Source organism: Amblyomma mixtum, chromosome 7 (assembly GCF_055824585.1).
Source record: "Amblyomma mixtum isolate Tamu chromosome 7, ASM5582458v1, whole genome shotgun sequence".
Taxonomy (NCBI): Eukaryota; Metazoa; Arthropoda; class Arachnida; order Ixodida; family Ixodidae; genus Amblyomma; species Amblyomma mixtum.
This window is the reverse complement of record NC_143018.1, coordinates 92,197,660-92,269,748: the sequence shown is the minus strand read 5'-3', so window position 1 is coordinate 92,269,748 and position 72,089 is coordinate 92,197,660. Positions and strand designations below refer to the sequence as shown.

Below are 72,089 nucleotides of genomic sequence, written 5' to 3'. Positions count from 1 at the left end.
TACAGTAAGGCCTGTCTGTGTTTTTTGTGTACTGAATAGACATGCTCCTTGGAATCTGACCCACTTTCATTGATGCCATTGCTGGCTTCGCGTTCACCAAACTCCGGACACTTGCGAAGTCACGAGCAGCAGAATAGCGCGACATTTGAAATTATTTCAGCCTGTTAAAGCCGCATTTTCTGGAATGTGAGCTTGCTGAGGTCCTCAGAAATCTACTGCATATAGCAGCTCAAATAAAACGGAACAACAGGAAAAAAGTGGGTGAAGTTATCGGTGCCGATCCGCTTCATCTTCTCTCTTATAATTTCTGCTCTTGTATTCCGTTTGAACAACCGCTAACTTGTTCAATTTTAAGTGCGAAAGCACTTCTTCACGAGGTCTAACCGTCTCACCGAGACTGTGTGAAGATTCAACTTTAGGGTCATCTTGCTCGAATCAGAAATGAATAAATAAAATAAATATTGCCGTGACTGGAATTCGAAATCATGGTGGCGCAAACACATTGACTTCGCAGGCCACTGCACGAGAGCATTATGCTGTCGCCGCATTTTTTTTTCTTTCATGTTATTCATTCTACATGGTTTTGTCCAGAAAGCATATATATACATATATATGTGTGTGTGTGTGTAAACACACAAAAAAAAACTTTACAGAGCACCTAGGTAGGCGCTACGTGGCACAAACCTTATAGTAAACATATTAGAACTAAGAGGCCGGTAAAATATACAGCGCACCAGGAGAGGAAACGAATCCGCTAAAAAGTCCAATTCTTTGTGAATGTCTGTTATGTGCAGCAACATTCGGCTAAAATGAATACTCGGCGAAACAACAGGTTCAACGTTGTGGTCGTGCATGCTATAAATTACACACCGAAACTCTATCAGTCAACACGTGGCTCGATAGTAAAAACATTTCTGTGTCTTCTGTAAACTGCCGCTTGTGCAATGTGCCTGAAACAATCGAACATTGTTTTATAGACTGCAAAAAACGCGATTTTGCTTTGGAATGTGCTGCATAGGATGCTAGAGAAAGATTTTCTCCAAAATTCCGACAGTGTGCGCTACCTTGTCGTTTCCCAACCTGACTCGAAACCCTACGATATGATTCTTCTGATTGGACTTCATAGCCTATGGAAAATACTATCGCGCAGCCGATCACGCCTCGTGTTAGACTGCAACAAACTCTCGCGCCGTCGATAGAACATCGTCGTCTTCTTCAACTAATGCTGCTCTCGGACTAATATACATATTCTAGCACGCTGTGCATTGCAAATTGTCGCCACTTCAACTAACATTACTGTACAACTAATACTGTCGCCTGAGGTGCCGACGGCCCAGCAAAGCAAAACACTGATCCTACAGAGACTGAGAGCACTAGGCTAACGCCGCAGCCGATCACTCCTCGTGTTTGACTGCAACAAACTCTCGCGCCGTCGATAAAACATCGCCGTCTTCTTCAACTAATGCTGCTATCGGACTAATATAAATATTCTAGCACGCTGTGCATTGCAAATTGTCGCCACTTCAACTAACATTACTGTACAACTAATACTGTCATAAGGGAGTAATTACTCATTGACGTCCACCCGAGCGCAGCCATACGGCTACAAAGGAAAGCTATACAGCTTTCTCATAAACTTCGTAGCTAAAGAAAAATTCGTCCCGGTCCGGGGATCGAACCCGCGACCACCGCTTCACCGGAGCAGTCGCTCTACCAATTGAGCTAACCGGGAAGGCAAGCTTATGGTAGGGCGAGAGCGAATTGATCAATAACTCGAAGTGGGAACAGTGTTGACCAAATGTTTTTAGGGGAATCCCCCAAGGTGGAGTAGATTTGTAATAAGGGAGTAATTACTCATTGACGTCCACCCGAGCGCAGCCATACGGCTACAAAGGAAAGCTATACAGCTTTCTCATAAACTTCCTAGCTAAAGAAAAATTCGTCCTGGTCCGGGGATCGAACTCGGGACCACCGCTTGACCGGAGCAGTCGCTCTACCAATTGAGCTAACCGGGAAGGCAAGCTTATGGTAGGGCGAGAGCGAATTGATCAATAACTCGAAGTGGGAACAGTGTTCACCAAATGTTTTTAGGGGAATCCCCCAAGGTTGAGTAGATTTGCAATAAGGGAGTAATTACTCATTGACGTCCACCCGAGCGCAGCCATACGGCTACAAAGGAAAGCTATACAGCTGTTTCATAAACTTCGTAGCTAAAGAAAAATTCGTCCTGGTCCGGGGATCGAACCCGGGACCACCGCTTCACCGGAGCAGTCGCTCTACCAATTGAGCTAACCGGGAAGGCAAGCTTATGGTAAGGCGAGAGCGAATTGATCAATAACTCGAAGTGGGAACAGTGTTGACCAAATGTTTTTAGGGGAATCCCCCAAGGTGGAGTAGATTTGTAATAAGGGAGTAATTACTCATTGACGTCCACCCGAGCGCAGCCATACGGCTACAAAGGAAAGCTATACAGCTTTCTCATAAACTTCGTAGCTAAAGAAAAATTCGTCCTGGTCCGGGGATCGAACCCGGGACCACCGCTTCACCGGAGCAGTCGCTCTACCAATTGAGCTAACCGGGAAGGCAAGCTTATGGTAGGGCGAGAGCGAATTGATCAATAACTCGAAGTGGGAACAGTGTTGACCAAATGTTTTTAGGGGAATCCCCCAAGGTGGAGTAGATTTGTAATAAGGGAGTAGTTACTCATTGACGTCCACCCGAGCGCAGCCATACGGCTACAAAGGAAAGCTCTACAGCTTTCTCATAAACTTCGTAGCTAAAGAAAAATTCGTCCTGGTCCGGGGATCGAACCCGGGACCACCGCTTCACCGGAGCAGTCGCTCTACCAATTGAGCTAACCGGGAAGGCAAGCTTATGGTAAGGCGAGAGCGAATTGATCAATAACTCGAAGTGGGAACAGTGTTGACCAAATGTTTTTAGGGGAATCCCCCAAGGTGGAGTAGATTTGTAATAAGGGAGTAATTACTCATTGACGTCCACCCGAGCGCAGCCATACGGCTACAAAGGAAATCTATACAGCTTTCTCATAAACTTCGTAGCTAAAGAAAAATTCGTCCTGGTCCGGGGATCGAACCCGGGACCACCGCTTCACCGGAGCAGTCGCTCTAACAATTGAGCTAACCGGGAAGGCAAGCTTATGGTAGGGCGAGAGCGAATTGATCATATAACTCGAAGTGGGAACAGTGTTGACCAAATGTTTTTAGGGGAATCCCCCAAGGTGGAGTAGATTTGTAATAAGGGAGTAATTACTCATTGTCGTAATAAGGGAGTAATTACTCCCTTATTACAAAACTACTCCACCTTGGGGGATTCCCCTAAAAACATTTGGTCAACACTGTTCCCACTTCGAGTTATTGATCAATTCGCTCTCGCCCTACCATAAGCCTGCCTTCCCGGTTAGCTCAATTGGTAGAGCGACTGCTCCGGTGAAGCGGTGGTCCCGGGTTCGATCCCCGGACCAGGACGAATTTTTTTTTAGCTACAAAGTTTATGAGAAAGCTGTATAGCTTTCCTTTGTAGCCGTATGGCTGCGCTCGGGTGGACGTCAATGAGTAATTCTCCCTTATTACAAATCTACTCCACCTTGGGGGATTCCCCAAAAACATTTGGTCAACACTGTTCCCACTTCGAGTTATTGATCAATTTGCTCTCGCCCTACCATAAGCTTGCCTTCCCGGTTAGCTCAATTGGTAAAGCGACTGCTCCGGTGAAGCGGTGGTCCCGGGTTCGATCCCCGGACTAGGACGAATTTTTCTTGAGCTACGAAGTTTATGAGAAAGCTGTATAGCTTTCCTTTGTAGCCGTATGGCTGCGCTCGGGTGGACGTCAATGAGTAATTACTCCCTTATTACAAATCTACTCCACCTTGGGGGATTCCCCTAAAAACATTTGGTCAACACTGTTCCCACTTCGAGTTATTGATCAATTCGCTCTCGCCCTACCATAAGCTTGCCTACCCGGTTAGCTCAATTGGTAGAGCGACTGCTCCGGTGAACCGGTGGTCCCGGGTTCGATCCCCGGACCAGGACGAATTTTTCTTTAGCTACGAAGTTTATGAGAAAGCTGTATAGCTTTCCTTTGTAGCCGTATGGCTGCGCTCGGGTGGACGTCAATGAGTAATTACTCCCTTATTACAAATCTACTCCACCTTGGGGGATTCCCCTAAAAACATTTGGTCAACACTGTTCCCACTTCGAGTTATTGATCAATTCGCTCTCGCCCTACCATAAGCTTGCCTTCCCGGTTAGCTCAATTGGTAGAGCGACTGCTCCGGTGAAGCGGTGGTCCCGGGTTCGATCCCCGGACCAGGAGGAATTTTTCTTTAGCTACGAAGTTTATGAGAAAGCTGTATAGCTTTCCTTTGTAGCCGTATGGCTGCGCTCGGGTGGACGTCAATGAGTAATTACTCCCTTATTACAAATCTACTCCACCTTGGGGGATTCCCCTAAAAACATTTGGTCAACTAATACTGTCGCCTGAGGTGCCGACGGCCCAGCAAAGCAAAACACTGATCCTACAGAGACTGAGAGCACTAGGCTAACGCCGCAGCCGATCACGCTTCGTGTTAGAATGCAACACACTCTTGAGGGGACAACAACAACACGCTCTCGCGCCGTGCGTTGCACCCCATCGTCTTTTTCTACTGATACTGCTACCAATTTAATATACACAGCCTCGCACGCTGTGCATTCTACACCGTCGTCTTCTGCACCAAATAATACTATCGAACTAATATTCAGAAGTACTTGTATTTGGGCGTGTTGGTTCATAACTTTTCAGGAGGACACAGGGGCGCAATAAAAGACACGGACATGAAAGTAGACAGGGACAAGCGCTTACTATCAACAGGCTTCATTCGACGTAGACCGTTAATATACCTTCGCTTACCCAAGCGCCACTGTGCGAATCACAAGCACGTGAGTACCAGAAAACACCAAAAGAAATCCAAAGGTAGGCGATTACAGAAATCTATCTAAGAAAACTTCGCCGATCTGAAATGGTTTTCTTAGATAGATTTCTGTAATCGCCTACCTTTGGATTTCTTTTGGTGTTTTCTGGTACCCACGTGCTTGTGATTCGCGCAGTAGCGCTTGGGTAAAGCGAAGGTATATTAACGGTCTACGTCGAATAAAGCCTGTTGATAGTAAGCGCTCGTCCCTGTCTACTTCTATGTCCGTGTCTTTTATTGCGCCCCTGTGTCCTCCTGAAAAGAACTAATATCGTCGCCAGACGTGCCGACGACACAACAAAGCAAAACAATAAGCCCACAGAGCCTGAGACGCCGAGAGAGCATCGCTCAAATTTCGAATTTGGAAGAAATAATTTTCCTTATAATACTTAGCACTCGCTTTCTTTGTGCAAGCCCCCTTTCTCTCGCTAGATTTTATATATTGCAGACTCTTTGTCCAAAAACTAACCGTTCTCAAGTTCTCGTTCTTGTATTTCTCGTCCGTGCGTTCCATGTCTTCTTCATGAAACGCAACAAAGAATTTCTCTTTACTTTCCCACATATAGACTGTGACGGCACTCTTTTTACAGCAATGATGGCTCGCCGTTTCTGTTGCAATAGGAATGCATGCTTTTTCCTCCTCCGAGGCGCGTGTTCTGTGGGCCGTGCATCACGTATTGCTGGATGCTTGAGGACTTTGGTCAGTGGGATATAGTAGCGTAGCTCGGAAATTGCACCGAGACTGCAGCTGGGCCCAGCATGTCCACCATTCTAAAGAAAACAATTGAAAATCGCAAATTTGTATGGCACCCTTAAAGGAATACTAAAGGCATTGGTGCATTCTAATAATATGTAGCAAAATCTTTCGTTTAAAGTGTTACCATCGATCGAATCGAACAGTTAATACGGCCATAGAAAACTAATGGGGAACGCCTTTGACGATAGCAAAGACGTTAACAAAAAAAAATGCAAGAATGCCGTTAGCTCATCAGGTTATATATGGAGTCTTGTAGAGGAATCTTACGTTATATGAAAAAAATTGCGTTCATCAAAGGTTTCCCGCTCAAAAAATTAGGCAGTGGGTTAGCTCCGGTTAAGCCTGGATATGCAAGCAAAAAGCTTCAGTTATGCTTGGTTTGACGGCCATCCACGCACTGCCTGTACGGAGGAGGAGACGGAAATCGGCGCGGTTAAAACTGCCCGCAGGAATGCGGAGAGGAGGGTTGCCGGCTGTGGCGCGGGCAACACGCGGCTGCAACGAAAGGTCAAACGGTGGGCGAGGAGGCGAAGCGCGCAGTGGTAGCGACAGCGAGGAGGCGATGCACATGCGCAGTAGCGCGCGGCTGCGCCGAAAGGTTTCACTCGGTTTCAAGGTCACTCGTTTTCGCGCATGCGCATAACTCACCGGTTCGGCTCACGCGAAGTTCGGCTCTGACCCGCGTAGTGAAGCTTTTCGCTTCAAAATGTTTTCGTGCAGAGTTGTTGAGTATGTACGGTAGATGGCCAGAAACGTAGGAACGCACTTTGAAGACAGGCATGCCCCCGCCCCCCTCTCCCCTCCCACCAAGCATGATTTAAAGCTTATAGAAACGCGAAGCCGCAACTTTCACGACTTAATTAGCTCGTGCGCAGAGGAACTATAACGATAAGCATCGCGTATGAAGCGAAGAAAAGAGTGCATGGCACTTGGAATGATAACTGAACGTTTATGGAATCTCTGCAACGAGGTAGAAGTTTTTAATTTGGTTAATTTATAGAACGCCGTCCGAGAAAATAACCTATTACTCCATGTGGTCGTTTCCTGCGGCGGAGGAAGAAAAATATTGCTGGGGTTTAGCTTTGGTTAAACCTGGTAGGTTGCGTAAGCATCCATAGCGTTCCATTCGGGATGATCACCGGTTGTAGACGATTCGGTTTAGATAGAGGCGCGGTGCGCCCGTCTAGCAGCGTCTTGAGCGCGCCGCTTAGCAAGGCACTGTTCGCGTTCTTCATCAGTCTCCCAAGCCCGTTGTAGTTTCCTGGCTTCGTCAAGCCGACGTAGCCTCCCTTTCTGTTTATCAGGCGGCATAACGACGGAGCCGGCAAGCGAGAGAACGCATTTTTAACCCCCCCCCCTGTTCTCCAGCCTCCTCTCCACACTTCGCAGCCAGCGAGAGCGCGGCGAGGGCAGCGCCTCCACTTTCAAGGTCAAACGTGCCTCGCAGCCGCCCCGACGCGACGGGCGGAAACCTGTCGTAATATTTCTCACGCAATAAAAGTCACCGTTTCAAATACCTGAGTTTACCCTAAACGAAAATCACTTCAAGAACTCTGCGAAACTTTTTAGGCGGCTGCAAAAAAACGTACTGCCCTAGATAAAGAGCTTGACAAGTGGTGTAGTTTCTTTCCTTAGTTTCGATCATCACAGACAAAGTTTTAATGTTTCACATCAATTCTGTACTTTCATTATTTTGTGTCGTGTCCGGTCGCTGTGTTGAATGCAGCGAAAGACGCACACGGTACTTTTAGACTTCGTTTATTTAAAGCCGATGAGGGTGCGACCAGCGTCGACCGAGGCAGGAGCCGAACTGGCCGCCCGAAGAAAGGAGGGAGCTGAGAAGCGTCCACGGGAGGGAGTGGCTTCCCAGAACAGGAGGAGGGTGCGGGGGCGCACCGTGGGGGGGCATCTGGTGACAGCGTGCGACGAGGGGCAAGTGTCGTTAGGAGGAGGATTGAGTGGTCGTTAGGAGGAGGATGCGAGTGGTCGTTAGGAGGAGGACGCGGGGGCGCACACACACAAAAGCAATAAGGGGACACAACACTTCCTTCCCCCTTAGAAAGTTGCCTGGTATCGTGCAGGGGGTCGGCGCTCACGCGTGGAGGCGCGCTGGCTTTGTGCGCTCGGGGGAGAAACACTTGTAGGCTGGCTGTTGTTCGCTGTGTCTCCTAGGTCTGTCCTGGGCGAAGTCTCTTCTTCCGGGAAGAGGTGCCAGGCTATGTGGGAAGATCGTGCACGTGTTCTCTCCGCTGGCGGACAGCTCTCAGACGGCGTCGTAAATCTACGCAGCTCGTTGAGATGTCGGCGTGCTACTGTGCCATGTATGTTGACGAGCCAAGAGAGCAGGCCTATGCGTCTGACAATTGTAGCTTCCTCCCAACGTGGCTTTTTCAGAAACTGTCGGGCGAGGACGCGCTGCCCCTCATTAAGCGTGCCGCAGCGCGGAATTGCTTTTTCTTCCCGGAACGTCTCTGCCTTTGGCTCGGGGAGGATGGCTGTGAGCTGGGTTCGCATTTCACGCTCGAACATCATTTTCGAGGGGGTCTCGCCTGTTGTGCTCTGAACCGTCGTGTGCTGCTTGAAGAGAAAGCGCGCAAGGCGGCGCTGCAGCGAGCCTGTCTGATCTCTTTCAAGGGCGCGTTTTAGCTCGGCTACGTAGCGCTCGGCTTGTCCGTTTGTCGCTGGGTGGTAGGGGGCCGATGTAACTGATGAGATCCCGTTGTCGCGATAAAACTTGAGGATCTCCGCAGACACAAACGGTGTTCCGTTGTCCGACACTACCTTGCGCGGCAGGCCGAACGTTGCAAATAGTGATCGGAGGTTGTCAATGACTGCTGCCGAAGTCGTCTGTCCCATTTGCCTTATCTCAAGCCACTTTGTGTAGGCATCTACGACCACAAGGAAAGTGCAGCCCTCAATTGGTCCTGCAAAATCAATGTGCAGTGTGTGCCATGGTGTGTCTGGCTTTTCCCATTCTGGGACAGGAGCTTTCGGCGGGGCGCTCCGGCTGCTCTGGCAAGGCTTGCATTCTCGCACCACTGTTTCGATGTCGTTGTCAATGCCAGGCCACCACATGTAGCTTCTGGCACACTTTTTCATTGCAACGATGCCCCGATGTCCGGCGTGGATGAGAGACATAGCTTGTGCGCGTAGTTCTCTCGGCATCACAACTCGGGACCCAAATATGATGCAGCCGCGATGGGTGCTCAACTCTGTAGCTCGCCTGCGGTAAGCGTCGAAGTTGTCCCCTTTGAGTTTATGCACGTTGCCTTGTTGAACAGCTGTGTAAACTAGCCGGAGAGCTGCGCACTTCTGCGTAGATGCTGCAACTGTGCCTGCTGTAAGCGGAGGTTCTGGCAGTGCTTCGAACATCAGAACGTCTCCTGGTGGAAATGGTTCGTCAACAGTTGCGTCTAGTGGCAGACGGCTTAGCGCATCGGCGTTTTGATGTTTACTCCCATTGCGGTAGACCAGAGCGTAGTCGTACGCTGAGAGTTTGATGGAATGCTGCGTCGGCTCGATGACACCTTGCTGCTCCAGTTTGTCCAACTCTTTTTCAACTGAATCTCGGAGAGCAAACGGCACCGGCCTGGCCTTCAGAAATTTGGGTTGCGCGTTGTCCAACAACTCCAGTGTGACCGGGGGCCCTTCGTTTCCTGGAATCTCTTCCGAGAATACTCTTTCGTATTTCTCTTGCAGTTGCTCAACCATGTTCTGGCTCGGCGTCTGGTGTATGCCGCATATCATCACGCCTAGTGGAGAAAACCAGTTTCTCCCTAGAAGGCTTGATCCTGTGCCCTTCACAACAAGCAGAGGTAGCGTATGGGTCTGGCCGTTGTAGTTAACCTGCACGTTGGCAGAGCCCAATAGTGGCAGATTCTGTCCTGACCACGTTCGCAGGTGCGTGTCGTCTTGTTGCAGGGCGGGTGCGTCAGATGGCCATGAAGTTCGGAACGTGTCCTCACTGATCAGGGTACAGGCTGCGCCGGAGTCCACCTCGAACTTAATCAGCTGGTGATGTACGCTTACTTCTGTAAAAATCTTCGGTCGCGTGCCGAGATTCATGGTGTTCAGGTCGTACAACACAGATGGTGTTGCTGATGTTGTTCCATGGAGATCAGATAGCGGCGTATTCTCTGAGGCGTTGACGCTGTGATTAGGCTGGGAAGGTGACTTTATCTTGGCAAGTCTCCGTTTCGTAATGCATGCTCTTTCGATATGCCCTCGCTTGTGGCAAAAATTACACGTGGCTGACTGGAATCGACATCCCTGGGGTTTGTGTTGGTCGTCACACCGCCAGCAGCGTTGTGCCTTTTTGACCGATTTTACAACAACAGAAGGCTTGCGCACCTGGTTGCTTGTCTGGTGTACCGGCTCGGTGTTCCGGCGAATCCCTCTCTGCTGGTGACCGGCGCTCTCCGCTCGAACGGCGATGTCGTAAGCTTTGCTGAATGTGAGGTCCTTCTCAGCGAACAGGCGCTGCTGCAGTGACTCGTCACTCAGTCCGCACACAAATCTGTCGCGTAACATCACGTCCAAGGGAAGCATGGTGGTGTTAGCAGAAGAAGCTGCGTCTCCCTCCTGCCCGGTAGCTGTTGTCGACAGCGTTCCAAAATTGCAGTCGGCAGCGAGCTTCTTGAGCGCGGCTACGTAGGCGCTCACTGTTTCTCCTTCCAGTTGATCTCGTCGTTGGAAGCGAGCCCGGCTGTAGACCTCGGATGGCCTTGGGTCGTAGTGCTTTTGCAGCGCTTTTACGATGTCGTCGTAAGACACTGCCGCTGGTGTGCTTGGCTGAATAAGGGCGCAGACAGTATCGTAGGTCTGCTCCCCGCACAGCGTCAGCAGGTTGGCCCTCTTCAAGGCTGGGTCTGTGATGTTGTTAGCTTCAAAGTAGAACTGAAGGCGTCCAACCCACGATGACCACGATGAGCCGTTGAACTCTGGTATCTGATTGGGAAACCCTCGCGTAGCCATGGCTTGTCAATAGCGTTGCGTAGCGCGGGTCGAATCCACTTTCTCGTCGCCACTGTCGTGTCCGGTCGCTGTGTTGAATGGAGCGAAAGACGCACACGGTACTTTTAGACTTCGTTTATTTAAAGCCGATGAGGGTGCGACCAGCGTCGACCGAGGCAGGAGCCGAACTGGCCGCCCGAAGAAAGGAGGGAGCTGAGAAGCGTCCACGGGAGGGAGTGGCTTCCCAGAACAGGAGGAGGGTGCGGGGGCGCACCGTGGGGGGGCATCTGGTGACAGCGTGCGACGAGGGGCAAGTGTCGTTAGGAGGAGGATTGAGTGGTCGTTAGGAGGAGGATGCGAGTGGTCGTTAGGAGGAGGACGCGGGGGCGCACACACACAAAAGCAATAAGGGGACACAACATTTTGTAAACGATATTTACCCTCCAAGGCACTTAAAGTCACAGTGAGAGGAAAGACAGAAGTCTTATATCACCTTTGAACCAAGCGTTACATGCAGTAGCCTCTTGTCGTTCTTTGTCGAGTTAACACTTTCTGAACTGCGTTATGCTGCACAGAGTGAGAAGTCCAAGATGCAAACAGGGCTTTAGCATCCCATGCGAAAGGAGAATAAAAAATGGCTGAGGCTTAACTTGGTTAAGCCTGGAGAATGCGAAGCATCATCGTGTCGCGTAATTTGGAGGCGCACAACCACAGCGACGGCGCGAGGTGGGCCCCCGTTTCTCCACTGTCGTGACGTCATCGTGTCACGTGGTGTGACGTCATGTATCACGTGATTTGGAGGCGCACAACCACAGCGACGGTGCGAGGTGGGCCCCCGTTTCTTCACTGTCGTGACGTCATCGTGTCACGTGGTGTGACGTCATGTATCACGTGATTTGGAGGCGCATAACCACGGTGAAGGGCTGAAGTGGTAGCTAAAGTAGTATGCTTCGCATAAAAAATCAGTGGCACATAAGTTTTGCATGTGTATCTTTACGTAACCCAACGAGCTAACCATTAAGCGTGTTTTTCTTTCCTTACTAATTGCAGAGAAAGAATGTTTCGGGTGATGCTAGGGAACTTCAGTTCACTGTTGTTAAAAGCTCTGGTCCATTACTGGTAGAGGGCGGTAAGGCAGGTTATGGTAATGCATTTTAAACAAAACTTGGATGGATTATTCATGCCGAAGTTTTGCCTTCCTGAAGATTATTCTGGCACATAAAAATAAAAAAAACACAAATACGAAGAGGAAACAGCTGCTTATCCGGCGTCATTAACAAGCTGAATAAAAATTATGCTAACGAACTTTCGTAAACAGCCAGTTACATCAGCCGCTGTAAGGACCGAGCACAAAACTACCGCAATTACTAGTATTGGAAAGTTAAACGTTGAGGAGTCGAGAGATAGGATTAAAATGGTTTCCAAGTGGTTCGATGACGAAAGGTGCATAATCTATAAAGGTTCGTTTAAAATGTAACGCTCGTTTCGTATTCTTCTTTTATGCCGATGCGCAAAATTGGATTATATTGTGTTCTTTAGGGTACTTTTAGAGAAACTGCTTTTTCATTTCGTGTGGAACAGTTCCGCTTTTCTAATTCAAGAAACTTCGTTGCGAAAGAAAATCGTTAGCTCTGTACAGAAAAGAGCATGTAATGCTACATAACGATCGTAATAGCGCAAGAGAAATAAAAAAAAGTTTCACTCTGAGTTATTTTTATTTTGCTTGCTCCTGTTATAATTTGTTCAGCGACTTTAGTAACATATAAGATTATTTATTTACATTTCAATATCACATCATCTAGCAAACCTGGATTGCGAACTCTACCGCAAGGGTACAGAAAAACTATCAGTGAAGATCGGGAGTGTCAGCTGTTACAAAATCTTCGAGCTTTGTCGTATAAGAGACAATTATGTCGCTCTTAACTCCATGCCTCTTTTTTTTTTATTTACGCATGCGAGTGCGAGCGCGTGATGATACACCAAGTATTTCGGGGAAGACTGCCTCTAATTTTTAAATTTATGCTTTTTGTGGTATGAAGGTGAGTCGTGCGGCACAATAATTCCTGCTTTAGCGGACATGAGAAAACAGGTTAATAAAGTTAGCTAGTTTGCCGGTTAACTAGTTTTTGATGATTAACTTCTTATCCGGGTGGTCAAAATTTCCGGAGCCCTTCACTACGGCGTCCCTCTATGCCTGAGTCGCTTTGGGACGTTAAACCCAATAAACCATAACCTGCCACAGTTAGGCACCTCTCCGCTATTATAGGTTTGTAGCCTGTCGTGAGCAGCACACAAACTCATCTTGCAGAGTTTCGAAAACGCGATTACGCTCGGTGCTGTGCTTCGCAAAATTTGGCTATTTCGTCTAGTTACGTGCAATTGAGGGGTTGCTTTCCCTGCATGCTTTTCGGGAGGCACGCATTTCGGCACGGTGCAGCCAAAATTCATTGGACTACAGCGCCGAGGGTAATCGGGTTTTCGGAATTGAAAAACTGATATCGGTATTACTTACGACCGACAACAAATCTCTAATTGCCACTAGTTGATAAATGAAATTAGTAGAAAAATTAATTAGCAGTAATTATTCAACCGGCTAGCAAGATAACTCTATTCACCTGTTTTCTGATGTCCGCCGACGTTGGTATTATTTTGCGACAGAAGCCGGCTTTATTAAATAAAAATGTCAAGTTTCAAATATTAGTGGTGAGCTTTCATGAAACAAGCTAGTCCAAATGTAAGCAGGAAGTGAATGTACGAGGCATTTTTGTGCCTTTTTTTTGTTTGCGAGCGCCTTTTAGCGCACACAGCACTGCGTAAAATTAGTAAATGAAAATGAATAGTATACAGCGAATTTTGATCCCGCTCAACGCAGAGCAAAAGATCTAAGAGCTCACCTTAACAAAAGCCCTCGAGACAAGTCGAATACATGCACAAGCATATTCATTTTTTCTTAAGCGCTGTTTTAATGCTGTTTATATATATGATAATAAGGAATACCTACCAGAGCCTTACTTAATTTTTCTGCCTTTTTTACTTCCCCGTTTTCATTCTGCTTTTGGAGAGAGGCCAGCCGAAATACGTTCCTGGTTAAAATTCATCGCATTTCCTTCTTTTCTTCGTTCATTGCCTCACTTTCTTGCAGGAACCTTGCAAGCCGCTGAAAAGGAAGAAAAGAAGCTATAGCGTGTTCGCGGTTGTTTCCTGTGCGACATCGTTCCCAAGAAGCATGAAGAAAAGTAGATATTCTCTGGCGATATTCAGCGCCATAAACGCAAAGACCAGAAACCGGAAACGTGGCTCTGGGAAAAGTACTAATGGTGATAAAGACAAAAACAAAATGGTTATTATAATCGGGTACAACTCAAGAATAAAGCGGCTTCTACCCGACAAAGGAGCCCTTTCCAGCCAATGGCGTCGGTTGATTCTTATGAGCCTGCTAGCGTGACAATGCAGGCAGTAGCAGATGAAAGAATACGGCTCCTTTCTCCATTATCAGGGATAGCCCCCTCCCTGCACTGTCACGCCGCTCCGTGCCTTGTCACGCTAGCAAGGCCATGAAAATCGGCCGACGCCATTGGCTGGAAGGCGGTCCTTTGGCGGGAAAAGCCGCTTTGCTCTTGAGTTGCACCCGACTACGGTGTACAGGTGCCCACAAAAGGTTTCGCAACATGAAAATTACAACAAAGCCTAATTACTGGGCAGCCTAAGCATACGGCCAAGAACTGAAGTGTGGTCTTTGTTGTTCCCAGGCCGACCCGCACAATGCAGCCCTCAGCGCTTGGCTGCGCTTGTCGCCAGCGAGGAAATTGACGTTTTTCTTGATTTCGGCGTTCTGAAACTTTTGTGAGCACCTGTACACTGCGCTACGACAATTGAAATAATTATTGACTACTAATTTATTCCTGGGTGGTTTTTCAGACCCTCGGAAACAAAAAAAATTGGGGTCCACCTTTAAGGGTATGAGGCCACAGCGTTATTGAGTCCTGTCAGTGGTTCCTCGCGCCTAGGCTGACACGGACACTCCTTCCAAGGAAACAATCGCAGCCATTGTTAGAATGACCACATGACATACGTACAAATTCCAGCTTTAACAAAGCCGTACTCGCGTGCTTCAGTGGCGTAGTGGTAACGTGTCTGACTCGCACCCGATGGGTCAGGGACCCGACTCATGGCTGCATTAATGGCATTAATGGCATCACTGCATTAATGGCATCACTCTTGAAACTGTGTCGTCTTATAAATATCTGGGTGTTCACGTATCTTCTAACCTGTCTTGGAAAACTCATGTTGATTACATTACAAATAACGCCAATCGCATGCTTGGATACCTTCGCAGAAATTTTTCATGTGAACCGAGTTCATTAAAACTATTTCTTTACAAAACATTGGTCCACTCTAAATTGGAATATGCTTCATCGGTGTGGAACCCTGGGGTTGAATCTCTCATTTCTGACTTGGAATCACTTCAAAACCGCGGTTGTCGCTTCATACTTTCCAACTATCATTGTACAGTCGGGGACAAAAGTCTCCGGACCACGTGTTCCTCAAACGAAGCTTATAGCTCTACTATCAGACAGGGGCTGGAGACCGCACTTGTGGAGATGAAAGAACAAACATTTAACTTTTACCTCCACAAGTGTGGTCTCCAGCCGCCGACTAATAGCAGAGCTATCGGCTTCATTAGAGGAACACGTGGTCCGGAGACTTTTGTCCCCAACTGTACTAGTAGTGTAACTGCCATGAAAGCTAACCTTTCCCTACAGCTTCTTTCCCATCGCAGGTCAATAGCTTCATTATGTACTTTTCACAAAATTTATCATAATCCTTAACTTAAAGAGAAGTTATTAAAAAGACCACCCTATATTTCAGCACGCATTGATCACCGTCACAAAGTTTGGATCCCTCTTTTTCGTACAAGATGTTTTCACGATTCATTCATACCCAGAACTTGTGTCAACTGGAATCACCTTCCCCACAATATTGCTGCAATTACTGATACTGCTGCATTTCGTAACGCTGTTATTAATTTTATATAAGTATGTGTCTATAACTTTGTTAATTTACTAGCTGCTGTTTTCTTTTGTGTTTTGTTTTGTGAAAAGCTGCCTTTTGTTAATTCTGTTATTGATTTTATACCAGTGTGTGCTATAACTATATTCAATTTTTCTAGCTGCTGTTTTGTTTTTGTACTTGCATGTTATTCCCACTCCCCTCTGTAACGCCTAACGGCCCTGAGGGTAATTGAATAAATAAATAAATAAATAATTTCCCCAATTTTGTTTTCAGCGCATTTCATTTACTTGTATACCTTCATGTCCGAACACCATTTGTGCCATGTTGGGCTCTTACAATCACAGTTTTCTCGTGTTTTAATCCGTTTTCAAGTATTCCGCTCCACAAGCGACGTAGCCACATTTACGGCCAAACCGTGGTTTTCGCTCGCAACGACGCTGACGCCGTGTTTTCATCAAAAAACATAAAATTCGCACGGAGAATTTTATCTAGGTGGTACGTCGTTTTTAACACATTGAGACTCCTTATATGTCTTTTTAAAGAGGTGGGAATCTGGACGCCTGATACAGCGACACAGAGTGTTCAGTAAGAAAGGATGGCGCGCACATTCTTTTTCACAAAACACAATATCTTATCAGGAAGTCAGCATGGTTTTCGTAAGGGTAGGTCAACGGAATCGGCCCTTCTGTTACAAAAGGAGATCATTATAAAAAATATTGAAGCTAATAAATATACACAGGGAATATATATAGACTTCAGTAAAGCCTTCGATTCAATATGTCACACAATCCTCCTTAATAAGCTAGATCATTATGGTGCCCGTGGGCTAACAAATACTCTTGCAGTCGTACCTAACCGGCCGATCCCAGTGTGTTGACATTAATGGTCACTGCTCCACTTTCCAACAGATTTCATCCGGTGTTCCACAGGGTAGTATTCTTGGGCCATTTTTATTTAACGTCTATGTAAATGACCTTATGTCTATCGATGACAATGCCGTATTTGTATTATATGCGGATTACTCAAGCTTGTTCTTTAGCTCAACTAAGGAAGTAGATTTGTCAAAACTACTGAAATGGTCCGAAACAAACAGCTTAAAAATAAAGGAGAAAAAAACAAAAGCAATTTTATTTGCGCCTAAGAACGAACGCTTGCCCTCTAGTCGTGAGCTAAAATTGGGGCCTAATGAAATAGATATCGTGAAAGAACATAAAATACTTGGTGTCATATTCTCTAGCCAGATGACATGGGACATTCATGTTGAGCAAATGGCTAAAAAACTGTCATCTGCTGTAGGTGCCTCATTTCGAACCCGTGACCTCCTTCCGATATCCATTAGACTACAAGTTTACCACGCACTGTTCCGTTCACACCTTAACTATTGCACACTAGTATGGGGAACGACTACAAAAAAAAAAACGTCGGTACACTTCTTCGTCTAGAAAAAAAAAACCATGCGTTGCATAAACGATGTGCCATATTTACATCCTTCAGCCGCGCTGTTTCGTCAGCATCATGTCATTAATATTGAGTCTCTTTATAGTTACCGCCTCCTCTACCACTTTTATTTTGCTAACGAAATGTATAAAGAATTCCTTCTCTCACTCTCAGGTGCAACGTTGCGCTGTAATATTTCGAAAACACGTGCCCCTGAAAAATGGTTGATTCCACACCACCGAACTAATTACCTTCTCCAGTCATTAAGCTATACAGTGCCAGTGTTACTAAATCAGATCAGTCTATCTAGTTTTAATAACGCTCGAATAACGCGTAAAATTTTGCCTTCAATGTTTCCCGAGTGCCCCGTGTTTGCTTTTTCTCGCGTAAAATGGTAACGTGCTCAATAAAAACATACACATGGTAGTTTAACCTCTCATATGTGCAATTATCGCTTTTTTTGCAGTTTTATGTGCATGTTAACCCTGGCTTTTGTATAACATCTCAATTTCTTTTTTGATTAATTTACTTCACCTCTTATTTTTGTAAATCTGTGATAAAATGTGTGTGACCGTGTGTAATAGCTATTGATATCTTGTGTATAATTTTTTTGTACCGCTGTCACTGCTGCCTGCCGCCGGCTTCCAGGCCTCGTCAAGCTGTTACTACAGCTTTTTGCCTGGCAGACCGTCAACATGTAAAAATGTTGAAAATAAAGGTGAATTGAATTCTGAGGTGGTATGCATGAAAATTTAGGCAACTAAACACAGACTGCAAAGTGCTTACAAAGAATACAGTATAGGTACTTCAATACAACACTACATTTCAGAAGACGCTCCTTCGGTTTTGTACAGGGCGTTGACCGCTGTCACTGCTTTCCCAGTAATATTCTCGCACGCTTTCTAGCACGTATACACGCTAACGCTGGCGCGTCGCAATGTCCCACCCGCACTGCGGCCTCTAAGAAGACCGGGCACACTAAAGGGCAATTACGGAAAGCAAACTTAATTAATTGGGAAAAGTCATTAGTCACGTCTACTCTGTCGAATAGTGGATTTACGACGACGGTGCACATTTGATGGCGAAGCTGATTTATCAAGTCAACAATCACATCGTCTGCGATATGATATCGTAACCTCGGGATAAATCGGCTATTTAATAACATGCCTATAATATTCGAAGTACAATCGTTGCTGTGAAACAGAACGTCTCACTAGTTGATCGTAGTTGGCTGCTGCATGCGACGTACATATGCTCTTTTTTTATATCGGGACCTTGAGAAAACAAATTGCGTGTTCTTCGTGAAATGCATGGAGCTAAGAAAAAAAATGTTTCTGTTCAGCTAAGCATACTAGCCGACTGGAAAGCGTGGTAAAGTATAAGACATGCGTTCTCCATGCACTGGGATATAATCCACTCGCTCGGTTGTGAGGCAGATGAACTCTGAATCCAAGCGAAACCAGGCCTACCACTCCTCTAATTTATTTCTTTTCATACCTGATGCTTCCACTTAATTTCTCTGAGAATATTTTGCACTGATAAAACTTGAGGGGCGAATGTTGGGTTCTGTGTGAACACCACATTTCGAACTCCGGGTGCGCTGCTGAATTGTGCATTCGACATTGGAAAGCAACACCTTTGAAAGAACCGAGTTACTTGTCAGTGCGTTTTGCTTGTCAATGCCGAAATACGAAGTTGAAAAACGAAGAAACCGGGAAAAAAGGCCCAATTTGTTGATGTAACAGGCCACTCTTTTTCGACGCGATTAAACAGCATTATCTACACGTAAATTGCACGAGGTAGGGCCTCTGACAACGTATGCAGTGAACACATCGCAACATTTACGAACCTCATTTAGAAGCGACAACACAGAGCGAACCGGTACAGTCGACGAAGGACTAACAGTACACATTACTGTGATGACTGATGTCCCATCGCAAAGAACGCCAACCCAGCCGACCAACTTACCATTCTACTTATTAAACCACCTTTGTAGATCTTTACTGAGAAATTATAGAATTCTTCGGGATCGACGGATTCGTCTGATAAAATATAGGGTTTCAAAACGCGATGTTGTTATCGCCACGCATCAGTAACTCGACTTGTACAGAACAGCCAGCGGGTTGAACGTAGATAATGCGAGCAGTAATTGCCACAGTCGTCGCGTGCATGTACTCCGTTACTTGCTAGTTGAGTTGTGAGACACAAAAGAACGCCAACACCTGCAACTGCCAAAGCAGAAACGTAGATTAAACTGCGGATATACTAGATTCTGTTTACTGGAGTGGCCTACTCTTGTCGCCGTTATTTATCGCACAACCTGCCGTCGGTATTGTTGCAGTAGTGCATCTTATTTAGGTTTGGTTTGGTTTGTGGAGTTAAACGTCCCAAAGCAACTCAGGCTACGAGAGACGCCGTAGTGAAGGGCTCCGGAAATTTCGACACCCTGGGGTTCTTTAACGTGCACTGACATCGCACAGCACACGGGCCTCTAGAATTTCGCCTCCATAGAAATTCAACCGCCGCGGCCGGGTTCGAACCCGTGTCTTAAGGGTCAGCAGCCGAGCGCCATAACCACTGAGCCACCGCGGCGGCATCATCTTTAGCGTTCCGTGCACTAATAAAATGGCCGTCTGCGCTCCAATGAATAAAACACCCCAATAAATGCTGAAAAGTATATTCAAATGGAGCATATCTATGTTATTTGCCCTTTAGAGAGCATGAATGCATGGCCCTTCCTATTAGCTTTTCTTTTATCAGTCCTACTTCTGACGTACCAGTATTTCAAACGTATTTTTTTTTTTCAGAAACGTTGCGAATGGGCGTGTAAATTGTGCAGATGGTATATTTACATGATGTTCCCCAGTACATAATGTTGCTGAGTGTTCTAGGGTAAACGTTGTAAAAATGAAAGACGAAATCAGATTAGAAAGCTGAAGTATTTTTTATTGATAGGTTAATTTATATGTTGAGGCCGGGCCATCGTTGCAAATACTGTAGGCCTTTGTTTGAAAGAAGCTCAATCAGAGGTCACTGAAAAACACAAAACAGAAGAGAGACATCATCAAAGCCTTCACAATTAGATCTGCCTAAGCAGAGAAGTTTATAAGCAATGTTTCAGTGTGACTACAAAATAGCGATCTGGACACTGAGGCTGCTGTTGAGATTCTATCGAAGTACGGTATCTATTTTGCCGTTGAGGGTGTTTCTGTGGTTAGCATTTTTGATTCTTTTGGTTTAGTTTTGTTTTATTTTCTTTTTAGAACTGTTTTGAATATTTTGAATTTTGCTGTTATGTTTTCGATTCACTTTTGATTCTAACCTCTTGGCACACGTCTTTCTCTGTGTAAAACAAGAAAACCTTCGCGACTTTATACAGCTGAAAGTACTGCGCTTTTTGCGTCAGTTTGTGCCGTAAAACCTATAGCCCTTTGTAAGCATCAAGTGCAACCAGTTAGTCCCTTTTCTGCCGCTCTTTTTAAAGTTATAAAGTCTTAATTGCTTTGATGCGAGATGGCTATTCGAATAAAAAAGAGAAAAAATTACAGTAAATGCATTCCAGAGAGAGTATATTTTAATAATCTTTGGGTCCTCTTCATTTATTTTATGATTTTGGGGTCCTCTTCCTTTATACTGGAATAATTCTTCAATCACTACATAAGATGGTTTGTACGATAATGACTTGTCAAGAACAGTTATATTAGCATATATGTATTATGCAGCCTGAATGCCTCATGAAAGCCCGCTATTGCCTTTTTTACTGCAGGCAACCTACAAAATTAATATATTTGAGGTTTTCGGGTTTAATTTATTTCGTCTTTTCGCTGACAAGTACATGAAAGGCTCTCCTCCGGTCTAAAGTAATCCTCTTCGTAGCAGGTTGTATTATGCTGAGGTGTCCTCGCCATCACCCATTTTTCTGAATACAAAAGGCCGACTCATGTCCAGCAGCCCTGTGGACCCTCATGATTAATACATTAGGGTACGCCCAATGTCGTCAGGTCCCCTTTTAACGTATTGATTTTACCATGCTGCAAAGAGTCATCTTGAGACTAAAACGCACTCCTACTTGCTGCTTCATAATAAGCTTCCACTTCGATTTCTCCGTCAGTTAATTAATTATTGACTGCTTTTAATCACACGCACTTCTGTCTCGTTGTGGGCCACTCCACAGTGGCTACAGTATTCACATAATATTGCATACAAAAGGCGCTTGTTCTCTACCGCGCTGATCGAGAGGCTTTCATTAATGTTTAATCAGTTAAAACCATTTTTGAGGTCCTCAAATGTTTGTGCTGGTCAATAAAGGAAATATCTCAGGGAAGAAAAGTACATCGACACTGAGGCTGCATTTCAATAAGACTGAGGTAGAGTGGGGTGCATTTCCTCTGCGCACCATATTTTCATCCCGTGAATTCCTTCCCATGACACAGACAAAAATATGGACTAGGCTCTGGCAGATGAGGGTAGACGCCTGGTTTCAAGTATCAGGGGACACTGATGAGCTCCATCTAAAAGCGAATATTTCACTTATCTTCTCCTTGCGTTATTCCAGGTATTCAATTCATCAGCGTGGATTTCTTACCTGCTGCTTTGTAATCTGTACATGCTAACGCATTCTGCTACCCACGCTTGTCATTGCCTTGTGTGTAGGCATCTTCGCACCGTCATTGTGATAGTGATTCCTTTCCGCGACGAGCGTAATGGACCCGCATACCTGTTGAAAATGGTACATTGAGTCGATGACGTGTGGAACTGTAATCGAGGCGTGCAGCAGCGACGGCAAATTGCAGTGGTAGTGTAGTTGAACGAGCCTCCGCATCGCAGGCTACAGGTGTGAGGTTCGATTCTTACAGCTACCGGGTATCCAACGATTTTCTATTCGGCACAAGCTTTGCTCTGACTTCATACTGGGAGAAAATAGATATCTGACCTCACCTTGTATATATCAGAAACGCGTTAGCCATTGCGCTTTTCCGCTATGCCACTAAAATCCGGCGCCACGAAATCAGATTATCATTGGCAGCACCGTAGACACGTATAACCCGCTGCACACTTTGTTTTACCCTCCACGGTGGTTCAGTGGCTATAGCACTCGTCCGCGAGGACTGAAGTCATAGCTTATAGATGATAGGAAAACTGCGCATGCACCCCAGCAATGAGATCTCGCTGAAGGTCAGGGAACCCCGGTGGCGGAAATAATCCCTGCCCTCCATAGCCAACTGGGCTGCTTCACCAAAAATGCAAAGGATCATTATACTACTGCACCCAAATTATTTGATAGAAGGTTTAAACAAAACGATGTGCTGCGTTCATAGCCCACAAAAAGAGTAACGAAATTTTTTATTTGCAATCATCTTCCGTTTCTTTCGAGCAGCTTTGAGAGAATCCGAGGGAATCAGCCCATCCTAGCGCTGCGGCGCGTCTTGCTCGTCAATTGCGCCATTGCGATGGTTAAAGGGCAACGGATGAAGTATTCAGGTGCTTCCAGCTTGAAGGAATAGAATTTTCTAATCCTGTGGGTAAATCGTGCGAAGACGTTGTTTGCTAGCATTTGAAATAGGAACGTAACGTCCAAATAAAACCTAGGTGGTGAAAAGACTTCTCCACAGACTTCTCCACAGAAAATTAATTCCAGTTAACGTAAAGCGCATGAAGCGCTGCTTGGTGGCATGGTGTGGGCACATGGCGTGGGGAGGGTGAAGGCAGCGGTGGACTCAATTCTAAGCTCCAATGACGTCATCATCAATTTTCTCCGTCCTTCTCTTTCGCTGTGAGGATAGGCCTAAAGATCTTAGGGGCTTTAATCGGCATTTCGACTCCATTTTATGCGAAGCATATTACTAGAGGTACACTACAGCCCTTCGCCGTAGTTACGCGCCGTGCACACCACGTGGTACAGTGACGTCACACCACGTGACATACCATGTGACACATGACGTCAGGACAGAGGAAGACGGAGGTACACTACAGCCCTTCGCCGTGGTTATGCGCCGTGCACACCACGTGGTACAGTGACGTCACACCACGTGACACATGACGTCACGACCGAGGAAGACGGAGGTACACTACAGCCCTTCGCCGTGGTTATGCGCCGTGCACAACACGTGGTACAGTGACGTCACACCACGTGGCATACCACGTGACACATGACGTCACGACAGAGGAAGATGAGGGTCCACCGGGCAGGCGGACGCGGCTTCCGTGGCAATCCAGGCTCCCACCCAACGCGCGTCTCGGGGCTTCGCATCTGACCAGGGTTAACCAATTTAAGCCTCAGCCATTTTTTTAATGCTAGGACAAAAATACTTCGCATTCTTTACGCAAAACCTTCATACATTTGGATCCTTGAATGGCATCGAATCCTCAAAAACCGTTATTGTGGAAGAAAGAGAATTCGTTTTAGGCGTCACGAATTCATTGCACCCTATATTTATTGCAAAAAAAAGGCACAGAAAATTGGTAGTAAATTCCGACGCACTTAGATAACGGAAAATCAAAATAGAAAAAATAAGCCGAACCTGCACGAAGCTCTCTCCGTCTCATTTCCTGTACCTTAAAAACGCATTACAGAACAAATGGAATTCTTATTGTTATTCTAGCCACACTGTATACTGCGAACCACAAGGGGAAAAAGAAATACACCATGGTGTCTTTTTTTCGGTGTGTTTCTGTTTCATTAAGAATAGGGATAGAGGAACGGTAAATTTGTTGCGCGGGACCGCTTGCAACTTATTTCCATATGCGAAAAAACAGCTACACAGTGTAAACAAGGGGAAATATGGATGTCGCCCATATTTCACGGCAAATGATGGAAGTTGCTGCGGATCGTCGCTCTGATAAGTTTGGCTAAGAAGGAATGCATCCGCCCCACTTAAAAGAGAGAACTGGCATTGTGATCAATTTATCCACTGCGGAAATGTTGGAAATTATGAACTACCTATATGGCTTCGATATTAACTACACTTAAGTGTGAATCGGCTCCCTGAATACCGCTTTTTAAGATGGCAAAACTCGCTCTATTTTTCTAGAAACGTATTTTTCGCATGTGAATCGTTCTAAACGAATAAAATATGCACTTTAAATATTTCTTTCGAGTAGATTGGGAGCACAGAGCTGTGAAGAATCCTTTCTGTAAAACTTAATAGACCTTCGCGCATCCTTGACTCTACAAATAGTGTTACTAAGGATGTATACCAACTGGTCACATTATACAAAAGATATCGTATGTCATATTTAACAGCATGGAATGATCCAGAGCGATGATTCCGCGAATTCATGTTTTATGCCAAACTTTAGTCAAATCAAAGCAATAGTTCCTGCATACTAACATTGTTGTGGTGATTCAGAAAATCGCATACAGACAAGCGCTCCGTTAACATCTACCTAACTTCACTCAATCCAAGCTTTAAGCATGCGCTTTGCTTTGAAGTAGTGAGTTAATGACAAAAAATAAAATCGAAAGCCTCAGCTGTCTCTATTCTAAACAGCTGAAAAAGAAGTAAGCCCTTCAATTAAGGGTAACCTAGAAAATTAATATAACTATTACCTACGTTAACCCATTCGAGATAGTAAATAAGGCAAACGTTATAGACTAGCTTTTATCTCCAAGAATTAGTGAGGAAACAAAAGAAATGTGTCTACGGACTCTGCACCAAGATAGGAACACCAGGCTAGACGAATAACTCACGCCTCAGTTCACATATGTTCTATGCCAATAAAGGCGAAAAAAATGTACCTTTTCATCTGTGCGTCTGGAAAAACCTTTTCTGCCGTTATATGTTTCAACTTTCAATGCACACGTGGCAACCTGTTTCCGTGCAAGCCCTGTTTCGGTTTTTGCAGAAACCGAGAACTGCCTAGAAAACGGCAAGTATGTCTGTTTATTCTGCGAACATTAGCCTCGAAAAAAGCGGAAGGTACATCCGTAATAACGGTGGCAATGTGTTTTCTATCCTCATTCCCGAAAACATTCCGCCTGAATTCAGGAGCAGATATTCTTCCCACTCTATTCTCAATATGAAAATATAGAAACTGCAGCGGTCTTCACAGAGCCATAATGATTTTTTGCTCTCTTTTTCTTCACTCATTTCAGAGGAGGGCACATTATTTTCGGCGTTTTGTTTTTCTTCATTTTCCGTCAATGATTTTTTCCATGTGTTTCTTCCGTTTTAGTCGGCCGCCTAACCTACGGAGGTTTTCGCTATGTGGCAAACCATTCTCATCCAAATCAGAAACGCAGAAATCAGAAGCAGAAGCAGAAGCAGAAACGAGTACATTAGGCGGCACGCTAATGCCGCATATATTCGTTTTCATCCCGTTCTTCCTCTGGTCTACAAGAAATTTTAATGGCAGAAACTCGCAAGTTGTTTACCCGTTTGGTATTCATATTTTCGGTGACAGCGAAAAAAACTGTACATGTGGATGTCAGTCGCAGTGTCTAGTAATAATGAGCAAATGTGCAAAGTAGGGGTTCAGTGCTGTGGTAGGTGTGTAGGGTAGGCATGCCGTGTTGTCGTGCGGCTGCGAGCGACTATCTCTCAAGCCCTGTCGCACAAGGTTGCTCATAAATCCGTATATAGCAGGCAGTGTGGCGCGTTGCGGTGGCGTCATGCGTGACAATACCGAATTCTGGCAGATGAGTATGATGAGCGTAATATGCTTTCCCTCTCAGCTTTCTTTCTCAAACTACTTCGCTTTACGCCGAGATCGACGTTGCGTGACCTGGAAACAGGGCCACAACAGCTTTTGCTGCAGAAACGGTGTTTTTGTGCAGACGCCGCCGTAAAGGACAAACTCAAGAACACCATCCCAAAGTGCTCTCCGTTCTTTCGTATTTCAATGCTGAAATTTTAGGAAAGCTAAAAAAATTGGCAGTGGCTTAGCTCTGCTATGCCAGGGTATACGTAGCGAGAGGTATTGGTATACCTTGGTTAAGATTGTTGTTATTAGCTTGGTTACATTGGGTACAATTGTAATTTACGATGAAAAGGTTGGAGACGCGCATAACTGGCTCGCTGGTTCAGTGGACACCTCAATCGCGCTTTCAGGTACGTGGCGGTGGTGCCCGCCTGAAATACTGCACTTTCGCACAATATCTCGGACTTAGCAATACTAAATTTTTGAATCCCTTTAATAAACCACTACCACTATTACTTCACGATACTTCATCTGCTCATGACACGCTGCAGTAGCCATGCTCTAAGCGCTGCCTTCTCTCTAGCGCGCGCTTTACCTTGCGCGTCGCCACGTGGCGCAGCAGTACAGATGCCGCTAGCTAAAAAAGTTTATCGCCCTCCGCACTGCGCCTCTAGTAGGCAGCTCTTTCTCCCTCACCGCTGTACGCATAAGTGCTCCCTTTCATGCCTCTTGTACAGCACCTGCTGTTTTTCTTGACGCGCAGTACCTTTCTCCATGTTTCCCCAGTATCCACCCTATTGCATTTCATTGTTGTGGTTCGCTGTGCGGACCCCACGCTGCTACTAAACCTCAAATCCAGGGGTTGGCAGACCAAAAACTATTCCTTCAAAAAACTGTCATCGCTATTGACATCTCTGTGGTACGTTGTGAGCGAAAATTTGCGTCTTGACCGGCTCCACAGCTTTTACCAGGTGTGCACAAGACAAACGGCGCATGTTGCAGAACACTGGTGGAGGGCCGCTTCTTGTAAGAACTTTTTGTTCAGTTCTTTGGCCCCTTTGTCTTTGCCGGCCCTCTACTTTGATACCATAGATTACTACTGACCTCGCTTGTAGGCTGCGAGGCATGACGTCACGGATCCATCCTACTCCGAATCGTAAAGGGGCGAACAGTTTGAATGGGAGATTGAATCATTACAAAGTGCGGCTCCTGAACCTGCAACAGAATAGACCATAATTATATATCATCGGGCTCTAAAACGAACAAAAAATCGGTTGCCACAGCTCGCACCAGTATGTATACATACTGGTGCCAGCTATATATAGCTGGCTTCAATGATTATAACATAAAAGGACCCGAGCCTATACAGAATTTTAACAAAGCTTCCCTGAAAACCAATAAAGAATAAAAAAGTTGTAAACCACCGCTACTAAAGCACAACAGCGTAACACTAAAATTGCCGACACAGGGCCAAGACATAACGACTCTGCGTGTTGTCTCTGTGTTGCGCTGTAGTTCTTTAGTCAAGGATAAAAAATAGCTCGCATCCTTATCCTACTGAACTAAATCATCAGCTGCACGACGGCCCAGATATTTTCGGTCCCTAGTGGTCCGCATTGCCGTATTTCTGGACCATATGCGCTGCCCAACTTCTAAGTCACTGGTAAGACAAAACACTTAGAAGGCGCTTCACGAAATGCTTACAAGTAGCTATTTTCTGTTTTTACAGGGAGGATGGGCTTTGCGCTCTGAAGGGGCAATATAGGCGATGACTCAGTAAGGGTGGCCTAGCCATTTTTTCTTTATTTTATAATAGGCTAAGTAGCCTACTCAAAGTAAAATTTGATCATTCAGAACAAAACATTGATCTATATTTATAGCACATGGAAGAAAATACACAAGAAGGAAAAACAATCCTTTATTTGCTTCCAATTTACTAAAGGACGACTGAAGGCAGGTGCTCATTTAAATATACCTGAAAGCCAGTTAAAAGTTGACATCCTTCTGTGAGAAGAAAGTTAGCTTCGTTTTGTCAAAAGGCGTCTAAATCAAATGAGTTCAAAGTGAATCTCGTTGCCCGAATAAAGGAGCAGTCAGTTGAAAGCCAAGTTGCTTTTGTCAGTGGAAGTGAACTCCAGACAAAATCAGTAGAAAGTCAGCTGTCTGTTGCCATAACCAAGGAATTCTAAGCAAAGTCAGTTCAAAATGGAGTTCCTTTTGTAAAAAGAAAGGAGAAATTGTTAAGAAGTTCGTTCAAGAAACAGAAAGTAAAAAACAAAGTATAAAGGCAAAATTCATTTTCTTAGCGCATCAAGTGGATAGCCTACTCAAGGAGGACGTTGGGCCAGTTGGTGTAGCGACATATTAAGGATAACTTTTATTTTTTTTGCGCTCGTGTGTGTGTGCGTGTTTCTCCCTTCCGTCTTGTGTTAGTTTGCGCAAAGTTTTCCCGAATTTGCCTCGTCGAGGCCTCGACTAGGCCATCCACGTGTAGCGTTTCTAAGCCTTTGACGCACTTGACACCACAGACCCAAAGCAATATCGCGAACGTACTGCTCAGAGATTTCAGTAGAACTGCCTGGCATTAAAGTATGTTTGTCTTTACCATTCATGCGTTCTCTTTGAAGGTGCTGAAGCGTACGCGTGTAAAGGTGTGCTGTGCTACGTTATTGGCTACGAATACTTGCATCGCCATTAGAGATTTCTTAAACCTCTTCTCAGTTTTCTACACTAATATTCCGTTCTCCCTGACTGGAATGACTCTAATCAGTATTATGTAATATTTACTTATTTATTTCTCTTGACCTCTTCAAGGTCATAACGGAAATGGTTATGTAACCGACAAACACTGAGACAAGCTTTTCTCCGTAACCTGAGCACCTGATGACTGTCTCCTCGTGGCGGATCACTGAAACCAAGTCCTGCTGACTAAAACAATCCTTTACACGCCTACTTTGTCGGCCTGGAGAGGGAATTTGTTCTAAAGTTTTAAACGTGCCATATCGGGAAAGCGATGGCATTTTCGAGTCGCTCATGCAAAGCACCGCCCGGGTCCTCAAGGCTCTCTGAGATGTTGAACTATTCTAGTTGGTCCGCACCGGAGGAGGAATATACCACCCGCTTACTTCAATATCAATCATCATCCCAGAGCAGCGGTGTCGGCTATTTGCATGCGATAATATCGATGAGCCACTCGCGAACCTTAGAAAGGAGGGCGCTGTCAAACAAGATTTAAATTAGTTTGGAGCTGTGTGAACGCAGACTAATAGAGGTGTACTCTGCGTGGAATGAGGGTAATCTTCGATCATTGTAAAGGGCGCAGATGGTCGGTAAGCACACGAATGCCCCCAAACTCCACGAAAGCACGGCTGTTTGTACAATTTCACAGTAGGGAGTTCCCTTTCAAAAATTTGGAAAGGGTATTCAGCTGGGCCACGAAAGCACGTATGCAAGCACGCCCGCATACACGCACGTTCTGTATACGAGGTCTGTTAGAAAAGTATCCCACCTTTTCCCGAAGAAAAAAAAACTGGCATAACTGGAGCATTAGAGACCTAATCACATTCAAAGTAGTCTCCTTGGGACTCCACACACTTCTCCCAGTGATGCTGCCATTGTTGGAAGTATTCCGAAAAGGCCTCTTTCGGAATGGAGTTTAGCTCAGCTGTCGTTGCAGCCATAATGTCCTCTCTTGTCTTAAATCGGGCTACTTTCAATGTCCTCTTGATTTCGGGAAACAGCCAGAAGTCGCAGGGGGCCATATCAGGAGAGTAAGAAGCCTGTTGAACTTCAGGAGTCTGGATTTTCGCCAAAAAAGTCTGAATAAAGTGCTAGGAATGTGCAGGAGCATTGTCGTGATGGTTACGCCAATTTCCTGTTGACCTCAACTCCGGTCTCTTGCGCCGCACAGCACCACGTAGGCGACGGAGGACGTCCCTGCAATACTCTTTGTCATTGTTTGACGTTGTGGGGTGCGTACTCGTGGTGTGCCACACAGAGGGAGTCAAAGAAAGCTGTCAGCATCACTTTGACATTGCTGCGCACTTGGCGGGCCTTCTTTGGTTATGGTGACATGGAATGCTTCCACTCTGACGACTGGGATCTGGTTTCCGGGTCGTACCTGTACACGCAAGACTCGTCACTAGTGATTATGATGTTGATGAAGTCGGGGTCACTGTTTGTGGAATCTAGCATGTCCTGTGAGACTTCAACACGAAGTTGCTTCTGCTCCACCGTGAGCAGCTTCGGCACGAATTTCGCCGCTACTCTCTCCATGGTCAAATCTTCGGTGATAATCGAATGTGCATAAAAATTGGTGATGTCCACCTCTTCCGTAATTTCTCGGATAGTCACACGATGGTCCCGCATCACCACAGCGTTCACTTCGGCAATGACCTGGTCATTTCGGCATGTTGATGGCCGACCGGAGCGTGGCTCTCTCTCCACCGATGTGCGGCCGTCTTTAAACCAATTGTACCGCTGTTTAATTTGTATGCTGCTCATAGCATCTTCACCGAAAGCCGTAATGAATATTCCGAACGATTTCCACTTGGCTGTCGTTCAGTTTCTGGCAAAATTTGCTGCAGTAGCGCAGCTCCTATCGCTCCGCCATTTTCCTTGGAATAAAAAACCGACGAGAGCATTGCGCACTGCCTCACACAAACGCTGCGTCCCAGCGACTGACGCTATCGGCAGGCCGGAAAAAATTCGTGCATGCGCACGAAGGTTCAAGGTCGGCTGGTGCAAGCGCGCTTGTTTCATATCCATAAGGTGTTCGCAAAAAAAAAAAATAAAGTCGGATACTTTTCTAACAGACCTCGTATATTTGGTGTTGAGTAGCCTTCCTTGGTCCGGAACTTCTAAAAACCCCTCGTTTAACGCGGATTAATGAAAATGCTCTCTCATACGTACAGTCTTTGTCAAAAGTAACCAGGCTCCATGTTTTGCTTCTCATTTGTATAATAGAGCCCTCATGGCTTCCATAAAGATCAAAAACGTCTTTGAAGGTTAGAACAGGGGTTCTCCTTACCATACAGAGATTTAGAGCGTTAGGGCTGGCATAATAGCTTTAATATACGACTGGTAACATAAAGCCTGGTTACGTTTGTCAAAGACTACGTGCGCCTACGCACTCGCGCACAGATACACCGTGAGTGTGTGCTGAAATTCCCCGAATCATATGCAATGAAAAATGTAAACCGTGTTAGGTATGAAAGCCTAGACCTCGAGGCATCACGTACAGCGAGAGTTCGAAAAAGCCTGTCCGTGTTGGCGGATTTGTCAACACTCAAAAATTTCCTCGCAGCTAGCCCTGCCTTCTTCTTTGGTTGTACCTCCAGCGCTGGATCCACAGTGAGGTGCTCGTGGTGATCCGGATACGCACTGCGCTTTGTATGTATTTATTTGTTCATGCGCGTGAGAGGAGTACCCCTAGTTCAAGCATGCAGATCGCCCCATTCCTTTTGCCTGTTTTCTTTTTGCATCGCTCGCTTTGGCACCTGGTGTTGGTGATGCTGTAAGAATGCCACCAGCAGGTGGCCTTTGCTCGCTTCAGAAGTAAGTGTGCTCACGAATGGGCTTAAGGAACTTGTGCCAGCAGAAATAAATGGACGTTCTTGCGTAAGGTTCGCGCTTCTGGTATGTGCTTGAAATATATAAATAGCGATATCATCTTTCATTTATTATGTTCAAGTTTTTAGCCCGATCAAGAAGTTTTTGGAAGCTGTTAAAAAATGTGAATGTTGCACAACACAGAAAGAGTTTTAAAGAAAAAGAACCCTTTCAAGAGGATTATTTTTCCTTCATTTTATTTTTGACTTCCGAAAGTATGCAGCTTTGAAACGAGTATGTTTTCTCAAAAGAGAGGCAATGTTCGAGCACCGAAGATGCAAATCTCTATGTTCTTTTGGGAAGATATGCCAAGACAGTTCAGAACGTTTCATGACTGTGTCAAAGAAGCATGGCGGGCACGGAGGTGTAATAGTTCTTGGATCTCTGATGAGGCCAAGTGTTAGAAGAAAATCATTAATCGATAAATTCTCCTGGAGGGCGTAGTAATATGAACTGAGAGTCCACCAGGAAAACGCGGGCGCATGTGTTGTCAGGCGTTGCATATTAGTGACCGAACTGGGGAGCAGCGGCAGAGCTTGGCAGTAAATACGGCCAAGAATTACAGTTGCAGCCACTACAGAAGTAGTGAAGTGATCAAGGAAGCGAAGGATTCTAATCGAAAAATCTTTCAAAAGCGATCATTGAAAGCTGTTGTGGGTAACTGTTTAGTCCAAACCATTTATTATTATGTTTCTGTCGAAATAAGAAATATATGGCAATCGGACAGGGTGTTCTCACAGTCGTTCACAACGCCTTCTGGTCGGTTTCGCCGTTTTTTGGCAGGTTTCGCTTTTTGCTTGACAAGGCATCATGTCGAATTTGTCAAGGAGGCACACAACGTCCCTTGGCCAGTTGTTAATGGTGGCTTATTCGGCGGCTTGAAGGAAAAGCTAAGCCCGAAGTTGACTGCGGCAGGTTAGGGTACGGGGCATAGAGATTAAAAGAAGAGCAAGGATAGACGGAACAGAAGGGAGGCAAAAAGTTTCGCAGCACGTGATCGGCTGAGGAAAGAAGTTGGGGGAGGTTAGAGTGTGGGCAGCCGGGGGGAGCAACATCAATCTATGAAAAAGTTTTATGAGTTTTATGACCGGACAAGGTGAACACATGGAAAGAGTTAACGCCGTAGTCTTAAACTCACGCGGGAATTTTGGGCGTGCGTCGCTCTTTTGCCGAAAGTCATTACGCTCTCCGAAGCGCAGTTAGCCTCTCGAGACAGAACACTGAAAAATCAAAGGGTAATTGCTTTCGGCAGGGATTCCGAAAAGTATAGGCCCATGTAGGCAAGCCAGTCTTGAATTGCGGCACCAGGCACATCCCGGACCTTTCAGAAAAGAGCTCTGCGCAGTTCGGACCATGAATGAAGAGCAATTCCACAGTTCTTTTTTCTAAAAAAAATTATCTTGTGATGTCAGTTATAGATGTGGATGGCGCTGGTGCTGCGCTATCGTAACTTTTTTTGCACGCTTTGTCACCGTAGTTCCGTTACGATCGGCCCCTGCACCGTGGTTAAATTGCGCTGTTTTAAAAGTGCTCTGTTCTGTTGGATGAAGCTACCGATGCTCTTTTTTTTCACATTTGAACATGGTGGTAAATCGTGATAGAGTAAAGCACGATGCTAAAAATCATGTAAGGAGCACTTTGAATAACATTGAAGGAGCATATGAGGGGCAATTTTTCAGGAGAAAGCAAATTTCTGTCTCTCTGAGGCAAAGCAGAACAGCACAAGCGAGCAAGCTCTTATTGGCTGTCATTTGTTTATAATTTCCATTCAGAAGCAGCACCATATCGAAGTGCATTTTAGATGTATAAATAATTTATCCCATTCCAAGGAACTGGCCATATCGGCCATAACACTGTTAATTAGAATGGCTAATGGTGTACCGGGTGTTTCGAATTATTTGCCAGAGGTCTCTTTTTTTAAAAAGCCGCGAAATGTACTTCGGTGCGGTATATGCACGTGGTTTGTGCATATACCGCACTTAGGAATAAAGTTAATCTAGAAAGACGCAATAATTAAATTAAGTAATCAACCTTTTATATTTCTTGTTTCAAGGCGCAATGCTAGATTTCGAACACCAACACAGAAAGCGAAAAGGCTTTCAATATTTTTTCTTTTTCAGTAATGTGTTCCGAGATATCAAGGGCGAAAAATATACTTTGGATGCTCCGAAGTATCAAATGACTTCACTCTAATATTTAATCCAGGTAAATACTTATGCACTTTATCTCTTTTATTGTGTAGGAGGCGTTTCTATTGTTTTCGAAAAGACACCATGTGTAGCCAGAACATTTGATTATTGTGCAACGAGCGAAAGCCAATTTACGGAGCATTGGAAGATATTGTTTCAACTTTCGATATCTCAAACAATGTTGCCTCTTCGTAACTTTTGAAATGTTGGCTCATTGTCGATATTGACGGAATTCTTTTTTATTTATTCAATGATTGCCCCGCTTAGCCCAAGTGTCCTCAGCAGGGGATAACAGAATTTTTAAAAAAAATCTTAACATCCCAGCCCACTTGCAGCCCTGAAAGACTATTCAATTCGCTGATGGAACGAACAAAAAAGGAACTGGCGTTCATATTAGTTCTGGTATTGTATTCCAAGCTAATAAAAGAATCATCAGTGTGAGAAGAGATATAATTCGGGCTGTGTAAGTATATATCCTTTAGAATGCCCGTTTGTCATGAAATGAGTTTAACTCGCAGATTTTCTTCGTCGAGAGGAAGGAATTTACCATCCTTAATTTATGTATCAAGTTCTCGAATACCGGCATAGGACAAACCTTGCGTCTCTGTTTTGAACTTTTTCAAGTTTATTGTTTAGCGTTCATTACCAAGGGCCCAATAAGACACGAACGATTTGAATTTCGCAATACAGTCTTGTGCCTAAAGCCAGGAAATAAAAGTAGTTTGTTATTTTAGGTTACTATTTAAGGTTTATTTTGATCTTTAGCGCGTTATTCATGCCCGCCATGTCCATCAAACGGCCTGCACAGACCGGATCAAAATATCTTTCATGGCTTTTTAAAGAAAAGTGTGTTATAAGAAACACGAGCTATAGTGAAGTAAAGTATTGAACAAAAACAAATGACGTGGTAAATGTTTCGTATAAATTTCAAATATCACGGATGTAACCGACCTATTTCCCATTTCCGATTATAATATCAGACTATAATGAGAGCTTCTCCCGTCAGGAATTGTTGGGGGCGTAACTGTCTGCTTTCAGTTAGCTTTATATTTTTGTCCTTTCACGGGCACTTACCATTGTGTGCATCATCCCTTTGTTTCGATTTATTAATGACTTGCTTTCATTTTCAGCGGGCATAACTTGTGGTTGCGAGTATTACTGCATATTTCTATAAGGAGTGGGTAGAGTATGAAGGTAACATAATGTCATCAAGACTGCTCAAATGGCAGTTCTCCGCTGCTACGACCATGGAATGAAACACCATCTCCTTTCATTACATTTCATATAGTAGCGCAGTCTACGCCTTCACAAGTTTTGAAGAGATATATAGGTTCACATGTGGTTTGGTTTCTCGATCTTCACAGGAGACACATCAGTACGACCATCTAAGTTGTCAAGAAAGACATTGTTCGTGCGAGCCTAAAGAACTATGCACTGACTGTTATCGACACTTCCGAACAGTGGACCCTGTTATCAGGCTCTACAGTAACTGCATGGTCCTTGAGACGTCACGTGCAATGTGCTGAACTAAACGACAGGCGCTGATCTCAAACCCCGCACATTTGTGGAAAGAATTGGGTTGTCAGGATGGTGTCGGTAAAGGATCACCTGGTGTGGAGAGGTCACGAATGAAAAAGAGTGATTACATAAGACGAATTGAAATTCTTGTGCATGAATGATGGGTCCGGTTGTATACTGTCACAGATGATCCTTAATCAAAAGGGCTATGCACAGGCCGCAAACAGAGAAGCAGAGTCCCAGCTCCAAGAGCACGCGAGTCCCTCACTTCTTCGTTCTCTAGGCGCCGCCCGGGGACACCTGGCGGCATTATTCCCCCTCCCCCCAAAAAAGAAAGCAAAAATGTGGGCGCACTTTGAGCGAACGGGAAGAAGTAAGCAAGTGAACAAACGGTCACGTGCCGCTCAACAGCTGCAGCACAAATAAAAATAAAACGCAGAAGAGGCGACGCCCGTTACTGCGTAAAGTAAGGCTTCATGCGCAGTACGTGCACGACCTCAGGCTGAGGTCGACGGCGCGAGCTCGGCAAAGTGCCATCGGGGAGAACCTCATACGTCACATCCGTGATGCGGCGCAGCACTGTGTACGGTCCAAAGTAGCGGCTCAGGAGCTTCTCCGACAGGCCTGGGCGACGTACTGGGGTCCATATCCAAACTTTGTCTTCGGGGTGGTAGTCTGCGTGTCGATGTCGTTGGTTGTAGCGTTGTGCATCCGTGGCCTGCTGCCCTCGGATGTCCATACGGGCCAGTTGCCGGGCTTCCTCTGCGTGCTGGGTAAACTCCTCGGCGTCTGACGTGAGTGCTTGGTCGGCAGGGGTGCACGGAAGCATGGCGTCGAGCATTGTTTGCACGTCACGCCCGTAAACGACGCGAAACAGCGTAAAGCGAGTCGTTTCCTGAAGCGCCGTGTCATAGGCAAACGTCACGTATGGGAGGATCTCGTCCCAGGTCCTGTGCTTTACGTCGACGTACATTGAGAGCATGTCCGCTAAGGTTTTGTTGAGGCGCTCCGTGAGCCCGTTTGACTGCGGGTGGTATGCAGTAGTCTTGCGGTGGGTCGTGTGACTCAGCTGGAACACCTCGTGCAGGAGCTGCGCTGTAAACGCAGTGCCGCTATCGGTGATTACGGAGGACGGGGCGCCGTGTCGTAAAACGATGTGGTGTATGAAGAAATGCGCAATTTCAGAGGATGTACTGCGCGGCACCGCCTTGGTTTCCGCATATCGCGTCAAATAATCAGTCGCCACTATGATCCACTTATTGTCAGAAGATTATACAGGGAACGGGCCCAGGAGATCAATGCCGACTTGGTCAAAAGGTGGGCTAGGTGGATCAATTGGATGGAGCAAACCTGCAGGCTTTAGCGGTGGCGACTTACGACGCTGGCACTCACGGCAACCTCTGACGTTGCGGTGGATGGTCGCTGCAAGTTTAGGCCAATAATAGGCCTGATGCACTCGAGCGAGCGTGAGTGCAAATCCCAAGTGGCCAGAGGTGGGCTCATCATGACACGCGGGAAGGATATCGTCGCGGAGGTCTGATGGCACGACTAGCAGGTAGGTCCGGTCACCGTTGCTTGAGTTTTTTTGTAGATTACGCCATTGCGAATACAAAAAGAGGACAAGTGGCGGGAAAAGGATCGAGGTACGTTGGAAGCAAGGCCCTCGAGGTGATCCATGAGAGACCGCAGGTCAGCGTCAGCACGTTGCCTTGCCACCAAGTCCGAACTGCTGATCACGCCTAAGAAATGATTGTCATCATCTGTGCTGTCGTCAGCTTGCTCGACGGGTTCGCGCGAGAGTGTATCTGCATCTTCGTGTTTACGTCCGGACTTATAGACAATTGTATAATCAAATTCCTGAAGGCGAAGGCTCCAACGTGCTAGGCGGCCTGATGGGTCCCGGAGAATGGTCAGCCAGCACAAGGAATGGTGGTCTGTGACAACTCTGAAATGGCGACCGTAGATATAAGGCCGAAATTTCATAGTGGCCCAGATGACAGTGAGGCACTCCTTTTCTGAGGTGTAGTACTTGATTTCTGTGCGCGAGAGTGTGCGACTCGCATACGCAATCACACGTTCCACGCCTTCTTGATGTTGAACGAGGGCGGCACCAAGCCCAATATTGCTAGCGTCGGTATCTCGGTAGCAGCCTCCTCATCAAAGTGAGCTAGCACAGGGGTAGTGTGCAGCCGTCGTCTCAGCTCTGTGAAAGCAGCCTGTTGCGCGTCAGTCTAGACGAACAGTGTATCTTCCCGCGTTAAACGGGTCAGTGGTTCAGCGATGTTGGAGAACTCTGCGATGAAACGGCGGTAGTAGGCGCACAAACCCAAGAAGCGCTTGAGCGCTTTCTTTGTTGTAGGACGGGGGAAGTCGGCTACAGCGTCAGTTTTCTCGGGATCGGGTCTTACACCGTCGGCGCTCCCAACATGGCCGAGAAACTTGAGCTCTTTGTAGCCAAAGTGGCACTTCTCGGGTTCAAAAGTCAAGTCGGCCGATCGCAGGGCATCCAGCACGGTCCGAAGGCATTCAAGGTGTGGTTGAAGATTTCTGAAAACACCACCACGTCATCTAAGCAAACTAGACAGGTTTGCCATTTGAGGCCAGCCAGGACAGTGTCCATCATTCGCTGAAACGTCGCCGGAGCTGAGCAAAGGCCGAAGGGCAACACCTTAATTTCATATAGGCCGTCGGGTGTGATGAATACAGTTTTTTCGCGTTCTCCTTCATCAACCGCAATCTGCTAATATCCGCTCTTTAGGTCGATCGACGAAAAATACTTGGCGCGGCGAAGTCTCTCGAGTGAGTCGTCGACGCGAGGCAGCGGGTACACGTCCTTTTTCGTTACGGCGTTCAGCTTACGGTAATCAAAGCAAAAGCGCAATGTGCCATCCTTCTTTTTTACCAGAACAACAGGCGATGACCACGGGCTCTTAGAAGGCTGGATAATGCCGTCTGTAAGCATCTCCTTAACCTGCGTTTGGATGGCGTCGCGTTCCTTCGGGAAAATGCGGTACGGCTGCTGTCGTATGGGGCGAGCATCATCGGAAGTGATGATTCGATGCTTCGTGACCGCCGTCTGCCGCACTTTCGAGGAGGATGCGAAGCAGGTTTTGTATTGGAGCAAGAGGGCACGTAGGTCGCGCTGTTGAGACGCTGAGAGCCCGGAGCTAATATCGATGCGATCCAGGGATGTGTCCGGATGTACCATGGCCTCGGACGCAAAGCACTCAGTAACATCGGCCAACTGCTCAGCCCACGCGATGGTAGTAGCTCGGAAAAGGCGACGTGGTTCGTTCGTAAAATTAGTAATTAGGAGCTCCGACCGACCGTTATTGATGTGGACACGGCTTCGGGCCGAGCAAATGCCGTGTGTCAACAGCAGGGAAAGGTTGCCCTCGGCGACAGCAGGTCCATCACGTAACCCATCATAGCATTCGACGCTTGCAAAAACACTGGCGCGCGGCGGGATCAAAACAGTCTCAGTGGAAATACGAAGGGCAGAGCTGCGTTGGCGAACGCCGGAGGCGTCGTCGGCTTTCGCTGTAGAAAACGTAACCGTTCTGTTCCGCAGGTCGATAGTGGCACCATCCTCACGGAGAAAATCTACGCCCAAAATAAGGTCACGAGAACAGTTGCGGAGCACCAGGCAGCTAGCTATGAACGTCGAGTCGGTGATCTAGACCCTAGCCGTGCACTGTCCAAGCGGAGTAATGATACGGCCCCCCGCCGTCCGGATCTGCACGCCTGAGCAGGGAGTCGTAACTTTTTTTCAGAAGCGCTGCCAATTTGCCGCTAATAATTGAAAACTCAGCTTCTGTGTCCACCAACGCGCTAATGGTGTGATCGTCGAGAAGCACGGGTATATCGAGTGAGAATCGCTCCTTTAGTTCACCTGCTGTCGTCGACGTCGACAAAGCTCTATCATCGGATGTCGGCGTCGTCAGGGGGTCCTTACAGCATCGATATCCAGCGACCACGCCCCCGGAGGTCGCTGTCTTCAGTTTTCCCGGCGAATACTGGGCGAGCGGTCCGCTGTCGCTCGCGAAAAGTTGTGCGGATTCGGTGATAATCATGACCGGCGAGGGGACGGTGATCGGGACTGACGGCGCACCATGGACCACAGGGGTTGCTGCGTCCCGTGCTCTTCAATCGCAGGGGGCCGTTGGCCAAATCGGGGTCTTGGCGCATCGGAGGAAAAACCCTGCAGGCCAAGTTCACGATATGGGCACCGCCGGAACAGGTGACCGGGCTCCCCACAATGAAAACACAAACGTCGTCGGTCAGGGCCACGCCAGACGTCCGCTCTGCGCAGGGATCGTCGGTCACTCGGGATGTGCAGCACTGGCTGCACGGAGGGTAGTGGGACGTCGTGATGGGTTTGAACAAACGCCATTGCATTTGGGGCAGGGCGTCATAAAGCGACAGCATACGTCGGGCGGCAGTAGACCGTCTGGATAGGCTGTGTAAATGCCGCTAGATTCGGGGCAGGGCGTCGCAGAGCTTCAGCGTACGTTGGGCGGTAGTAATCTGGCTGTACTTGCTGTGGTTCGCCGCGTAGTAACTGAGGCCTGATAGCCTGCTGCACCTCGTCGCGGATAACGCCCATAAGGGAGGTGGCCGTGGGCTGCGACGTACCACAGATCTTCTGCAGCTCCTCACGGACGACAGTGCGGATCATGTCACAAAGGAAGTCGGTATTGGTGTTGAACGCAGGGAGAGACTCCGTAACAGAAGCAGCAAGGACTGGCCGGTCGTACGCGGTAGAACGCTGCCGGAGGACCTGCTCCATCGTGACAGCCTCTGCTAGAAACTCGGCAACAGTGCTTGGGGGGGCTGCACACGAGGCCGGAGAAAAGCTGTTCTTCCACACGACGCATTAGGTGGCGCAGCTTTTTGGCTTCCGACATGGCTGGGTCAGCCCGTCGGCAGAGACGCGTCATGTCTTCGACGTACATGTTAACCGTTTCGTTGGGCATCTGCATGCGGGACTGCAGGGTGCGTTCAGCTCGCTCCCGACGATCAGCGCTGACATACGCGGCGAGAAATTGACGTCGGAACTCGTGCCATGACAAAAGAGCGTCCTCACGGTTTTCGTACCACGTACGAGCACCGTTCTCCAAGCTGAAGAAAACGTTCCTCAGTTTAGCGGCGTCAATACGTTGCTCTAAACACAATTTATATAGACCTTGTTATCAACTTCACATGTTAAACCTCAAAGGCGAAAACGTAATGGTAAAGCGCTGTATCTCCGCTCGGGGAGTTTGTCTCGTGAATTCAAGCTACCATGAGCGAAGAGGCTGATTAGGGCATTAGTAAAGTAGCTGGTGCTGTTGGTCAGGTGGACTCTAGAAACTGTATGCACCGCTTGAAAAGCTTCTTAATTAAATGACTTTCAGGCGAAGCGATTTGAGCAGAAATTATGAGCTTCTATAGCGGCTATTTACAAATGGATACAAGAGACGGTACGGCCACAACTATCCGCGGCTGGCTTAGCCGACCACCTGCACAGAGTCGATGGACACCGCGTCCCAACGGTCGAACTGGCGCGCCTTGCACCAGCTCTCAACGGCCGCTACCTCCGCGCTCGGCCAGACCGAGCGCCTGGCAGCTAGGAGTAGCTAGAGACAAAAGCCCTCGGGCGCGGGTCCCTTCGCGAGTCCACACCGATCTACCCGCGCCCCTTTCCACGCGCAAAAATAAACTGTGCTAACTGCAGCTTCCCGCCTGACATCAGTTTTAACGAATAGGAAAGCTCAGAACTGATGTCAGGGTTATTCCCTCACCCCGGAATTCCCCCCTACGCGGTTGCGCAATCCTCTGCCAAGAGGACCACATGGACGGTAGACATCGGGGGCTATCGGACACTTTCTAACGTGCTAGCTCATACTCGCTTCTTTATGGCCGGCCGCGGCTCCCCCCGGGAGATGTGATTCCGGGAAGCCAGTGGACACGGGCCCAAGGTCGATGCCTGCAGAGAGCTCCGCCGTCTGGAGTGGCAAGGGAAAACGCAAGAATGAACGGGTAAGCCAAACGAAGAGCATGGGTGTTCCAACTGCTCCTCCCCTTCTAACGGCGTGCACTAAAACGAAACAAAACGGGACGCGCAGCCTAGGCCACCACCCTCTTGAGGAGTGATCGCAACACATGCACATACAAACAGAGGCGGCAGTGTGCCGAACCCTACAGCATTCTTGAAAAGTTTATACTTCTATAGGCACGCAAGATTCTGAGATTCTAATACGAGTTTCAACAGAATTGCGTCCCCAAGTGCTCCTTCAATCTCGTGAAAAATCAGATGAAGAAGAATGGCGGACCTTATGGAGTGGCCAAGCAGGCCTACAGAGATTATTTTATTTGAATACATCTAGATTACTATCACGCATTGTATGAGGAACAAAAAAGCCTGCAGCGCCTAGCAGAAAGTCGAGCTGCAAATGTTGAGAAGCATGTAATGAACATTCACTGAAAGCTGCCTGGACTCCATGCTTCGACGGAGTCAAGCAGTGATCGCTGGAAAAGTCTTGCGTGTGAAGTACTGACGCATTAGGTCATTGCGAAAAGGCAGTCTTGAAATTGTTGCCTAATTTTGTAATAAAAAATATAAACGCCAATACCATCAAGCAACGCAGAATGCAGTTACTTAATAAATTTGCTGTGTAAGCAAATTGTCCCTTGCAATGACGATAAACAATGGTTGATATTGCGTTAAAAGTCTGACATTGTAGCTACACCAACCTCATGCGCAAATTTTAGTGAGGTAAAAAAAAGCTAAAATCGTAATCCGAAACATGATATCTTTCTGTTCAAACTCTATGAACGTTAATAACCAGGACAGAAGTTTTATTACAAATTTTCCAGGTGGTTACACAGTCACAATCACAAGGAGGTGAAGTAGTGGATGGATACTTGAAACAAAAGTATCTCCTTTCAGAAGAACAAAGGAAAATAAGCAACATGAGCGCATATTAAAAGGAACAACATAGCAGAAAGTGAAAACGTGGCCGAGCGTCGCGTATACTAACCGATTCCTCATCAAGACTTCACATAAAGACAGTCCTTAATTTTAGTACACAATTTTCCGACGCCTATTGTAAGGGATCGGCAGTGTACGTGGGGTCATTGGAACGCGGCTAGGGGCGCTCATAGCGGAGCGTCTCCTTTCTTGGAACGCGACCGCTCGCGAACGCGCCGGGAACTACGGGTGTCCACCATCCCGCGGTACCGATTCGCGCGTGCTGGCACGACCGTGCGTTTTTGTTTGTGGAAAGGGCGTTTTGCCCTACGGAAGCTGGAGGGCTGGCCATGCTCTCGGTAAACCAATCATGTGAGTAGTGCAACATGATTGGAAGCGACCAAATGTGGGCCGGGCCTTTAAGGCTTTAAAACCAGGCCCCGGAGCCGGAAGCGGGGTTCTGCGCTAAGGTGAGATGCTATGCATCTTCGGCTATGCCGAGTAGGGGCCTCCTCTAGTATTAGCCAGTTCCACCTTTTTGGTTGTTTGTCTTTTTGCCGTTGTATCTAACTTGTATATTCTGTAAATATTTGTATATAAATCTTCAGTTATTCTCCTTTTTATCCCTGCGTGTCAACACATCTTGAGACCGTCTCTGACGGGGCACCTCTGGTGCGAAGATCAAGCTTCAGTCTTGAGAGTTAAACCAACCGTCTCTGGCGGGGCACCCCGGGTGCGAGGAAGGAAGAAGAACCTGTGAAACTTTACTGGCGCAGTCGACAGGATCCTGCGGCCATCGGGAGACGGCGCAGGAAGAAGACTGAAGGCAGGGAGAAAGGCGACGATCAGGCAACAGCAGCGTTCGAGAAAGGACCTGCGGAGAGACGGCGGCAAGGACGCAAGGACCACGGCAGGTGTCCAGCGACGCGGGACTACATCCGGTCAAGGAAAGCAGCGCGTCGAGAACTCGACGGTCACCGGCGGCGGACCAGCGGCGTGCGACAGCTCATCGCAGCGTCCGGGGAAAGTGGCGGTGGACCCCGACGCCAAGGAGCTGGCAATGCGGATCGACGCATCGAAACCGTGAGTTTCCTTGGTCGCATTGTTCACGTCCCTGTGTTTGAGCCGGTAGGACAGCTGAGGGGTACGGAAGGCGGTATGGAGAGTTATCCAAGCCGGCCCTCACTTGATGTGAAGTATCGAGTGGAATTGGTGAAGGCGCGCTTAGCTTATTATCAGGCTGAGCTTGCAAAAGTGAATGGAGGAAAGGCGGCGCAATGCGAGGAAAAACCTCCGGATTTGCAGGCGTTAGAAACAAGGCGCCAGCAGCTAGAGCTCGAGCTGGCTAAGCTCAAAGAGTCTAGGAGAGCTAGCCAACTAGCCAGGGAGAACTGCTCCGAGTCCCGAGCACAGAGGTCGTCTGTGCTGGAAGACAAAGGATTATGCTTGTCATGCACAGGTCACGGAAACAGCAGTGAGGACGCTGAAAGCAATCAGCCGGTATGCGGGAACGCATCTTTGATAGGAAACGCCGCAAAAGGTTCAGGAAGTGACAACAGTATTCCTGAAAGACGCGGAAATATCACAGCTTTTCCGCCACTGGGGGCGGCTAGCAAAGAACAGGAGCAGCCCAATTCTCATGATCAAGGGCCAGTCGAGACCAAGGTGTCCGATAACAAACAGGACAGCGGTGGAATTCCTGCAGGCTCTATGACTAAGATTGTGACCTCGGACACGGAGCTAGTAACAGGTGAAAATCTGGCGTTGCTGCAAACACACACTGTGTCGGCCATAGGGCAGGAAGTGCCTCGTAGCGCCAGTGATGGCCGGAGCGTTCCATCCGAGCCATAGAACGGAGGTGGGCCTGTTGCGCCTACCGGGCGGAGCTCCGTGCAGTTGTTGAACGCACTCGGTGTGTGTCCGGCCAGGTCATTTGAGAACCCGGCAATGAGTGGCGACTTGCCGCAAGACAAGCTCGGGTCAAGTGACTGCGAGGGAGCTCATGGAGCCTCGGAGTTAGACGATGCCACGAAGCCGGCAAATGCCTATCAAGCAGGGAACGGCAACGTCAACGTTTGCCCGTGCAGGAACGGGACAAATGGCTCCAAGCGAGGCAGAGTAGCTGGAGGCAGGTGCGTGGCCTTAACGTTGAAAGTCGGCGCGTGGAGCAGTACGTTCCGTACTGCAGTACGCCAAATCCCGGGTGGCAAAACCGGTCGCACTGATATGATTACACTGGACAGGGGCTATGCTCCTTACGCAGCACGCGTCTCGTATTGGTGCGCCGAAAAGAGCGTGCCCTCAAGGGCGTCGCGTGATCAGGGATTTGGACTCATCGAATACCACGTTTTCGATCCTGGGGGTCAGCAACTTTTTAGTTATCGCTCCGTTGTGGCACCAGCCTAACGAGTGAGTGACCGTCAGGCGTTAATCGGGTTGATTAACACGTAGTGGCTCGAAACGCACACAGGGACGCTCGGTGCGACCAAGGAGGCTCACGTGGCCACTTACGGACGTCGTGCGAGTGCTACTGAACGCTCCAGTTGCGAGTGTCGGTGTGTGTGTGTGCTCGTTCGCGAGCAGGACGCGGGCGTGCATGCAAGTGAACTGGTTACATGGACGCCGTGTTACGGCGCACGGCAGGCATGCCACCGTGTGTATTTGTGCCATTTACTTATGTTGTGTTGGTGCCTGTGTCCATTTTGCTTTTACTTTTGTTGGTGCCATTGCTGGTGTAGCTACGGTATGTCACCCACAGGTTGGTTTTGTGACCCGTACCGATCCCTTCTTGTTATAATTCTAAAAGTGGCATTTGAGCCCTTTGTAGAATCTTGGGAAGGGCGTGTAAGGGATCGGCAGTGTACGTGGGGTCATTGGAACGTGGCTAGGGGCGCTCAAAGCGGAGCGTCTCCTTTCTTGGAACGCGACCGCTCGCGAACGCGCCGGGAACTACGGGTGTCCACCGTCCTGCGGTACTGATTCGCGCACGTGCTGGCACGAATGTATATTTGTGTTTGTTTTTATTTTATTTTGTGGCGGAGAGAATGTTCCGACTCCGCACGTGCTGGCACGACCGTGCGTTTTTGTTTGTGGAAAGGGCGTTTTGCCCTACGGAAGCTGGAGGGCTGGCCATGCTCTCGGTAAACCAATCATGTGAGCAGTGCAACATGATTGGAAGCGGCCAAATGTGGGCCGGACCTTTAAGGCTTTAAAACCGGGCCCCGGAGCCGGAAGTGGGGTTCTGCGCTAAGGTGAGATGCTATGCATCTTCGGCTATGCCGAGTAGGGGCCTCCTCTAGTATTAGCCAGTTCCACCTTTTTGGTTGTTTGTCTTTTTGCCGTTGTATCTGACTTGTATATTAACACTGTAACAGCCAAGGCTATATTGTACTGCAAATGGCGGTGTTCAGCGCTACAGTTCATGACTAGAAACTGAGTTCGCTCATGCAGGGCAAAAACTCCCCTCAGCAGCAGTGGCTGAGCACCAACGAGAGGTTTGCTTCTGCGATGCCGTTGGACGCGCGTGGGTCTCCGCACTGCACCCTAACATGCAAGGTGGCACGCGGTGGTAATGTGACGTGCTCGTCTAGCACGTTAAAAACTGGCTTGCCCGGCTGACTCTCGTCAGCTAGGGGGCACAGGTTAAGAATGTCACCACAAGTTCGAGGAGGTCGATGACAGCACCATTTTCGCGAAAAAAAATTGAGGCCGAGGACCAGATCCTCGAAGTACTGAGCCAACACAGCGAAGCAGCCAGTGAAGATGATACCGCGAATCTGCACCTTAGCAGTGCAGACGTCGAGCGGCGCCAACACATGACCGCCAGCTGTCCGTATGTTTGCTCCGTGGCAGGGTTTCAGTGCACTTCTGAAGAAAGTAGCAAGATTACGACTCATGACGGAGGAATCGGCGCCAGTATCTATGAGGGCGGTCACATGGTGGTTGTCAGCGACGGCTGGTATTTCGACGGAAACGAGCTCACTTTCTGGACCGTGTGCCGTGGAAGGACTCAGACTTCATGGTCGCGGTGTTCTTCGAAATGAGACGTCGAGCGCAGGCTGCTCTGGGTGTCGAAGGTGGTCGGAGCGTGGCGTGAAAGGTCGTGTTGAAAGGTCAAGTTGGAGAGCGGAGGATGTTGTTCGAAATGTGGCGTGACGGCAGCCCTACCCTCACAGTTCGCCGTCCAGTTTTCCTGGTGCGGACTAGCGGACTGCCCGATGGACAACTGGCGACGTGGGGAAGATACCGACGGGGCAACGGTGACCTGCACTGGCGTTGTGGCGAGGATGCAGAATGGATGTGGGCGGTCAGGCACTGATCGATGTCAGGGCATCGTACGCCAAAGCGTGGTCGGGGTGCGTCTGGTGAAAACCCACGCAGGCCCATCCGGCGGTACGTGCAGTAGAGCAGTATGGGGTCGGCTTGCTTCACCGCAATGGTAACGCCGGGGCTGGTTGTTCGATGTGCGCTAAACGTTGGTTTCCTGACATGTGGGTGTTTGTCAGGGAAAGCAGGCGGCCTAGAGGATCGTTAATACGCTGCAGGAGGAGAAGAGGAGTAAAACGCTTGTGGTGCTGGGACAGAGTTGCGTAGCGCTTCGCTTTACGTCACGGCATATGGCGCAGGCGGCGGCTGGAGAGAAAGCATAGGCCACACCCTTCTACGTACTTCGTAACGAACATCAGAGATGACTCCGACACCCGAGTGCTGCTCGACAGGGCGAAAATTCCGTAGCTTTTCGCACTCAATGCTCCTGAAGATCTCACGGAGGGCCTCATTCACGGTGCCGTGCAGGGGCCTGTGGTCGTTCATACCAATTATATGCGCCGGACGGCCGTATTGCGATAACCTTTGCTGCAGGGCGCGCTGCATGCTTGTCGACTCCCGAGGAAAATCGACCACAGTGCTAGAAGGGTTGCGCACAAGTCCTATGAAAATCTGTTCTTTAACCCTTCGCATAAGGTGACGCACCTTCTTCGCTTCAGACATACAAGAATCTGTGCCGTTGAAGAGCCGCGTCACGTCTTCTACGAACATGGCACCGCTTTCATTTGGCCGCTGCGCTCGGGACTGCAGGGCAAGTACAGCTGGCTCCTTCCGTTCGCTGCTACTGAAGGTGTCGCCAGGTGCTGACTGCGGACTCGTGGTTTTCAAACCACGTCATGGCGGCGTCCTCGACATGCCTCAGTTTTCGGTCCTCGTTCCACAGGTTAAACGCAGCCACCTCTCTGTCCAACCAATCCTCCACGTCTTCATACTTGTCGCCACATAACGACGCGGGCATGCGAGGCGCATGGAGAAGCAGCGGTGGGGAACTCACGGCGGTGTGGATGGTCTGGCTTGCCACCGTGAACGTCATGGGGCGGGGTGCTGTCACGAGAGGGCTGAACTCGGGATCCAAGCCTCGCAGGTGACGGCTCTACTTGTGAACAGGTGTCGTGCCCACGTGGTGTAGCTCGGCGTTGGAGGCTCCCGGGAGCTCTTCGTACATCAGGGAAATACACCTTCGTACGTCGAAGTGTTACAAGAAGGCAGTACCAGTATTAGCATGGCAGGTGCAGGGCACACCCAACCAAACCACACTCGAGAGAGAAGACAAAAAAATACAGGCTGGTGCCAAGGTACCGCATGACGGCGCCAGTAAACGGCCAACAGTGTAGCAATATTAAGATGTAAACTTGGGTCATTGACCACGTGAAAAATAGAGTTAGTTGACGTTTCGGAACCGCTACGGGTTCCTTGTTCACAATGAATAACCGACCGATTAAGATGCAGCTTATATAGCTTTGACCAGTCGACGTAAGGACTTTGCGTAAGTCGGGTGGAGATTTCCCTTGGTCCTGTTGATAGTGCTCGGCGTCGATTGTATTTATCAGGGATTGCAAGTGCAGCCGCACTGATAGGTTTCTTTCTGTAGAAACGATTTCCACTTCATTCCAAGCGATCTTATGCCCCTCTTTTTGCGCGTGTTCTGCCACAGCACTTGACGCCGTCCGGTTTTTTGTGACATCATTTCGGTGCTCTTTTACCCGCCTTGGCAGATTTCCGGTCTCTCCGATGTATACGGAGCTGAAATCGTCACAAGGTATCTTATAGACGATGCCCGGGAACTTTGAACGGGGCAGAGCTTCCTTCACGCAATATTCTGCCAGAGTCACCAAGGCTGGCTGGTCCGCCAATTAGTCAGAAGTGAGCCAAGCCTTTCAGTTTGGTGGAAACGGGTAGTGATGGTGGAGGGACTGAATGTCTGAAGGAAAAAAATACATACTTTTTCGTTTGATCTCCACGCCATTCTGCGAGTTAAATAGCCAATATTTGCTCCTTTAATAGGCAAGACTCGATGGCCTGCAGGGTGAGGAAATGTACAGGCTCATCGAAGCGAATTAGGACAGCCATCGTTTTCATCACTTTTGCTACAAATTTCATTCTACTGCTCATGGAAAGAGCTGCACTACGAAAGCCTCAAATGTCGGCTTTAGTGTGGCTTCGAAGGCTTTCTGAAAATGGCTTTGGAAAATAACTCGTTTTCCGTAATCAGTGCTGTAAGTTAAACTAGTTCAGCGCCAGTGGCACCATTTTTTTTTTTTTTGTATCGAAGCATTCCGCTATTACTCATTCGCAGCGAAGCTTACCACGTTTCTCTGGTCGATACAGCAGTTCAGCGTGCTTTTCTCTCCAGGCGTAGAGCGATGTCGACAAGCCGCGTAGAACCAAACAATGAGGCACCAGCACGTTCGATAAACAACGTTGTGCTCATGCATGGTCGAGTCCCACCTTGAACAAACAAACAAACAGGCAAGGAAGTAAACAAACAAATATTTTCATTTCCGTTTGTCTGCATGGACGCATGTACCACCTTGTGAGGCCGAGGCTGCCCAACAGGTACGACCTACTTATGGAGGTTGTATGCCTTGCAAATAGAACGAGGCATGTCAAATGTACAGCCCTTTGATCTCTATTCGGAACCACGGGAGAAGCGTTTATTATGCAGAAGCAAAGCATCAATTTGAGACGAAGATGGTGACAATACAATACTAGCTCGCCCGTTTGCCCCACTCTGTTCTTCCCTTCTGTGCCGAAACAGGCGTGTTTATCTTCGGCTGCTGAGTTATTGCCGTTGGCCTCCCTTGATATTTTGCCCTGTTCTGCCTGACGTTAAAGCTGTTTAGACGAAGCTTTACGCAGTTACATTTACACAGGATTATTTTAAAACGCCTACAAAAGGCACTAACCTGCACATTAGTTCTATAGCACGCCTAGAAATAAGATATTAAATGGAGGCAGTGCGACGTCTGTCTCTTGCATTCGGCTTGGGGTCTGTCTCGCCTCGCTACAGAAAAACGACGACGCCATGCCAACCATGCTAACTGTCCGCTCTGCTACAGCTTGTTTCCTTTTTAATGGCATCTATTCTGTGTCCTGCGGCACTTATAGCCTCTTGCTTTCTACTCGTGTTCTTGTTGTTGTTGTTTTTTTTTGCATTGAAGGAAAAACTATGACACGTTACCAATGAGCGCAGCGCTTCGTTCGCCCAATATAGTCTTTAGGCAACCGGAGTGGGTTATTTTTGCCTGAAGGACAGTTTATTCTCGGGATCTCACTCTTGATTTGAGCTCCGTCTCTTTACAACGCTGAAAACTGCATTTTTGCCTAACATAGTTATCAAGTTTAAAAGGAAAGAAAGATACAAAACAGACAACCGAGTGGCATATCCGGCATTGCAAAAACTTAGATTACTTTAGATGACGAAAAAAAGAAGCAGCTAGCAGAAAACAAAAAGAAACAATGTTTCTTTTTAGACTTGCTTGCAAAGGAATGCGCTATCCACGCACTTTGCTTTGCACGCACTTTGCTTTGCACGTACACACTTATTTAGAGCCTCTGCCACGACCTTGTCGGCATATCTAGCAGCAAACCATACAGAGACAAGCACACATGTATGCGCACAAACGGCAGTACTTGCTTTAGATGAACCCTCGATGTTTCCGGCCTTCGTCACATTCGCGCCGAGACCTACCGCCGCGTTCGGGCACCGATCGATTTCTGCTTGAAGCACGAAGGAATAACAACCAATGGCGTGTTACCGCGCAATTTAGGCCAACGGAAGATGAAATGGTGTTCCAGCGGGAGGAAGGCGAGCATAGCAGGAAACTTGTTTCTTGCGCCTGAGATGTTTGCCGTTGCCACATTCCTGCGGCCGCAGAAGAGTAGCAGTTCGGCCCAGTAGCAATCATCTCACCGCCTCACCCCACCCTTCCCGTTCCTTCACCATCGACCGCACACCCTCTTTCATAAGCCTTCAGGCAGGCTTCGGACACTGCCTTGGGTGGCGTCGAAATTTCAGATCCCACTAAGTCACAGCCGTCAGTCAAGGTAGGCTCTCTGAATGACAGAGCTAAGAATCCTCTAACTACACAACACTTCAGGCACGTCCCTTTTATTTAAGAAACGATGTTTTTTCTCCTTCTTTCAAGACACTATATTTTGCGTTCGAATACAATTTTTATTCTCTTCGAGCTCTCTCCACGAGCTTAAAGGAGTATAACACCTAAATTTTGGATGGGTGTCTTTTTTTTATAATGATGCGAAAGGTGTTATTATATGTGGATTAGCACTTGGTATTCTCCTACGACCTCTAAATAATTTATAATCGAATTTCTTTCTCATCCTGTTTTGGTTTTCATGTCAATAGCCGAGTGAAGACTGCGACGTCAAAGAGGGATTTTTTGTCACGTGAGGCATAAAAAAACTACTATCTAATCAGTGCTACCACATTCGTTGTCATGCTGGCATTGAGGAAAGCTGGCTTCAGCCGTGTAGTGAAATAAAACGAGGAAGCAGTGATTATATCGACATTTTTTCATGCCTCACGTGACACAAAACCACTCGAGGACTTCACAGCCATCGTTCGGCTTTTGAAATCGAAACCGAAGCTGCCATGACAGAACAAAATACGATTATGAGTTAGCTGGCGGTTGTAGGTGAATACTACATGGTGACTCGAGCGTAGTAATGTCTTCCGCATCATTGTAGGCAAGAAAACCTCGCACCAAAATTAGGTTTCTATACTAATTTAAAAAACGAGCTTCACGTTAAAAAAACTCATAGAGCTCCATTAGTTAACAATCTTCCTAGCCTCGCACAAAATTGCAGAATCAACGCGGCATTGATTACCGAACTAACGCGAGTTGTTTACCTGCGTTACATTTCAAAATAACCTCTACTTGGACAAAACACACGCTATGAAGAACTGACAGCCAACGCTTTTTTATTACATTGGAGCTCTCTCCACTAGCTTAAAAAAGCGTCGGCTGTCCATGTCAAGGTTATTTTAACATGTAACGCAGGTAAACAACTCGCGTTAGTTCGGTAATCAATGCCGCGTTGATTCTGCAATATTGCGCGAGGCTAGGAAGATTGCTAGCTGTATTTCCCAAGTTTAGAAAAAATATTTTGATGCTGGATGTTCTTTGCCCCTACACGCTGCTGTCTGTGCTATCGGGTGCGCGCTATCGCAGAGGACCCAGCGTCATATTTTTTTGAAAAATTTAGTTCAAGTTGTGCCACCTAGCCGACAGCCTCAGTATACCTCCGCTTCCCTTTCTTTTCCTCGCGACATATATTTCTGGCGATGCCTATGGATTTTTCAAGTTCGTCAATGGCATCCACAGGTTGCGTGTTTACTTTATTGTTTTCGGGAATTTCCTTCGCGGCAGCGAAAGTCATCAAGCAGTGTTGGAAACTAGGATGTTTAAGGCTGGTTAGAATAATTAATTTAGCGCAGGCATTCTATGCTACTCTTCTATTCAGGCACCAGAGCAGTTGCAGCCGAATGGTGTGTGGAATTATTTCTTTTCATCTTCTGCTCTGTTTGCAGCATCTAAAATCTGGTCGTCATGGTGGTATGTGAAATGTGAAACTCGCGACCTCGCTTTCGGTAGAACGATGCTATAGACACAGAGACACTTCGACAAGAAAAAAAGGAAGAAAGATACGAATATCGAAATTTGCCTGTTCCTTTGCGTTACAAGAAACCACTTCGGGGCAAATTTTTTAACCTGTATTTTCCAGATTTTTTCCCTTACTCTTTTGCTATTGGCCGTCACGGCATTTTACATCTTATACGACCTGCAAAAAATGATCAATTAGTTAGACAGGCACAGCAGCAGTGTGGTTGTAAAAATTAATATGCAGAAAACTAAAGTTCAACAGTCTCGGAAGGGAGCAGCAGTTTACAATTGGTAGTGAGGTGCTGGAAGTGGTAAGGGAATAAGTTTACTTCGGGCAGGCAGTGGCCGCTGATCCGGATCACGAGAACGTATTAACAAGAAGAATAAGATTAGGGTAGAGCGCAACTGCGACATTCTCTCAGATCATGAATGTTAGTTTGCCAATATTCCTCAAGAGAAAAGCATACAACAGCTTTATCTTACCGATACTCACTGATGGGGCAGAAACGTGGAGGCTAACAAAAAGGGTTCGGCTTAAGTTAAGGACAACGCAGCGAGCTATGGAAAGATAAATGATACGTGTAACGTTAAGAGATCGGAAGCTGGCGGAGTGGGTGAGGGAACTAACCCGGGTTAATGAATACCTAGTCGAAATCAAGAGGAAGATATGGGCTTGGGCAGTGCATGTAATGCGAAGGCAACATAACCGCTGGTCCTTAAGGGTAAGGGAGTGGATTCCAAGAGAAGGCAAACGTAGCAGGGGGCGGCAGAAAGTTAGGTGGGCGGATGAGATTAAGAAGTTTGAGGGGATACAGTGGTGGCAACTGACAAAGGATAGGGTTAATTGGAGAGACATGGGAGAGGCTTTTGCCCTGCAGTAGGCGTAGCCAGGCTGATGATGATGATATTAGCTTTCTGGCTATCAATTCTCACAAGAAAGTCGTAGCGACCAGCAGCGGAAGGCCGGAAAATTGAAGCAGGAAAAGGAATTGTGTTCCGAGAAAAACAGACAGTAACGTTTTTCCTACTGCGATTTGAGCGCACCAGAACCGCGATTTCAAGAAAAGGAGCTCACCTAACTTGCTGCATGAACATGTTCACTGAGATTTAGTAGGATAAACGAAAGAACCCCAAGGGGCCTTATCTGTTTTTTGTCATTTTACGCTCTAATTAGCCCACCGCGAGCGATTTGGAACGATGCCTTGAAACGAGGTTTCGACCTTGCTAAGCTGTTGTGTGTTTCGACAGTGACTTTGTTATTGCAGGAGGAAACGAGGTGTGCATAGGCATGCCTAATGTAATTACCGAAATATGAACTTTTCGTCTCTCAGAATTTAGTTTTCATATCGGAATAAAACTGTTTTCAAAGTTTAGGCTGTCTTTATTTGCTTCCTCTTTAGAATAAAAATTCATCTTTTTTGGGTTGTATGGTATTTTGTATTAAAGGAAAACCGTCTGGCTCGTAATTAGAGCTATCCGGTGTTGTTATCGATATTGGAATTCATATATGTATCTCTTACGCACCAGCAACGCCAAGAGTGTTGTCTGGAGTCGTCACCTGATCACGACACACGGAACAACTGTGGTTGTGTTGTGCTCAAGCGCCTCCAAGAGAGATTATAGAAATGATGGCTAGCAAGGAGCAGAATAAAAGTAGTTGTACGCCTCGTTTCCAGTTTGCTCATTTCGTTATTGGTATTATGCCTTACAGGCACGACCCTTGCATGGTTGCGCTTTGTTTTTAATCTTTGCGACGGTTTACAGGTGAATAGAAACAGCGATGTACAGGCGGTGAGACAAAGTACTGGGGGCTACATATTGCGCCTCTGCACTGCAGAAAGGGATACCAGTGCTCTAACAAAACAAAGATAGCGAGGGATAAAAAAGGTGTAACCAGATACTTCCCCACTGTCAATGCAAATATTATGCTCCAGAATATCCGGGTTAGAATGCTAGCCCCCCCCAAAAAAGCGTGCAACAATTTTCACTTCGATGCTATCGAGGTAGAGTGAGAAATGCGACCATTTATTTTTTTTATAACTTATATTCGGCTTATAGCACACAGTGGGTTGAAAATAAACAATTGATTAGCATTTTGCGCCTACATGCTTAATTTTCGTATTTTGTCTCTATTTTTCGAGCACCAGTGTGATATTACAATGAATAAGGACTTGCAGTTGCATATCAACTCCCTCGTTTCATATTTACATGTAGTGTTACCCTTGAAACCCTCGCATAGTGCATCTGTAGCCTGCTCATGTGATGGAGTACTTCCAAACTTCCTAATGAAATTTTCCTCGTGGATTCTAATCCAGGTTCTGCCCTTAGAAGCCCCGTTTAAAGATGAAAAGAGTGCACGCCAAGCAGTGATCATTGCACTTCTGAACTGCACTGAGTTGTTGGAAGGCGGCTATGTTCTGGTTGCGTGCATTGTTGTCTTTTGTATGGTTAGGCTGTACACACATTTTCTAATTCCACCTTTGTGTCAGCAGCTTAACACCTGCACTTTTTCAACTAAAGCCGCAACTCTTGCACCTTTTCACCTTCAAATGATGTTTTCCTTTTCAAAGGAACTTTCTTGGTTTCCGAATCTCGCACTTCGGACAGCCGCCGCAATGACGGCACTGGTGTTAGTGGGGTGAGAGCGTTGTCCCAATCTTCATTCCGGCTGAAAATGTCTCTAATAATTCAGTTGTTTGAAATATTCGCGATTTTAAGGCATTCCTCCTCAACACTGTGCTGTGCTCAGGGAATAATACTGTCGCACCCGGTATGGCTTCCAACGCACCTGTGAAGGCTTTTGTGGGATCAGTGTTCCGTAAAAAGAGCATGAAGGAAAAGGTGTATCTCCAGAGGCAACTTTCCAAATGAGCTACGGCACCGGCTGTCCAATAAACATCTTTGAGGGGTATTTATATTCCGGTATAGACGAGGGTAGGGCTGGCGAACACTCTCAAGGTTAGCTGACACACCACGTAAATAACCCCAAAAGTGGAAAATTCGACAGCCTTCGCCTTCGCTTAGCTGTCAGAGCACCGGAGGCGACTTTCGGAAGTGGTGGGTTCGGATCCTAACGGTAGAATGTGGTTGTTTTTTTTCTATTACTTTCTAATCAGCTATCTTTCAGTGATATAATAATTATGCCAATAAATTTCGATTTATCTCCTGCACATTTAAAAAAAATAAGATATAAACATCATCCTATGTATTCCTTCGTTTCGTTGACTATTGGCATCCCTCATATGTGCCCCGTACCACATCATTATATACAACGCAGCATTCTTTCAACCTTTGCCATACAAGGGTCTGCATTGTGGACACAAATCGGAAGAACACAGACATTTCACTTTCTCTGAAGAACTAGACACTTGTATTCTTTACATTCCAAAAATATACATAAATATCCAATATAAATATTGTAGCAGGATATTTGCATACCCGAAAAACGAGCGACAACCTCTATTCATATAGACAGCCCAATATGCGCCGGCGAGCAAATGCGACCGGAGAATGGAGCAAATCTTGTATTCATCACGCTAAATTCGCTAAGAGCAACGCCAGCAAAAGGGCTGGCATCTGGGATAGTCGAGAATATTCTCCCTGCTCGTCTCCCTAAATCGGAAGTAAATTCCTGCAGAGATTATGGTTCACCGTCGCTTTTGTCATCGTGCGATGGTCTAGTGAGGCATTGTGGGCGACTGGCATCATCTGGTGTCCGCCTATGCAGGGACGGGGCGCGGCACGTGAATGGTACCCAATCAGTTATTCCGTTGCAAAAGTAATTCCCACTTCTTGCTGGCAATACGTTATATGTGATTGCAAATGTTATAGAAAGAAGTACAAAAAACTGTACTAAGTAAGCAAAACAAACGCAGAAGCAATGTTCATCTTTCTTTCGAGGTTATTTCTTGCCCTGGTCCTTGTGCGCTGTGAATTTCGCTTCAAGGCTTATGAAAAATTACACCTTGCTGAGTTGCTTTAGGGCATAAAAATGATAGAAAAGTTGACAAACGTCTGATTTTTGCTTATGTGACAAGCTATACATTCACCTAATGAAATCAAATATATCTACTCAACTCAATGTTTATTCACTTGTTTCCGTCTGACTGTGCCTCTGAAGAAACTTATTTCATTGCATTTCTACAGGTGTGCCTGTGGTGAAACGTTGATGATGGCGATGGTGAGTGGTGAGTAAAATCCTTAATTTACCTCGGTGTTGTATACAACCACAGCTTTTCATGTTATCAATAAAACCCTGTTATGGGACGCTGATTCAAAAGTTAAGAAAGGGAACCAAATGTTGAAGCCAGCCCGGCTCACATTTAGACAAGAAACACCCTGCCTCTGACTCAGAGTGCCCTTCGAAACGGTATCAGGAAACCAGCGTGAAGCCGTGACGAGACAGTGCAGTGGGGAAACTCTATGACGCATACCAATGAGCGGCGTACATTGCATACTGATCAACCGAGAAGAGCTCCAAGCCAGCTGTTCAAGTCAATACGGCGCCAGCTTACGCGTGACAGCCGCATATTGACAAAACCTCAGATGTCGGCCGGGTGACAATGTCCAAGAAGAAAAACAACGACGTTGGCAGAACGCAGATGTTTCAATTTGGTAGCCCCGAACTAAACTTTCTGCGACTTCCCAGTTGTTGACCAACGGAAACGGGAAGTTCTCGTGGTTCTTTTGCCTGGTGGTGGAGGCTTGACACGCACGCACGCAGTCTCACACACGCCCGTGCACACGCACACACGCGAGCGAATTAATTATCACAAAGACCACACTGCCCTCGCCGAAACGGGCGGACTTTGAACTACTATCTCGGAGAGGTTTGCGCTGGGAAGGCCGCACTGCAGTGAGAGTGTAAGAAGCGTCAGCGCTAAGCCACGGCCTCATCCGCCTGATGTTTGCGAACAATGACTCCTTGAATTTATTTTTTTTTTGGCCCTGTTATTTCGTTCCGCCAAGCTGTTTAATTCCATTATCTGAGTTTTTCAAATATAAAAAGTCGTACAAAATTTTTGCGCAGCAAAGTACAGAGAGGAAAGATAATATAGAAGTCACCGCTCAAGGGATTAACTTTATCCTCATTATAAATAACATTATCCAGAACTATGGTAGAGAGAGGGTGTGGTAGATGGTCCTTGGAGATCACAAAATGAACAAGGGAGGGGAAAACCTCAGGTTGCTTGAGCCAACGTTTCGACAAGGGGACTTGTCTTCGTCTGGGCAAAGCGTTCATCATTGGAAGGAATTGAATAGGGCCTTCGCTCCGAGGAGGAAGGCCCCAGGGGTGGGGAAGGAAAGTGTTGTGAGAGGGGATGCGTGTCAGGAAGGGGAGGGAGGTGAATCTTGATTCGTTAAGCTGCAATAGTGTAAAAACTTATATCCCGGGGGTGTGCAAATGAACAAAGGCTTTGAAGGGGCTGCGACGGGTGGGAGGTGCTGGGTGGACCTGTAAAACTCAGATAAGAGGATTAGTCAACGTGGCACAGGGAAATGAGAACAAGGCAAACAAAATAGGCTGGCACTGGAAGGAGAAAGTAAGTGGGGGGGGGGGGGGGGGGGGCATTTCTAAGGAAGGACAAAAAAGGAGGGGGGGGATGTCTCGAGTTCAGAGAAAGCCAAAAGGTGGGGGCAGACAGACAGACAGACAGATTTATTTGACATCAGGTGTACACAATGTCGGGAACATGGGCAAAAAGCCGGAAAAAGCGCGGCTTGACAGGGCCCATTTTCCCTATTAATAAAGGCTACATATGTTATGAATTCTGGTAACAAAAACAATTTGACAACAGCAACAATTAGGAAATGGTACAGAGATCACCTTTTAAAAAACATAGTTTAGTACTCAATTCGACATAGGAGTATGAAGTAGCAATGAGGGTTATTAAGAAAGTCAATTTGGAATACAAGTGATTAAGATATGTTGCAATAATAATCCTTATTAATAGTTTACTATACAATTCAACATAGTAATATGAAGTAGCAATCAAAAATGCAAAACAGAATTTGGAAAATACAAAACTATCACAAATTATCACAGTTCAAATCAAACAGTGTGAAAAAGTTTACCACACAGACATTTATCGCTGGACACAAATGATCATGTAATATTTCCGAGTGAGTTGAGTAATGATGGCAGTCTGTAACTTAGTGCCTGGGTTCCGTAGTTAGTTCGTGTTTTTGGAATGTAGCATGTTTCGTCATAACGGGTATCGTAAACGTTAGTATTTCTTGTGAGGTTAGATAGCTCTTGAAATAAATTGTTACCCTGTTTTTTGCTTCCTATAAATCGCCTAAGGAGTAAGTCATTGTATATGGAATTCATGGTGGCTATGGAAAGTCTGTTAAAAAGTGGTTCTGTGTGAGCGAGGCGCGGTGCGTTAGCAATTGCACGGACAGCTTTCTTTTGTAATAATAACAGCTTAGTAATTTTAGTTGCGTTGGTGGTACCCCAGACCAGGTGGCAATAGTTAATATGCGATAAAAATAGTGAATTATATATTAGCACAATAATGGCCCGTGGTAAGAAAAAGCATAATCTTGTTAATATGCCATGGGCAGGGGGAGGGCGGAGGGGGTAACAGTAATTTCAGAGTTTCCGAGAACTGATAGTAGGAGATTAAGGGAAAAAAAGTGAACACGTTTAATCTAGATTAAACGGGAACCGGGCTGACACAACACGGAATGAACAGAAGGCAGTGTCGACCCATTTTAATCAATGCCATCACAAATTCGATGAACTCAAATTGTTCATTCTTCAGTCAGGCTTCAAATCGACTAGGGACAGAAAATACAGAGAAGCATTCCTAATCCACAAGTTTAAAACACTGCAACCAACAGGGATTAACATCTCCAGAGGAAACCTGGAATCTCTCAGCTACATTCCAGGGTTAGCATAACTTTAAATTAACAAATGTCTTGCACGTGGTCAGACCATTTCCTAGAACCTCGCATAAGTATATTATCGCTCTTTGCGCCCTTCCCACGTCATATCTTCCACCACATTTCCGGCCTTCTCACCCTCTCCCTTTGTTACCCCTTTTTCTTTTTTTTCTTCTGCTTTTCCCCTAATCCCCTACTATCAGTTCTCGGAAACCATGACATTCCTGTTACCCCCTCCGCCCCCACCTTTTGGCTTTTTCTGAACTCGAGCCATTTCCCACCCCCCTGCCTTGTCCTTCCTTAGAAATGCCCCCCTTTCTTTCTCCTTCCAGTGCCAGCTTATTTTGTTTGCCTTGTTCTCATTTCCCTGTACCACGCTGACTAATCCTCTTATCTGAGTTTTACAGGCCCACCCAGCGCCTCCCCCCCCATCGCAGCCCCTTCAAAGCCTTTGTTCATTACACACGCAACGGATATAAGTTTTTCCACTATAGCAGCTTAACGAATCAAGATTCACCTCCCTCCCCTTCCTGACACGCATCCCCTCTCACAACACTTTCCTTCCCCACCCCCGGGGCCTTCCTCCTCGGAGCGAAGGCCCTATTTAATCCCTGCCAATGATGAACGCTTTGCCCAGACGAAGACAAGTCCCCTTGTCGAAACGTTGGCTCAAGCAACCTGAGGTTTTCCCCTCCCTTCTTCATTTTGATTATCCACACTAGATGACCAAAGAGAGACTCCGTGAAAACGGTGCAGCATTTCATCCTCCTCCAGAATGCAGTGTCTCTCATGCTCAAGCATTCTTGGATAAAAATATCTGACCATTGGATTTTTTAAGGTAGTGCTATGGAAATATTGAAAGCAATGGTTCATTCTTCTGATGCTTACCATTTGTTTTTAATAGTTTTTCCACCGCTGGCATCGACCAATTGAGGCTGCAATACAAAACCAATGGAGAACGTTTTTGACGGTAGCAAAAACGTTCTTAGCAAAAAAAAAAATAAACGCAAACCTGCCCCTGAAACATTTGCGGATATATTAATTGTTAAGTGAAATCTTACAATGTTTGGAAAATCGCGCTCCCAAACTCATTCTGGTTGAAAAATAATTTTTCTCCAGAATTGTTGAGTACTGTTTTGTAATGTGTTCTCCTTTGTATTCCAACACGCGTTCGTGGCTTCTCTCCCAAGTGCCTAATTGTCCAACATTGCCGTACAAAAATTTTGAAACTTTGAAAATTGTAAGATACTGTTATTGCAATATTGAAAGTAACGGTCCATTCCTCTTACATGTAACAATCTCTTTCTTTTACAGTGTTTCCATCGACAGCATAATTGGAAACGCATGGGTGACGACAGAAACAGAAGTGAAATGCGGGTACATTATAGCAAAATCATCCCCAATTTATTACAAAATACGTGATGGGAAGAGGTGCTTGTTAAGAAGGGAAAAGATGTCCCAACTGGCACGCAGAGATTTCCTAGCGTCTGGCCAAGCGTTCAGTAGCAGCGTGGGCTTGTTAGTTTTCCATACTGAAGCTAACACCGCAGAACATAGATGTGGACACGATACGAAGACAACGAACGAAGCAAGTGTTATGCCCACTGATTGTGGCCTGCTGCCAGAACACATTACAGAAAGGACATTGTCGGACTTGGGCACGAGGAACTCGGAGCCTTTTGTTGACATTCATTGCGAAGCTCTACTTCGAAACATGGTAACCCATGCTGCCACTTCGCGGAGGCTTGCAGATGGAGGTGCCAGCTGGGAACGATATATAGAAACTTTCGCCGTTTGCCACCATTAACTTGCGAAGCGCCGAAATCTTTCGCAACATATGAGTATCAGGTCTTAATTTACTTGTCACACTATTATATCTTCTCATCTTTATTATTGCAACATGTTTGCTGATTTTGCTGCTAGGCGCCACTGCTGTTGCTTGCCGTCTCGGAGCCTGTAAGTCATTCACACTTTATTTTGCTGCCCACATTCGCCTTGACAATCACTTTATCTTCTAGTTTTGTCCCAAGCAGACCGCCGGATTTTGACACGCGAGTTCTCAGGGAATTTTCGCAATTGGCATAATCAATGAACGCAGCAAAAAGCTTATTGAATGGCAGTGATGATGATGTCGATTACAAAAGGTTACAGTGACCAAAGATGCTGTTATGCCGACACTCTTTACACGGAAAACGCCTCCTGTTAAGTTGCAGCCGTAAAAAAGGGCAGTAAAGAATCTAAAGACAACATAAATTTACAGCATGCACCGCGGCCAAGATGTGAGGAGACCAAGACGGATTTACTTCACTTGTGACGTATTTATGTAAACAAGGAAAAGCATGTGGTTTTTCAAAAGCTGATGCTTAATCGGACAAGACCACTCGCACGACAAGGCATAGCGGAATACGTAAAAGCGCGCCCTGAATGCAGTGAAGATGACGGACGCCTAAGCGCATTCGCTTAATCTCAGAACAATGCCCAAGCATGCGTGCGTACTCGCCGCGTTCACTTTAGCAATGCAGAGCTCTAAGCTTCCCGGATTTACGAGGCGGTGGCATTGCTAGGTGAAACTTCTGAGGGACGTTGGCTCGTCAACAGCAATTTAAACTTTCGACGGAGGACGAGCCAGGTAAGTGCACGTTTTCAGAAGCGTCTCACAGTAATTTCCTTCAGCTCCTTAAAGTTGCGCCAAGCACTGTGGAAGAGGATTTCTGCCGTCGTCGCACTGCACTGAGTGACCGCACCACGGCGCCGCGCCGAGCAGAAGCCGCATTTTGGTACCCACTAAACCTCGATAACCGGTGCCTTCGTGTCTCGTTATTCGTTTGTTTAAGGGAGGCGTAGCGCGAAAAAAGACAGGGACGAGAGAGACACAAGACACAGGACCAGCGCTAACTTACAACTGAAAAATATGAAGCGAATTCCCGAGCTCGAGGAACCAAACGCGCATGCCCAGCAACAACTGATTAGATGAAGCGGAAAGATAAAAATGACCTAGCACGACTCGAACACGACCTAACCACCATGACGAGAGCTGGACAGCCCCGTGCCAAACCTACAAGCGGTAACGCGAAAGCGCCTACTTAAAATTTAGAAAGATGGATTCCGTTCGAAGCAGAACTACCGACGTTTCACTGATGCACTTATCTGTTCCCAGCTTATGAATGAATGAAGCCTCAAGAACCTCCCTTGCTAGCTGTTCTTTAGAGCGACCAAGAACTTTAGTTTTCCCGAAAAGCGGATGACAACCGCAACTTGAGCAATGCTTAGGCAGATTCTTACTTTTGCCTAATCTGAGGGACCTAGCATGTTCTCTTAGGCGATCATTGAGGCAACGACCGCTTTGCCCTATATAAACACGGCCACAGCTTAAAGGGATCTCGTACACAACACCTACTTTGCACTCAACAAACTTAGTTACATGATTAACACTGCAAGCCGGTTTCTTCTGTCTTCGACTTGAAAGTGCACAAAGGCTCGACAATTTGCGAGAAGCGTCGTTATTCGTGTCTCGTTGATTCGTTATTATAATAAACCAGCGCTTTGTTAACGTGTGTAAATGTGGGGGGACAAGCCTTCCGCCCCCGCACTCCCACTCCGCGGCTGTAGCATTCCCGCTCGCTAACAGCGGAGCGCTTCGTGCTCGAGGAAACAAAGGGAAGGACGATAAAGCATGAACACGTGTATGCTATTTATTACGTTTGCAGTGAATACACATAGCGGGCCTGCTAGCTACAAAACATCAACGAGGCTTTCCTCAGAAATAGAAGGCTAACGTAAGAAGGGTTTCCGACTTGCCGGCTGGGGCAGAGGCGCTACTTCGGAGGTATTGGCGGCGAACGTTTGTACGCGCTGTTATGACTCGGCCCGCGACTCGCGTTAGACCACGGTGGCGGCCACAGCCGCGGAAATTTCGAAAGGTCGTTTGACCCCACGATGACCCCACCAAAAAGGATGACTAGCTGGGAAGTGGCCGATGGAGCTCTTCTCACCCTCGGCTCGGTGCGAACGACTTTCCCTTTGTTCCCCGCAAGAAGCGACCGACGATGGACAGACGGCAGGGGAAGAAAGGATTAACCGCGTCTGAGAGGGGCCAGTGCAAATCTTAGGGAGCCAGCGGTGGCCGCTCGCGGCGCCAGCACGCCTACGCCACACTTTTGTTCTATAGACGCGTGGTGCTTGCAGTAATGTTGCACCACAGTGCGAAAAAGCTGCGGACTTGCGTTTCCTCCTCGCCAATTCCCAAGCGTGGACTCTGCAACAGGTGCCACCGTTTGCTGTGCTGTGCTGTGCCGTTCTGTGCGTCGTGTAGAACTGGCCACCGCCTGGTGAAGGGGCGGAGCCTTAGGGTATTTAACCAGCGCCCTAAGCGAAAACGAACGCTCTGGGCCTTATCGAAAAGGCCCATCCAGTCCCTCAACGTTATGAACTCTTAATTTTTTTACTCTTTGCTCTTTTGCATTTCAGTATGCAAATAGTTTCTTGCCATTAAACCCGCTTGTTTCCGTTTCCCAAACTCCGAACCTTCAGACGTCCCTCATCCCGGCCTCATCCCGGACGAGCCTCCAGGGTGACGTAACAACTGGTCATGCTACCCGACTTAGGATAACTGGTGGCAGTGGTGCGATGCTGCTACTCGAGATATGACATCTGGTGGCAGCGGTAGGATGCTGCTATCACCCGAGTTATGATAGCGCCGACAATGGCAGCCGGGTTTTCCTGTGCGCGGTGCATCCTTTGGGGCAAAGCCATCCCCGAGCATTTGCTGGGGGAGAAGAGGGGATAGCAGCTTGTTGCGCTAGCTTCGCTGCTTGGAACCAGAGTTCCAGCGGCAAGGCGCAACGGGTCCCCGTGCGCCTGCCGCGGAAGGTGACGAGAGCGTGCGGCTCCAACCGCTCGTGAAGCTGGACGGATCCCGAAGAGACTCTCAAGTTCTCAACGGCTATGCGGAGCTCCGCGTAGCCTTCGAGGTGGCGCTCCCGTCGCTGCTTACGCTTACCCCATGAAGGAAACTTCCGTCCTCGCCCAGCCGGGGCTGTGCTGTCGCAAGATGAAGGTGGTCGCCCGCGTCGAAGCGAAAGGGGGGATACAGGTTTTTCACAAACGACGCTCAAAACTCATCAAGTCAACTCCCTTCTACAGTTTTCTTTGGTGTCTTTCGTAAACAATGCTAGACAATAGACCATAGTCTAACTATAAATCAGATTGCAGAGAAATGCACAGATTCTTACCAACCCCAATATATAGCATTCATTGATTAAGAGAAAGCATTTGACTCAGAGTAAATCTCAGCAGTCTTGCCAGCATTACGGAATCAGCTAGGGTGTAGAAGTGTCTTATGTGAAAATCCTTGAAGATATCTATATGGACTGCACAGCTACCATAGTCCCGCATAAAGTCAACAGTAAAATTCCAGTAAGGAGGGGTGTCAGGCAGAGACACAAGATATCGCCAGTGATATTCACCGCCTGTTAAGAGGAGGAGATGTTCCGAGGCCTGGATTGTGAACAGTTGGAGTTAAGAGTTAATGGAGAATACCTAAGTAATTTGCGATTCGCTGATGACATTGCCTTGCTAAGTCATTCAGGAGATGAACTGCAACGCAAGATCATTGAGTTAGACAGGCAGAGCAGAACGGTGTGGCTAAACATTAACATGCAGAAAACCAAAGTAATACTAAACAGCCTAGCAAGGGAACAGTAGTTCGCAATTGGTAGCGAGGTGCTGCAATCGGAAAGGAAATACGTCTACTTAGGGCACGTAGTGGCCGCTGATCCGGATCATGAGTGGGAAATAACTAGAAGGATAAGAATGGGGTGCAGCGCATGTGGCAGGTTTTTTCAGATAATGAATGACAGTTTACTAATACCCCTCAAACGAAAAGTATACAGCAGCTGTATCTTACCGGTGCCCATCTAAGGGTCAGAAACCTTGAGGCTAACGAAAATGGTTCAGCTTAAGTTAAGGACAATGCAGCGAGCTATGGAAAGAAAAATTATAGGTCTAACGTAAAGGGACCGAAAGCGGGCGGAGAGAGGGAGGGAACCGACGCGGGTTAATGACATCATAGTATAAATCAAGAGGAAGAAATGGGCTTGGGCAGGGCATGTAATGCGAAGGCAAGATAACCGCCGTTCGTTAAGGGTAACGGAATGGATTCCTAGAGAAGACAAGCGTAGCAGGGGCGGCAGACAGTTAGATGGCTTAAGAGATTAAAATTTTTGAGGGGTACGATGGCCACATTTGGCAAAGGACAAGGTCAACTGGAGAGACATGGGAGAGGCCTTTGCCCTGCAGTGGGTGTAGCCAGGCTGTTGTGATGTGTGTGATGTGTGAGGTGGCAGGAGTGAACGCTTCACGGTCGAAATATTTAGGCCCTGCTGATGAAAGTAAAACGTCGATATAAATATAGCCTTCTGAAGTATCGCACTAACCTGGGGACGAGTCACACCTGAATCCCAATATAGGTATCGTACATATAGGTGGACATTTGAGAAGATTGTGGCAATAAGTCGACCAGGCCGACGAGAGAAAGTCTGAAGAGAGTTGGGCTTAGCACCCCACCGTGTGGGACTCCGCACGAAGTTCGAAGTAAAGACGTTGGTCCTTTCTTAGTCTGCACAGAGAGTGACCTCTCCGATAAAGAGCTGCGTATCCAGCTGTACCTCCGGCCGAGTGCCTGTCCGTACTAGAGGAAGCGAACGTTGCTAATCAAAACAAAAGAAACGAGGGAAAAACAGAGGCGGTCCTATTGAGGAAATTGAGAAAAAGCAGAGAAGCAAGCAAGCTCCTATGTTTGGTATTGACACTGCGAATGCTCTGCCGATGGCTCGCGGCCAAATACAAATCAAAAGATCAGATCCTCACAAAACTTCTGGATGCGGCACAAACAGCAGGAAGCCGTTTAGAACAATCGAGTTCTCGAAAACCTTGCAGGGTCAAAGAGGCTCGATGGCTGTGACCGGAGGCGATGCAGTGAGGTCGCCAATATTATTGATGAGGCTGATTTTTCTGCTCAGCGAAAAAGTAAGGCAGGGGGCGCGTTCCTCAAAGCGGTATAGCAGGAACAAGCACTTTGCTGAATTTCGCACCGAAACGCTAAATTCCCGAAAGTAAAAGGGCATTAGATGTTTTGAAAAACCTGCGAGGAAAACGAGTCGACTGTAACAAAATACGCTAGGTTGTAGGTTGTTTGGTTTTCAGTTACATTAAAAATGCTACCGGCGAATTCAGGAAATTTTGTTAAATAAGTGTGGGCTCAAGGTGCCGAGCGTGGTCACTCGGGAGCAGTCGAGGCACCGTGGAGTGTACACTATTTGAGGTCTCTGGGTGCATCTGGGCTCGCCCCATTGGAGTAGATTATGTGCGATATGACCATTATTGAACAAATAATTATTAAGTAAACAACCTAGACATCAATTGTTCCCTGAATTAGCAAACGAAATCGGTTCGTGATTCAATGATCAGAGCAACTTTTCTGAACTTGAGAGTAAAGACATTGAAATGAGCCTCAATCGGTAGATTACAGCTTTCAAGCTATAAAGAAGCTATTTTCAATGAAAACGGAGATTTTTTTTTTGCAGAAACAGCAAAGGAATAAAATACAGATGTTGTATCCACGGGTTGTTGTTTCGAGAAACCGGTGGTACGTCGAGACAGTTCCTGCTTTCTGATCCCTGATGCAAGGCGGCACAGCCATTAACCTTCACACGGTGATCAAGGCGTTCTCGGTGTGGACGCTGAGTGTTGGAACCGAGTTGAGGCAGAACTTTTGAATCAGACTTTCCCAACTATTTGCAATAAATGCGTTTTGGCTCCCGAACAAACATCAACGCAAACTGAGAGCCGTGGAATTGATTTTTAGACAGCAGAGTAATTGAACGCAGTTGTTTTCAGTATCCCTTAATAAAAGTTGAGCTCTGATTGGATGAGGACAAAACAAAGAAATAAATGCAAACAATCAAACTTGACTAAACAACGCTGAAGAAGCATCTTGAGAACGGAAGAAAAACACATTAACTGGCGTGAGTAGTAAAAAAAACACGAGGTTCATCGTTTCTTATTGTGTTTTCTTGCGTGATGACTGCAAGGTTATTGCGCACTTACAGTCCGGCTTACCGCTAAGCCAACGAAGAAGATGAAATTCGGTGGGCAGAAATTACTGCAAGTGCTGCGAATCGCGGAGTTCGGATTCAGGAGATTTTGAGCAACGACCACCTAAACACAGTATTTAGCCTGATCTCGTAGAGCTGGGTTCTGACGCTGCTTCGAGCGAGGTGTATATGAAATAGAACTGTTCGCTTCACGAGCGAGGAAGATTCCCCTTCCCGGTTTCCCAGCCGAGTTACCTACTGCAACGGAAACTTTGTGCACGAATGGCCTACCGCAGAGCATGATTCTCGAGAGGGAGGCTTCTGTGAAGCATCGCTCGCATGTGGAACAGGGGTTAGAACTCTGAGTCACATCACTAGACTTCCATAGCTGCAGTCTGGGTGGAACACCAGATTATAGATGGGTGCATATGTTCGTGCGGTGCGCTATCGCCATGCTCGCGAGGTTATTTGGGCTCAAATTTGCATTGTCTTGCTGTGCTGGTTTATAAAAGTAAAATTAAGTCTAGTCATCGTGCCGTGGCTGTAGTAACACAGTGGCAGTGGTAACTATCCTTTTTTTCAGCAATTGGGTTCAGGTAGGCAGGCAGCAAGTTTTCGCCTAGGGGCTATGCTGCTAACACCGTAAAAGCACGTCGCTGTACAAGAAGCTGGAGTAACTGAACTCTTCAGATAATTCATACAGCTGGCAGACGTCCCCTACCATGCTACTTGAGAAAGCAAATTTGGAGTCTTTGCAGCTCAGGAGATACCGCGAGAGGCTTAAGTACATGAATATGACACTTCAAAACAAGTTAGGAATTAACAGCAGCAAATACACTGAAATAAAAACTGGTATGGCGCAAGAAACGGGGACACAGAAGGCACACAAAACACAGGACTGACGCCAGGACTGTGTTTTGTGTGCCTTCTGTGTCCCCGTTTCTTGCGCCATACCAGTTTTTATTTCATCATGAACCAACTCGCCCAAACTAGAGTTTTACTAAATACACTGAGCTCGTCCCGGGTCGTTCGACAGGATCCTACCATTCTTTAAAAGTTAAGGAATACTCATGCCACACTGAAACATACAAGAATTCTTTATTCCCCCGTACTGTGCGGGAATGGAATGTCCTCAAAGCGAATATTGTAGAAGCTTCTACTGTGCAGTCGTTTACGGCGTCGCTTAAGAATTTGTAACAATTTTGCAGCATTCAACATTTCCTTTTTTTTTCTTTCCCCCAGTGCTTATTTTGACGCTAGATGTCGTCTAGTCATCGTGGGGGTGTGTTCATAACACACCCCCCGGATATAAGTTTTTCCACTATTGCAGCTGAACGAATCAAGGTTCACCTCCCTCCCTTTCCTGACACGCATCCCCTCTCACACCACTTTCCTTCCCCACCCCCGGGGCCTTCCTCCTCGGAGCGCAGGCCCTATTTAATCCCTGCCAATGATGAACGCTTTGCCCAGACGAAGACAAGTCCCCTTGTCGAAACGTTGGCTCCAGCAACCTTAGGTTTTCCCCTCCCTTGTTCATTTTTGTGATTTTATAATGTTGTTTCTTTTCGTCGTTCATTTTTTCGGTATTGTGTGCTGAGTTGCGTGTGCCTCAGAGAGGTTTTCTTTTTGTCAAAGTGTATTTTACACCCACTCCTGCTTAAGGCTTTGCAATAAAGCCAGCAGTTTTCTGTAAATAAAATAAATAAATAAAAATTCCTTTATTTTGTGTATCTTGATTAAGACTTAGACGATGTGTGTGACCGCATCCATTATAGTGATGATCATCATGATCATCAGCCCGACTAGGCCCACTGCACAGCAAAGACCTCTCCAAACTCTATCGAATTAAACCTGTCCTTTGCCAGCTGTGGCCACTGTATCTCCGCAAACTTCTTAATCTCTTCCCACCTAACTTCTGCCGCCCCCTGCAGCGCTCGCCTTCTCTTGGAATTCATTCTGTTACTCCTAGGGAACATCGGTTATATTACCTTCGCATTACATGTGCTGCCCGCGCCCATTCCTTCCTCTTGATTTCGACTAGGATGTCATATCCGTTCGCTGACCCACTCTGGCCTCTTCCTGTCAAAGTTGCACCTATAAATGTCCTTTCCATAGCTCCCTGCGTAAACCTCGATTAAGGTTGAACCCTTTTCTTTATCCTCCAAGTTTGTTACCAATAGGTAAGTACCGCTAAGATACAGCTTCTCTATGGTTTTCTCTTGAGGGGTATTGGTAAATTACCGTAGATGAACTGAAGGAGCCTGCCAAATACGCACGCTCAAGCCTATTCACTTCCATATACGTTCCACTCTATTCTTATTCTTCTGCTAATTTTGCTCTCGTGATTCAGATCTGCGGTTGCTACCTCCTGTAAATATACGTATCCCCTTGCCACTTATAGCACCTCATTACCAATTGTAAACTTATGTTCCTTTCCAAGACTGCTAACATTACTTTGGTTTTCTGCATGTTAACTTTAGCCCCACCGTTCTACTCTCTCAGGCTAAATTATTGATCGTGCTTTGCAATTCATCTCTCGATTGACTTAGCAAAGCAATGTCATCAGTTAATTGCAGAATAGTGAGGTATTCTCATGAACTCTTACTCCCAACTGTTCCCAATCCAGGCCCCTAAAAACACCCTGTGATTAGATGGCGGATAGCACTGGCCAGATCGTATCTTTCGGCTTGACACCCTTCCTGATGCTAATTTCGCTGCTGACTTTAGAGAGGACGGTGGTAGCTGTGTAGCTGTTATAGATAATTTTCAATATTTTCTCATAAGGCTGTTCTACACCCTGATACCACAATTCCTGCATGACTGCTGAGGTATCGCCTGAATCAACTGCGTTTTCGTCATCTGATAAAGCTATATGTAGAGGTTGCTTATATCCGGCCCATTTTTCAGTATTCTCATTGATAGCCTGAATACTTTCGATTGTAGGGTATTCTTTACGAAATCCTGCCTGATCATTTCATTAACTGAAGTTTAGCTTTATCATGACTATCAACGTCCTAAGTTTGTGCTCAGTTTGTCCTGACTACCTTAGGAGCAATTACCTTAGTAAATACCTTAGAGGCAATGGACAGTAAGCTGATCGGTCTCTAATTTTGCAAGCAATTGGCATCTCCTTTCTTATGGATTAGGATTATGTTAGCGTTCTTCCACGTGATCCCATTAGCCATTAGAAGAACGCACCTGAAAGCTACGCTTATTTTTTATCATCCTAAAACAATGCGGACGTGCTCCTTTTCCCATATGTGACGAATATTGTTGCTTCATCTGGAAAATATTTCTTGTGTTGTTTAACCACAGTATTGTTAGGATCTGTTCTGGCAGGAATGCTATAATGGTTTTTTTTTCTTTTCAGGCAGGAGCACTTTGGTTTTCTTTCAAGAGTTACCCCGATTGTGCGTCGCCACTAGCTAGATATTTGGTCATATTGTTGGAACGCTTGGTATGCGTTGAATCCTCCGCCTGCGGCGTTCTTTTGCCGATCCGAGCTTGCCTCTACGCCGCATTGATTCATACAGCTGGACATGGTAGTTTAGGTTCCTAACCCCCCCCCCCGCCCCCCCCCCCGCCCCCCCCCCCCCCCCCCCCTCCGGCCTAGTGCCGAGGAGGATGGGCGATTACATTTCTTTGATGATAAAAGTTCTTACGTTCTCTTCCTTTTGCATGATATTGCGCCAGGATACATCCGCGTCTTCTATCCAATCTCTCCCTCGAGGAAAAAACAAACTATACAAGAAAATAGAACTATACAAGAAAAACATAACATTCAATTAAAACTCTTCTTTGGGCGAGTTGGTTCATCTTTGAAAGGGTACGCGCTTGCGCGAAGAAGGCGGGACACAACAAATGAACACACGCGACATATACAGAGTGCAACTTCCAACTGGTTTATTTTCGTAGAAGGCAAATGCCGGTGCTGGGCAATCGTAAGATTAACAAGTAAATATACGCCTGTTTATGTCAGCATCCAGCCGCCAAGTGTGCCATCAGATAGCAAAACATGTAAAATTGATATCCTTCAATTCAATAATCAAATACAAGAAAAGACCATGACGGATACAAAAGGAAAGATGATGCATGAGGTGAACAGTGAACATAGCAAAAAAACATCTCTTAGCAAAAGCAGTGTCAAAGTAAATAAAACAATAAAGCGGTCAATGCGTAAAATTTGTTCATCGTAGCAATAGCCGTGTCAAGAAGTAAGAAACAACTAGAAACCGATCGGCCTGTAAGATGGTAAAACCGGTGGACAAAGGCTGATTTAACGAAACACCAATCGAAGGCTAGGCCAGCAAAAACCACCAAGAAAACTAAGGTAAGGCAATCAAGAAAAGGAATTCACACGTTTCCATCTAAGAATGTTACCTCTTTGTCCAGAAGTACGACAGAACAGTGCTAATGCATCTGTCACCAGTGTTAGTAATATGAAAGGCTTCCATTATTTATCTCCTAAGTTTAGTTTTTGCATGTACAGCTGCAACGGAAAAAGATTAGCACAAGTGGCTCATGACCGGAGCGGAAAAATTGCGAGACGCGGCGCTATTGTAGCCGTACGCGCAGATAGCGAGAGTGCCTGGCACATTCCACTTTCCAAAGTGGGGGTGGCCGATAGAAAGCAGCCCATCCGAAAGCAGGCACTGAGACACATTACTTTTGACAGTGCATCGCCACTTTTTACAATGCATTCCCACCACATTTTTAAAAGAAAATGGTGATAAAGATAAAAATGATCGCTACGCCAGCGTAAAAAATAAAAAAAATAAAACGAGATTATGTGCTCAGCCACCTTAGCACATGGTTCGGCTGATAAGAGATCTACAGGCGTTCGTTTAAGACGCTACATTTCAGATGGGCGAATGTCTAGGTGGGCTGCTTTCTGCCGGGCACCACCACTTTAGGGAATGGAATGTTCCTGGCACTCTTGCTATCGGTGTACTCGGCAACAATAGCGCCGCGTGTCGCGATTTTTTCGCTCTGGTCATGATTCACTTGTGCCATTCTTTTTCTGTTGCAGCTGTACTAGCATCGAGCTACTGCTGAACAAAGGCTTGCATTTATCAGTCGCGACATGCTCTAGCAGGCGGCATCTTTCACTGTTTTCTACT

At 46.8% G+C, this 72,089-nt stretch overlaps 1 pseudogene; it reads right to left on the bottom strand.

The window, feature by feature from the left end:
• Positions 1–34,359: 34,359 nt before the first annotated feature.
• On the bottom strand, positions 34,360–47,397 carry LOC149336843 (uncharacterized; annotated as a pseudogene).
• Between the last annotated feature and the right edge of the window lie 24,692 nt (positions 47,398–72,089).